This window comes from Electrona antarctica, assembly GCF_951216825.1.
Source record: "Electrona antarctica genome assembly, chromosome: 20".
In the NCBI taxonomy this organism is placed as follows: Eukaryota; Metazoa; Chordata; class Actinopteri; order Myctophiformes; family Myctophidae; genus Electrona; species Electrona antarctica.
In genome coordinates, this window is record NC_136801.1 from 39,179,865 (window position 1) to 39,251,953 (window position 72,089).

Sequence of the window (72,089 nt, forward strand, 5' to 3'; positions counted from 1 at the left end):
AGACTACTTATACTTTCCACCACTGCCCGGTAGGCAGACATCTCCGATTGTCTGGCAAAAACAAATCTCTCAAGAACAGATTCCGAGCTATGCTAAACAAACTGCAGAGGGCGCTGTTTTTCCCTTTTTTTGCCGATGGGTTCCCAGATTGGGCAAAAACAGACTATACCTCAGGTGGGTACAGCTAGATTAAACATGGGCAAGCAAAGGCAGGTGTGTGTTTACCACTAATGGCATCTGGCCCCGGGGGTGATGATGAAATAGTGGCTCAGGTGCAGCGGTGGGGGAAATCAGCCCTCAACTGCTTCTGACATACATACTAGTAGGGGCGAGACTCCCCTCACTTTGAGTGGCACCGAATGTGGAAGCAACAGATGTATTTCTGACAGAATTACCAGTCTGGTATAAAGGCTCATACATAGTCTGGATTTTCGGTGGTTAGGTGACCACCGAACTACAACATGACGTCACGAGCCGTGGTGAAGAGCAAACCACCGCCACCGCTCCAGCCCTTCTCTCTGTTTTTACTCACCACCGCTCAACGTTATTTCAGCTCCGGTGGTCAGCTCACCACCGGAGCGGTGGTCACCTCACCACCGAAAATCCAGACTATGAATATAGGCCTTAACTGTCTTTCTGACAGAATTAGCAGTCTGGTAACTGTCTTTCTGATAGAATTACCAGTCTGGTAACTGTCTGACAGAATTACCAGTCTGGTAACTGTCTTTCTGACAGAATTAGCAGTCTGGTATAACTGTCTTTCTGACAGAATTAGCATCGGATTCATGCATTTTCATGTAAAAAGAAAGAAAATCCTCACCCAGTAGGGGTGGGGTAGGGGCAAGGACTGTCTAAAGAGGACGAGACGCGAAGACCGTACGGGCGACGCCATGTTGCTCCATGGTGCTCCATGGAAGGAAAGAAACATGCGCAGTTGAGACCAAGGAAGCTGAACACGGAAGTGTTGGCTGCATATAGCCCATTGCGCATGTTTCTTTCCTTCCATGGAGCAACATGGCATCGCCCGTACGGTCTTCGCGTCTCGTCCTCTTTAGACAGTCCTTGGGTAGGGGAGGGAAGCCTCGCCCTCCCATCCCCTCCCCATATTTATGTCAGAAGCCATTGAGGGCTGATTTGATCCTTGTGCTCAGGTGCAATGTTGTTCTAGGCCTGTAGCTACGTAGGTCTATCTTACAGTGTCATACAAAGAAAGATATGCAACCATATATCAAATACAAAGTCCCCTGAATGTGTAGACTAGATATACAGTATCAAAAATAAACTACAGTGTTGTAATAATCGGTGGGTTTCAGATGGGAAGGATTAGTATGGATCACCATTCCAATTCATTCAGGGCTTTATTATTAGCGTGAGAAAACAATGTTTAAATTTACATTCATAAGGAGACACTTTTATTTTAGCTACAAGTTAACTAAATATTAATGTTACATTGGTGAAGGATAAAGTATACCCCAGCATGTATGCGTTTGAATAATGTTTGTCTTGAACCAGTGTTGTATCTATCCACCCCTAATGGTGAACAACCCGCGTTTTTAACGTAGAAGAAATCTCAGTGGCAAAAATCTTTCTCATCTCAATATCAGCTTTAACACTTTGAAACCATGAGGCCTTCAAACATAATGTTTTGCCAATTCTATACCTCATAATGTACTTCTTACAGATGTACTTTGATCCGCAAAGAGTTGCTATTTTCTTCTGTTCTATATAGTTATAATATCACCAGGGTTCTTTAAGGGAGGATAATCAACTTTATCATGATAGATAATAGATGATGATGTTTGCATCTCTGTTTAATCTTTAGTTTAATCTTATAGAAAACTGAATCAATTCCAAACAAGGTTTAATATTGCAATCAAATCCATATAAACCTATTGTAAAAAAAAAACAAAAAAAACAAACATGAATGATCTACAAAGAACATGAATTGCCATTGGATGATCTGCTACCAAGTCTAGTAGTGTAGGCTACACTTCGCATTTTTGTTTTAGAATCCCAAGTTCACGTTTAAAGCGCGACCTGTAACGTATGAAAATTCTACCCAAGAATCCACTAGGCAAACCAAAGTAAAAGAATGGTGCATTTTTAATGGTGCATTTATATAGTGCCTTTATCCAAGGCGCTTTACATAGACATTACATTCACACACACACATTCATACACCGATTGCAGCGGAAGCCATGCAAGGTACCAACCAGCACATCGGGAGCAATTTGGGGTTCAGTGTCAGAACAAAAGTACTGACTGACACCGTTTATTGAAATCACAGTAGGGGGTGAGGCCCAGACCATGGCGGCTCTCAACTCCAGATGTACTTTAACATTGTCCAGCATTTCTGATAGAGATCTTCTTCGAGGTCTTCCCAGACCTAGACCCATAAGCCTCTATTTCCTTGAGAACCTCCATTCCTTCGACGACTTTGCCAAACACAACATATTTGCCATCCAGCCTAAGAGAAACACACGCACACACACACACACACACACACACACACACACACACACACACACACACACACACACACACACACACACACACACACACACACACACACACACACACACACACACACACACACACACACTTGAGCTAAAACATTTGGGAACCACTGCTCTCCATTGAAGGGTTCCTCATCTCAGTACATACCACTGTGATTTTGCTAAGGTGATGAAGAACTGAGATCCATTAGAGTTTGGTCCGGCGTTGGCCATGCTCAAGATGCCTGAAACACAAAGATGAGCAACCGTCAGTGGTGAAAAGTAAATGTACTCATGTATTGTAGGCTACTAAGAAGAAATCAGTTTCTTAATAGGCCAACTTCACTACACTGCATTACTCTACCAAATCTCAGAAAAGCATACTTTATTTTTTGACAACTTGACAACAGAATACACAAACTAATAGACGCCTTATCAGACGACGTCACACTGATAAGAAACGGCATGCGCGCGCATAAAGGCAGCAGAAGAACACCACCTCTCATAAGATGCAATGGAAAAGTTCTAACTGCACTCACGTGTAAAAAATGCCACATCAAACTTTCAGATGCTGTTTTTCTCCCAGTGTGGAGGAAGAATGATTAGGATTTTTATTGTGATCTCTCGCCCTTGAAATATATAATCCTTGGTTTCTGTTGTGTTTGAACAATAATAGCAATTCAAAACAAAAACCACACCTCCAGTCGCTGTCATAAGAACGGGAGGTGCGCTCATGAACACGGAAGCAGAGCCTATTTGTGCACGGCTGCACGCGCACCTGCAGTCCATCAAGTATAGTTTATGCTTCGTCCCGCGATGGTGTCGCGCACGCAGACCTCTACGCTCACAACAGTCGCATCTGCGATGCGATGTGAGCTTGTATATCAGCTGTTCTCTGTGCGCAATACTGTTGGGCTTTGAAGTATAAATGTCTCCTAGGGTGCATCTCACTAGCCAACTCACAAGAGGAGGTTGAATGGACTGAAACCAGCGCTCCCCAAAACAACAGGTTTGGAGATCTGTTGGGAATTGATTACATGAAACAGTCACCCGTGCGCCCAGTCCCAATGTTTGTAAACAAATAATTGGTCTATGTACATTGTGAGCGTGTAGATCAGCTATTTTATAACTAAAGAAGGCCTACTTTTACTTACTATGTATATTTTCTATGCCAATGCTTTAATACTGCTTTAATACTTTTTTAGAGTAAGTCAAGTTTTGAGTATATGAATATACCAGAATGTACCAGAATATGTCTACATTGTGGTAATGCTACTTTTAGCAATAAACTAAAGAGAATAAAATCAGAGAATGTTGACCACTGGCAACAATGAGTTTTCCTGCCACTCATGTTTAAATTCATCTCATGAACCAGATATGGAGTCGGCATGCAGACTTAGCTTTTATCAGTGCTGTGGACATTTGGGTGTAATTTCGTTAGTGAAATGATACATAAAAAATGTAAAACATATAGGCCTATAGCAAGCCACAAATCCAAATAGGCTACCGGTATATCAAATCAACTTACAAGATTCATGGGAAAATTGGCCTTGCTGTTCACACTTAAACATAGAAAGGTAGACGCCTCATTCGCCACTGCAGTTCATTGGAGGAATACTGGAAAGCTCGCCTCAAAACACAGTCACCTCGGGCATAGGCCTATAGCCTGCGGAACTGCTCAGCCTGGTAACATAACCTCAGTAAACTATGCATGGTTAAACCCAACTTCATACCTAACCTTAACCTCAGTAAAACGGTGCCAAAACCTACAACCCTGTAAAACTATGCCTAACCCTAAACGTATTTCTAAGCTTATTCTCAGTAAAACAAATACAAGAACCGCCCTACTGAGCGGTCGGTGAAAAAAAACACTTTAGCTGCACCCAGAGTAATCTAGTAAGAGAGTGGTGACACGCTTTGATCTCGCCGCAAAGCGGGTACCTATGGGCGATAGTTCCAAACATTGCTCCTATGGCTGGAACTATTCCATTGAGATAGAATGAGCACTTCCGCATTCCATTGTTACAATGAGAGTCAACGGGAGTGTCATTACTCTCTTTTATACTACTCTGGCCGCACCCACAGCTGTAGTTGTATGATAAAGGGAGAGTGGTTAGGGGAGGGGCTGATAATGTGATGTCACTATATTACTGTTTTTTTCATTGGCATGTTTGACTGTCAAGGGTTCAGCCTCCAGGAAGAAACCCTAAATACAAAGAGAATACATCATTGCACATAAAAAACGACTCCAGGGTGTCTAATGAAGTACTGTCACCTCATAGACACATGAAAAACTGGAAAAATACAACAATTGTGGCACTCCATCTTTAAATATACACTGTACCTGGTCCAGTGTGCTTCAGAATGAAGTTCTCATCTTCAAACGTTTCTCCATAGATAGACTTGCCTCCACTTCCGTTGGTGATATCCCCGCCCTTTAATCATGAAAAAAAAAACACACTTTGACACCATGATCTCCACAATAGCATTCTGTGTGCTAGTTTAGTTACCACTTGTATAGAGCGTCGCAGTCCCGCCCCCTACCATGGACCAGGAGATGAATCCCAATGCATTTTTCAAAAAGTATTTATTTAAAGACGGTTACGCCGCGGACAAAGCCAACTCGAGTCGTGACAACTCATGACAACACAAACAATATTTTGGACCAAACAAATAATTACAAAGAAGAAAAACAACAAAAAATGTGTTGTAACCTGCCGTTTTTTTCTTCTTTCTAATTATTTGTTCGGCCCAAAAAATTGTGTTTGTTGTCATGATTTGTCACGACTCGAGTTGGCTTTGTCCGCGGCGTAAACGTCTTTAAATAAATACTAAATAAATGTCTATGAGGAAAATTAACGGAGAATCATTTCCTGGGCCCTGGTAGGGGGCGGGACTGCGACGCTCTATTGAGGATTCACAATCATGTTAACTTACCTGCAACATGAAACCAGGAATTACCCTGTGAAATGTTGATCCCCTGTAACCAAAACCTCTCTCTCCAGTACACAGGGCTCGGAAGTTCTCTGTGAGTAAAAAACAATAGTTAAAGGGGAATACCACTCATTTTCAACATTTTACTATGTCATTAATATACCTTAGAGGTGTTGTGTGGAAATAATATAAAAGTCCATCTGTTCTGTGTTTCCTAGAAAGATCATTAACAATAAAACCATTAACATGGTGAAACACATCTTGATGACATCATCAAGATGTGTTTCACCATGTTAATGATTTGTTTCAGACCTCCAGTTCTAGGAAACACAGAATGGGGGGACCTTTTTATTATTTCCACACAACAGCTCTAAGGTATATTAATGTCATAGTAAAATGTTGAAAATGAGTGGAATGCCCCTTTAAGACACTCACACGTGTTAAGATGTGTGAAGTCATACAAGGTTGCAGTCTGTATGTAGCCTGGCTAATAAGCCAGACCGAATCTCTGTATGGCATGTGATGCATTGTCGACTTTTTCACAGCAGCCAATTTGACATGAAATTTATAAGGCTGTGTTCCATTCAGGAAAAACAGAGTCAAAGTGTACGGTACCGGATACCATACTGTACATATCTTTTCCCTTTTTTAACTGCCTATATGATGATTTCCCTTTATTTATTAAGTGTATCTTTGTACGTCATTAAACGTCCGGATGAATTGAAAATGGGAGACCATTATGTAAACAAGTCTTTGTGCTTTTTCTGGTTCTATCCTCAAGTAACAGTTTTTGCATTAACCCGTACTTTCATTTTAAATGTACCAATTCGGCATACTGTGAAATAAAAGAATGTTCACTCAGTATAGGATTACCTGATGTTCTGGGCACAACATCCGGACGCAACTGCAAGAATAATAATTAAAAAGAGAAATTTAAGAATGTTGGAGAAAATACTTAAATTACTTTTTATTCCTAATGGCTACTTTGCATCGTAACTATTGTGTTATTGTTGTCTAGATTATTATGAAAGACCTATAAGAACTGGCACTCACCTCGAAGACTATTCGTCCTAATGGCCGGCCGCCTGCAGTAATGTCAAAGAAAACCCTCATACCATAACCACAACAACCACTGCTGCACATTAGTGCGGCGGTGAAAGCCAACAAAATCCGATTTGATAATGAAAGCATCTCTGAAAAAAAGTTATTAAACTGTAAAAGAAAATGAATGCTGAATGCAAGTAGCCCAGAGTTAGATGTAGTCCTGTTAGAATGGAGCATACGGTAGGCATACTGGGGGGAAAACACACCCCCTTTATGCATGGCCGCGGGAAGATGTTTACAGTAGGAGGTGCTGAACGCTTAGTAGGGGGTGCGCCGCAAAATGCGTGTGCACGCGCCTCCTGCACGCAGAAAAGTGGCTTTTACAGTGGCCTCTCCCCACGCATGAGCAAACTGACACAGGCAATTAACCAGGATAAGGCGACGATACTGTGATACAGCATATTTATTAGTCCATTAACAGAAATCTGTTTTGATTACAATTATTATTATTTTCCCCCTCCTGTCTGAGGGGGGGCTGTGCCTGGGCGGAGAGGGTGCTCCAGCCCCCCCAGCACCCCCCCCACCCTCAGCCATGCACACACACACACACACACACACACACGCACGCGCGCGCGCGCGCGCGCACGCACGCAATTTGTTTACCCGGTTGAACCAGCTAGCCTAGCTACAGTATACATATTGTTCAGGGCATGGACAATATGTACTTTAGCCTATATCCCTGAAGCCCTTTTTCCACCAGTTGGTTCCCAATGGGAACCGGTTCAGTTTTTTTTGGGTCTTCCATGAGCCTAGAGCTCCAAAATTGGAACGTTAATTATGAATTGAATGTGCAAAACCAAACCATACCTATATTAAATTGTTATCACCATGAAACTTCCCCACCCCAGTTGATTACTTACACAAAGACAATGATTTATTGTATTACAAATTTAATATATCCTATTTATATAGGAAAATATGCAAACAATTGAAAATATGAAAAAGCTACCGTGGAAGGGTTATCATATGTTAATTTACTTATATTGATCCTATAAACAAGTGTATAGTAAAAAAATAAACATCACATTCACAAGGTTCTGGAAAGTTTCGGTTCTGGGTTATAGCCTACCCGCTCCCGCTTCGAATGGGATCAGTGTATTGAAACGGGGAAAATCAGGTGCAATCAGGCCTTTCAATAGACTGAGTAGACGTCTACCCGTCTACTCAGGTGCTCAGTAGGTTGATTCCTTCCTATTGTGTAGGTTGATCTGTGCAGTTTAATGCATCGCATGCAGCTACTGGAGCTCAGTAGGTGATCATTCCTTTCAATGCAGCCGTGGTGTCTACCGCGTCGAACATCGAACATGCACTGCTCCCGTGCTTGCGGTTATGTTTAGGTTAGGATTAGAGATAGGGATAGTAATTTCGGAACAAGGAACCTTCTGACTAACGACACGGCACCGCTCCAGTAGCTGCATTAAACTGCACAGATCAACCTACACAATAGGAAGGAATCAACCTACTGAGCACCTGAGTAGACGGGTAGACGTCTACTCAGTCTATTGAAAGGCCTGATTGCACCTGATTTTCCCCGTTTCAATACACTGATCCCATTCGAAGCGGGTGCTACCCTTCATAGTCAAAAAGAGCCATGCAGCCAAATGTCAACCCATTCATTAAGTTCCATTCATTCTGTTGGAATGTATTAAGATGATCATTAATTGCCTGTGTATATATAAATATATATATATATCATTGTATGTCTATTTATATACCTTTATACTGAAAGCATATGACCGGATGCCGGATGTACCAATTGTGTCTGACGTGTATATAATGACGTGAAATAAACACTCGCTATCTCAGCCATTGTCTCAGAAGCAAAAGGAATATCTGCTCTCTGTGTCGCTTTATTTCATTCACCGTCATGTTTCAGGCTAGCTTTGAACTACCGATTGTTTGACGCTATACGCGCTAGCTACCTTCAACACATTCCATTTGTTTGAACTCTCTGAACTGCGAACGTGCATCTCCTTCTCACCAAGACACTAATGTGCAGTATGTACTCATGGCAAGGCACCTCTCACACAACACATGAAAGATATGTACTATAGCATTTCAGACCATAGTTCAGTAGTATGTAGGTGTTAATGCATGCATGATGCAAGTCCCAAGTCCGAGATGATTTCTGTGGAAAAAAAAAAAAAAAAAACATCAGGTTGAATGTGGTTTAAATTGTTATCACCATGAAACTTCCCCAGTTGATTATACTTACACAAAGACAATGATTTATTGTATTACAAATGTAATATATCCTATTTATATAGGAAAATATGCAAACAATGTTAATTTACTTATATTGATCCTATAAACAAGTGTATAGTTTAACCCACTCAATTCATAATTAACGTTCCAATTTTGGAGCTCTGGACTAAGAACCAAAAAGAACTGAACCGGTTCCCATTGGGTCTGGGCACACCTAAGATTCCATGCGCGGCCAAAGGAAGCTGTCTGCCGGGGTCTCTTCCAGGCCTGATTCCCGGAAAAGCTTGCCCCAGCGGCATTCTGCCGCGTGGGTGGAGCTTCATTTCCATCCACCAGCTGTCTAAAAACCAGGAAGAGACCCCGGCAGACAGCTTCCTTTGGCCGCGCATGGAAGTTCAGATGTGCCCAGGCTGATAGGAGAAGCAACCGGTGGAAAGGGGGTCACAGTGTCATACTCATAAGCTATCGTATGTACATAACTTTATTTGTTACCTGTTCAACTTCAATTTCTATCTGTCTTTTCTCTCACCTACAAAACGATGGAGTGTGAAAAATAGGACTCTGAAGGTATCTGATTCTGATTTACATGACATCCAAGTAAATAAATGTAGGCCTATTTAAATAAATCGCTGTATAAATGCATAATTTACAGTGGCAGCTATGGGTTCCTATTTTCGCTCTTCTGCATACTGTATGTATGTCAAGTGAAGATGTATGTCAAGTGAAGACCAACAGTTTAGTTGTAGTGACGTAGAAGATTTGCTTTTCATGTCTTATGGTCAAAATAAGAAAACAAACAAACAAACAAAAACAACCGCACATACAGTACAGTCCTAAAACTACCAGATACATTGCTATTATATATATATATTCTCATAGGCTGACTGAAAAGCTGCAGAGAAGCTAGTCTCTATTTCAGGCCTGTGAATACCAACCCATCTGCAGCAGAAGGTTAAATGCATGTGCATAAACTGAAGTATAATGAAGATTATCTGGCGGTATACAAGGAGACAGTATAAACACGTGTTGTTTTGTGATGCATTTGTCAGAAAATTATATTAATCCAATTCAGTCCAGACTTCATGTTGGAGGAAATGCTACACCTGTACACTGTGACATACACTGTGAAATGTGTATCATATTCTATAGTAATTAGTAATTACTGGTGGGTTTACGAGCTCAGCTCTTGACACATACATACTCAGCCATAAAATAAATATTTAAATGAATGACATAAAGCTGCACATCGGGAATCATAGGTCAGTTTCTGTCAGACCACAGCCTTGGTGAACGCTTCTCTGGTCAGTTTGTGTGTCTATATTGTAGAAATAGACCACCTGGGTTGGGTGCAGGCTGGCCCCAAAAACAAGGTTTTGGGGCCTAACATGTCCTAGCTAACATGTGCAATGTCAAGCCTCTAGAGTCTAGACCAGGGGTTCTCAACGTTTTTGTCCGGGGACCCCCGAATATGCTTTGGCAACGTCTCGGGACCCCCGCCCCGCCCCCTCCCGACCCCCAATATAAATTGACTGCTACAATAACCTTAAACCATTTTGGGCGGGAACCCCTTTTGGTGTTTTAAGCATTGTTATAATTTAGCTATTTAAAAATAGCAGATCTACAAGCTCATAGCGCGCCACCGAGTGGCACGCTACGAGCTTGTAGGTCTGCTATTTTTGAAAAATCGTGAATCTTTTTAAAAATCTTTTTTTTTTTTTTTTTGGAAAATAATTTGGGGACCCCCTAAAATAATTTGGCGACCCCCCGAGGGGTCGCGACCCACGGGTTGAGAACCCCTGGTCTAGACTACTGTTGTTGGGCACATTGTACCTGGGCCGTACTGGCAGAACATTTCATGAACCACTTCTGGCGCGGTAGCAGTTCTCTGGTCTGGAACTTCATCATGTTTCTGCATGGCCACTTGGTGAAATAGTCTATTGCTACTACGATGACATGTAGCGGTTCACCATGTTAGTGACAGGAAAGTGGCACAGGATGTTGACTCCCGCACACCTGCCACCCCGCCTTGTATATACCGTTGCCACGGGGAATAGTAGTAGGCCTAATATTCTGAAATTATAAATAGTTATTTATTTCGAGACAGTTTCTCATTATAATGACAGTAGAGCTGGGTTTCCAGCCAGGGGGACAACCAGATTGATTCTAATAGAATGGGTTCACAGTTCACACTATAGGGTGACCACCAGATTCAAACTGTTCATTTGAGGGACAGACGTTACATATCACTTGTGTGGGACAGGGGGGACGGGACAGGGTTAACAACTTATTAAGTTCCTTGATTGTCATATTCGACCATAGGCCTAATATTGCCTACAATTTTGTTATTAAACCCCTCTGGCGTCTCACATTTTGTTTTAAAATGTAAATTTCGGGTGGTATGGCCGAGTTGGTACTGATATTTCTCGCAGGAAAAGAGACAATGACAGAGCTTTACAACAGAAAGCCAACTATTAGGGGAATAACTATAGAGGGTATGCGCATGCATAAAGTGAGTGGCAAATCGAGTGGCAAAGTGAGTTTAACGTCGTTTAACATCGTTTAATGTAGTCAGATAGGACTTTTCTGTTTGGATGTATGGGCTGTCAAGGTGTTGTATCTGGTCTATACCATACTGTTAAAACTGGGAGAGCACCGAAGAAAGTTTGTGAGACACGGCAGATGAGATGTTGTTGTTTATTTCAGCGAAGTACAGCACGGCACAGGTTAAGGCTCACGCCAGCAGACATGCTCCACACACAGGGCTCACGCCCAACTGACAAAGTGGTCGTATTCTAGTTAACCGTTTAAGCATTTTACATGAGTGTGGGGTGTCGACAGATGTTTTGTTTGTTGAACAAACTGTTGACCTTCAGGTCAACAAACTCCTTTGTCATACAAATAGCCACAGGAGAGGCTCCAGGGGTGTAAACAAACCATCACCCTGAGAAGAGGGTCTCAGGCCAACACCCACGTAGGTGACAACGGCTGAACACACATGCAGGAACACACATTACTTAGAATTATGGAATTCCAGATTCCACACATGAAAGTCGTTTAACTTGAAGGTATGATGATGCATGGCCGCGGGAAGATGTTTACAGTAGGAGGTGCTGAACGCTTAGTAGGGGTTGCGCGCGCATAGCGCGCGCTGCAAAATGCGTGTGCACGCGCCTCCTGCACGCGCATTTTCACGCAGAAAAGTGGCTTTTAAAGTGGCCTCTCCCCACGCATGAGCAAACTGACAAACTGGCAATTAACCAGGATAAGGCGCCGATACTGTGATACAGCATATTTATTAGTCCATTAACAGAAATCTGTTTTGATTACAATTATTATTATCCCCCTCCTGTCTGAGGGGGGGCTGTGCCTGGGCGGAGAGGGTGCTCCAGCCCCCCCAGCACCCCTACTTCCCTCAGCCATGCCTTTATGTGGGTTTCACTTCCTCCACACAGCTGATTCAAATCACTTAACAATCACCATATTATCCCCATGCATACAGAGATTCAGGGTTGGCTTGTTTTTCCTGTAAAGTCGCTTAGTTGTAATAGTTGTGGGCTCGCTTTAAATTATAACTTTAAAACATGATAAAACTTAGGAACCTCCCTATTCCTTCATACTTTCACATACAAACTTGATTCACAATACATTTAAAAAAAAAAATCCACCTTACTGGTGGAGATTTTGCACACTTATATATTTTTTACATTGAAATTATTTGTAGTTTTTGAGATATTTAAAGATGTGAGTGTTTTATTTTATCTTTTATTTTATTTTATTTATTTATTTTTGCCATTATTACAGCTGCGGTGGTCTAGTCCAGTGGTTCCCAAAGTGTGGTCCGGGAGTTCCAGGGGGTCCCTGAGTGAGTTCCAGGGGGTCCCCAGCTAAATGATAGTTTGGAACCAAATGGACCCTTATCATGGGTCTTTAACTCTGAGAGTGTACAAATGGAACCAAACGGAGTGTACACCACATGTACAAATGGAACCAAATGGAACCAAACGGAGTGTACACCAAATGTACAAATGGAACCAAACGGAGTGTACACCACATGTACAAATGGAACCAAACGGAGTGTACACCAAATGTACAAATGGAACCAAACGGAGTGTACACCACATGTACAAATGGAACCAAATGGAACCAAACGGAGTGTACACCAAATGTACAAATGGAACCAAACGGAGTGTACACCAAATGTACAAATGGAACCAAATGGAACCAAACGGACCCGTTCCATTTGTACACTCTCAGAGGTCCCAGAGATAGAAATGTCATTAAATGGGGGTCTGTAGACTAATATGCATGTCAAACCGGGGTCCTTGATATTAAACGGGTTGAGAATCACTGCTAGAGACGTAAAAACCTTCTCTTATGGGGGTCCCTGGCATGTCTTTTCAAATGGGGGTCCGCGGGATAATTAGTGTCAATTTGGGGGTCCTTGACATTAGACCACTGGTCTAATCAGGTTAAATCATTGGCTGCCCCCCCCCCCCCCCCCCCCATACAAATACCACCTCTCAGCTTGTAGAGAGGTGGTTGCTATTTTCTGAAAATGTGAGTAGGCCTACTCTTACTTTGGTACTCAAAGTACAGTTTTTATGCTAAAACATTTTTACATTTCAAGCTCCAAATATGCATATTATTTGAAAAGGCATTATTGATGATTATTAGCGAGGTGCACAACATCTGAAGGACTCTATTATAAGTAAATGTAGACTACTTATACTTTCCACCACTGCCCGGTAGGCAGACATCTCCGATTGTCTGGCAAAAACAAATCTCTTGTCTGGCAAAGAACAGATTCCGAGCTATGCTAAACAAACAGCAGAGGGCGCTGCTTTTCCCTTTTTTGCCGATGGGTTCCCAGATTGGGCAAAAACAGACTATACCTCAGGTACCACAGGTGGGTACAGCTAGATTAAACAGGAGCTGAGCAAGCAAAGGCAGGTGTGTGTTTACCACTAATGGCATCTGGCCCCGGGGGTGATGATGAAATAGTGGCTCAGGTGCAGCGGTGGGGGAAATCAGCCCTCAACTGCTTCTGACATACATACTAGTAGGGGCGAGACTCCCCTCACTTTGAGTGGCACCGAATGTGGAAGCAACAGATGTATTTCTGACAGAATTACCAGTCTGGTATAAAGGCTCATACATAGTCTGGATTTTCGGTGGTTAGGTGACCACCGAACTACAACATGACGTCACGAGCCGTGGTGAAGAGCAAACCACCGCCACCGCTCCAGCCCTTCTCTCTGTTTTTACTCACCACCGCTCAACGTTATTTCAGCTCCGGTGGTCAGCTCACCACCGGAGCGGTGGTCACCTCACCACCGAAAATCCAGACTATGAATATAGGCCTTAACTGTCTTTCTGACAGAATTAGCAGTCTGGTAACTGTCTTTCTGATAGAATTACCAGTCTGGTAACTGTCTGACAGAATTACCAGTCTGGTAACTGTCTTTCTGACAGAATTAGAAGTCTGGTATAACTGTCTTTCTGACAGAATTAGCATCGGATTCATGCATTCTCATGTAAAAAGAAAGAAAATCCTCACCCAGTAGGGGTGGGGTAGGGGCAAGGACTGTCTAAAGAGGACGAGACGCGAAGACCTTACGGGCGACGCCATGCATGTTGCTCCATGGAAGGAAAGAAACATGCGCAGTTGAGACCAAGGAAGCTGAACATGGAAGTGTTGGCTGCATATAGCATTGCACATGTTTCTTTCCTTCCATGGAGCAACATGGCGTCGCCCGTACGGTCTTCGTGTCTCGTCCTCTTTAGACAGTCCTTGGGTAGGGGAAGGAAGCCTCGCCCTCCCATCCCCTCCCCATATTTATGTCAGAAGCCATTGAGGGCTGATTTGACCCTTGTGCTCAGGTGCAATGTTGTTCTAGGCCTGTAGCTACGTAGGTCTATCTTACAGTGTCATACAAAGAAAGATATGCAACCATATATCAAATACAAAGTGCCCTGAATGTGTAGACTAGATATACAGTATCAAAAATAAACTACAGTGTTGTAATAATCGGTGGGTTTCAGATGGGAAGGATTAGTATGGATCACCATTCCAATTCATTCAGGGCTTTATTATTAGCGTGAGAAAACAATGTTTAAATTTACATTCATAAGGAGACACTTTTATTTTAGCTACAAGTTAACTAAATATTAATGTTACATTGGTGAAGGATAAAGTATACCCCAGCATGTATGCGTTTGAATAATGTTTGTCTTGAACTTGGTTTCTGAGGTTTTTTTATCCAGTTTTGAACCAGTGTTGTATCTATCCACCCCTAATGGTGAACAACCTGCGTTTTTAACGTAGAAGAAATCTCAGTGGCAAAAATCTTTCTCATCTCAATATCAGCTTTAACACTTTGAAACCATGAGGCCTTCAAACATAATGTTTTGCCAATTCTATACCTCATAATGTACTTCTTACAGATGTACTTTGATCCGCAAAGAGTTGCTATTTTCTTCTGTTCTATATAGTTATAATATCACCAGGGTTCTTTAAGGGAGGATAATCAACTTTATCATGATAGATAATAGATGATGATGTTTGCATCTCTGTTTAATCTTTAGTTTAATCTTATAGAAAACTGAATCAATTCCAAACAAGGTTTAATATTGCAATCAAATCCATATAAACCTATTGTAAAAAACAAAAAAAACAAAAAAACATGAATGATCTACAAAGAACATGAATTGCCTTTGGATGATCTGCTACCAAGTCTAGTAGTGTAGGCTACACTTCGCATTTTTGTTTTAGAATCCCAAGTTCACGTTTAAAGCGCGACCTGTAACTTATGAAAATTCTACCCAAGAATCCACTAGGCAAACCAAAGTAAAAGAATGGTGCATTTTTAATGGTGCATTTATATAGTGCCTTTATCCAAGGCGCTTTACATAGACATTACATTCACACACACACATTCATACACCGATTGCGGCGGAAGCCATGCAAGGTACCAACCAGCACATCGGGAGCAATTTGAGGTTCAGTGTCAGAACAAAAGTACTGACTGACACCGTTTATTGAAATCACAGTAGGGGGTGAGGCCCAGACCATGGCGGCTCTCCACTCCAGATGTACTTTAACATTGTCCAGCATTTTTGATAGAGATCTTCGTCGACCGGCTAGACCCATAAGACTCTATTTTCTTGAGAACCTCCATTCCTTCGACGACTTTGCCAAACACAACATACTTGCCATCCAGCCTAAGAGAAACACACACACACACACACACACACACACACACACACACACACACACACACACACACACACACACACACACACACACACACACACACACACACACACACACACACACTTGAGCTAAAACATTTGGGAACCACTGCTCTCCATTGAAGGGTTCCTCATCTCAATACATACCACTCTGTTTTTGCTAAGGTGATGAAGAACTGAGATCCATTAGAGTTTGGTCCGGCGTTGGCCATGCTCAAGATGCCTGAAACACAAAGATGAGCAACCGTCAGTGGTGAAAAGTAAATGTACTCATGTATTGTACGCTACTAAGCAGAAATCAGTTTCTTAATAGGCCAACTTCACTACACAGCTTGCTTGCTCTCGTACAGTGAGGACGCTTCGCTCCGCTGCTCTCGCCTATGCTTGCATTCTTCAACTGATATCAATGTTTTATTTTTCTTTGAGAAACTACAAGTGGATCCTCATTACTTGTAAACCGATGGGACTGTATTTCTTCTATAGAACGAAGCTTTTGCCATACTGCAAAATACTCTTTTTTTACCTCCAGTGAATGGGTACGTGGCACATAGCTATAGCTAAGTAGCACTGGATACTTGGCAAATAGCCAGCACCGCGATGTTCCCTGTCATATCTTCAAAGGACTTTCAGAAACTGCTTCAAAGGATTGCAGTGCTCGAAGCGGAATTACACTATTTAAAAGTTAATTTGGAAGTAAAACAACAACATGGGAATCAGGAGAACCGCACGCAGGATAAGACATTCTCCTGGAGTTCTCTCGGCGCAAGGCCAAAGGACATGAAAGGACGAAAAACTCGGGGTGTCTCCCCCCCCGGTATATCCACTGTGATTACAAACAGAGAGAACGGCGTACAGGACTTGAAAGGACGACTAACTGGAAGAGCTCGGAGCCCCGATAAGACCAGCTGGCCTACGCTACCAGCCCGACTCAGAGCCTCGTCCACCCCCCTTCAAAATTGGAAAACTGTGAAAAGCAGATCAAAAATCATATCTCCCCATATGGAGAATGTGCAGGTGGCTAACAGATTCAGCCCACTGCTCCAGATGAACGACAGAGATATCGCCACACCGAGCAGGGTAAGACTCAACATCACAGAAAATGAAAGGCGAGCTAATGGAGACCAAATTAATGAATTCCTGATTGTTGGTGATCAGGCTGTGAAATATGTTAAAAGTAACAAAAAGAAAAAAGCAAAAGTTCTATGCTTTCCCAAAGACACAGTCTCTGATTTGAATGACAGAATCTCTGACGTTGTTGCTGCACACCCTATGGTGAAAACACTGATACTGCACATCGGTACACGTGATACAGAAAAACAACAGTCAGAAATCCTAAAAAATGATTTCAGAGCCCTATTCCACACCCTCAGCTCCCTAGATTTAGACGTGTGGATCAGCGGGCCACTACCTCCAATGACCGGATGTGAACGCTTCAGCAGACTGTATGCACTCAGCAAATGGCTCTCAACGGCATGCACAGAAGAATCATTCAATTTCATTGACAACTTCAATTTCTTCTTTGATCGTAGGCACCTCTTTGTTGATGGAATTCACCTAAACAAGCTGGGGGTTAAACTATTCTCCAGCAACTTGTTCCACAACATGGAATCAAGAGATAGCGCCCTAGCCAAAACAGATAATATTGTGGCGGCGGGTGCCAAGCTTCTCCCCCTCGCCAAGGATGTTCTCAAAACAAGGAATACCACAGATAGTGAACCCACAGCTCCTCCTGGTGGAGAAGTCAAATCAAGTGAACACACAACTCCTCCTGATGTGCTCTGGACTGATGCAGAAGAGTGGTCCTCCTCTGATGGAGAAGAGGAAGTGCATCCCCCCTGGTATATCTGCATCTGCTGTGACTACATAGAGCGTGATGCATGGTCCCCTGGTGATGCATGGCCCCCTGAAAAACTCACCCCCTATGAACTCACCCCCGTGTTCATAGGGGGTGACTATTGCAGAGAAAAACGCACAGAGCGTGAGGTCACAGCGCCCCCTGGTGGAGAAAAACGCACAGAGCGTAAAGTCACAGCGCCCCCTGGTGGAGAAAAACGCACAGAGCGTAAAGTCACTGCGCCCCCTGGTGGAGAAAAACTCACAGGGCGTGAAGTCACAGCGCCCCCTGGTGGAGAAAAACGCACGGGGTGTGAAGTCACAGCGCCCCCTGGTGGAGAAAAACTCACAGGGCGTGAAGTCACAGCGCCCCCTGGTGGAGAAAAACTCACAGGGCGTGAAGTCACAGCGCCCCCTGGTGGAGAAAAACGCACAGAGCGTGGAGTCACAGCGCCCCCTGGTGGAGAAAAACTCACAGAGCGTGAAGTCACAGCGCCCCCTGGTGGAGGAAAACTCACAGGGCGTGGAGTCACAGCGCCCCCTGGTGGAGATAAACTCACAGAGCGTGAAGTCACAGGGGCCACTGGTGGAGAGGATACTGAGGCCGCCGAGAGGTCCATCAATGACAGTCGAATGGAGGAATTTCAAACTCCTTCACCAATACATCACCTCAAATTCACTCCGGGCATGATGGACCTGATAAACGCTGGAGTAAGGCTGACCCCCCTTACCGTACGGCCAGCCCAACAGCCCAAAATGCGAGAGATACCATGGGCAGAGTTAATCCCACGCTATATGCCACGCCCATATAGCCTAGAAAATACATTTGATAACTGATATGAACAGGGTCCATTATGCGTAGCAACAAACATGTATGGACCCCTTGCTTCTAGAAAGCCTGGTGTTTCAATCACCGTACAGGTTGAGGTTCACAACATTTCCACTGTTATTTCAAATAGATTGTCCAAGACAAGGAGTAGCCTGAAGAGAGAATGCTGCTTGGTTAATGTACCTCACAGGCATCACAGCCCCCAAAAATCTGATAACAAGCTAAACCTTGCCTTGTTTAACATCAGGTCATTAACAAATAAGTCCTCTTCTGTAAATGATATAATATGTAAAGAGAAGCTAGATATTATCTTTCTAACAGAGACATGGCTTGGCTCGGATGGAGCTGTTCTCCTAGCGCCAGCCTGTCCCGCAAACTACAGTTTCATCCACTCTGTTCGCGAGGCTAAGAAAGGAGGTGGACTGGCAATCATTTTTTCAGACACTTTAAAATTCAAGGCTCTGACGCTCGGCAGCTTTTCATCCTTTGAATACCAGGCCACAATACTGCAGGGTCAGTCCTCTATCCCAATGATCAGCATTTATCGTCCTCCAAAGTGCAGCAAAGCTGTATTTCTAACAGAAATATCAGAACTTTTATCTATCTGTTCCACTAACTATGACAGAACTCTTATCTCGGGCGATCTTAATCTACACCTGGACGATGCTTCAAATGCGGTGGCTCTGGGTTTCTTAGAGTTATTGCACTCCTTTGAGTTCATCCAACATGTTGTTGGGCCTACACATAAACAGGGGCACACTCTGGACCTGGTGATTTCTAGAGGTCTGAACATCACTGTTGAAAGGACTATTGAAATGCCTGAGCTATCAGACCACTATTTGCTGTGTTTTAATATGACTGTCTCTGATCTAGAGAAAAACATCACTGAATATACTATAAAAAAGCGTTTTTTTAGCTCATCTGCAGCCAACGAGTTCTCTCGTCATCTGGGCCCCCCCCTATCCGATACTCCCCCAGTGAATGATTTGGTCCAAATGTTTAATCTTAAACTAGAGTCAGCTCTTGACATAGTGGCTCCTATGAAAACTAAAAAGAAACAGAACACCAGAGTAACACCCTGGATAAATGAGCATACACGTTCACTGAAGCAAGATTGTCGTAGAGCTGAGCGAGCTTGGAGAAAAAACAAACTCACCATCCACCTAGAGATTCTTAAAAAGTCAACAGTCACATATAACAAAGCCCTGCGTCTGGCAAGGCAGGCTTATTTCTCTGGCATTATTAATGAGAACAAGAAAAATGCCAGAGTCTTATTCTCTACCATTGAACGACTTTTAAACCCCCCCCAGTCCTACAAGCAGTCGTTCCCGGCCTCTAAAGCTAAGTGTAATGAGTTTGCATGCTTTTTTGATAACAAAATTTGTAACATTAGAGCTGATATTATGAATGGTGCTGCTGCTAGCTCAAGCCCTCTAACAGCAGCTAATGGTGCCAGGGTTGATCTCTCCAGGGGGAGCCTATTGTCTTTCTGTACAATTGATGAAGACGAACTCCGAAAAACCATATCTCAGATGACATCATCCTCCTGTTCATTGGACACAATTCCCACCACCTTTCTCAAAGAGGTTTTAGACAGTGTGATTGGAGATATCCTAAAAATTGTAAACAGCTCTCTACAATCAGGCGTCTTTCCAGACTCACTGAAGACGGCTGTAGTTAGGCCCTTACTCAAGAAACACAATCTTGATCCCTCTGTGATGGGTAACTACCGACCCATTTCTAATCTGCCCTTTCTGGGCAAGGTTTTAGAAAAATGCATCTTTCATCAATTGGATGTGTTTCTACAGAACAACAATGTGCATAACAAATTCCAATCTGGCTTTAGGAAAGGCCACAGCACAGAAACAGCACTTGTAAAAGTAATGAATGATCTTAGGGTGTCTGCTGACAAGAAACATGTTTCCGTTCTTTTACTTCTAGATCTAACGGCTGCATTTGACACGATTGACCATTCAATTTTAATACAGCGTCTGGAGCACTGGGTAGGCCTGTCTGGCACGGCCCTGTCCTGGTTTTCCTCCTACCTAACAAACAGAAGCTATTTTGTCAATCTAGCTGAGTTTGACTCAGACAAACACAACATCAGTTCTGGTATTCCACAGGGCTCAATTCTTGGTCCTCTGTTATTCTCCCTGTACATACTGCCATTGGGAGAACTCATTACCAATCACGGAGTCAATTTTCATTTCTATGCTGATGATACCCAACTTTATCTTTCTGTAGATCCAGATGATCTCTGTGCCTTAGACCCGCTGTTGACCTGTCTGTCTAGCATTAAATGCTGGATGAGTGAGAACTTTCTCAAGCTAAATGAGGATAAGACAGAAGTTCTCATAATCGGTTCTAGTGAGCAGAAAGAATCGATAAAAAGCAGACTTGGCAACCTGACTGTAGAAAGTAACAGTACAGTAAAGAACCTGGGGATCACTATTGATTCTGAACTGAATTTTAATTCACACATTAATCATGTTACCAAGATTGCCTTTTTTCATCTTAGAAATATTGCACGAATCAGAGCCTATTTGTCACTGGACGATGCAAAAACGCTAATCCACGCCTTTGTTTTTTCTCGGCTTGATTACTGCAATGCACTTTTTTCTGGATTGCCTAAGAAATCAACTGACAGATTACAACTTGTCCAAAATGCAGCAGCCAGAGTCTTAACTAGAACTAAGATGAGAGAACATATTACTCCAGTCTTGGCCTCATTGCACTGGCTTCCGGTTGTTTTTAGGATTGATTTTAAAATTCTTTTACTTGTTTATAAAGCTCTCAATGGTCTCGCACCTTCCTACCTACATGACTGCCTGCCGAAATATGTCCCAAACCGCCCCCTAAGGTCTTCCACTGCTGGCCTGCTCGCTTTGCCTAAAAAAATGGCAACTAAAAAATACGGGGAAGCAGCTTTTTGCTTCTACGGGCCGACGGCGTGGAACAAACTCCCACTGTACCTTCGACAGGCAGCCTCTGTAGACATTTTTAAAGCTCAGCTCAAGACCCACTTTTACACCCTTGCTTTTAATTGATTTATCTGTCTTTTAAAAAAAATGTTATTCATGTCCTCACTGTATTGTTTATGCCCTGCTTTTCTTTTCTTTTTTGTGTAAAGCACTTTGAGCTGCATTTCATGTCATGAAAGGTGCTATACAAATAAAGTTTTATTATTATTATTATTATTATTACACTCCATTACTCTACCAAATCTCAGAAAAGCATACTTTATTTTTTGACAACTTTATTTACAGAATACACAAACTAATAGACGCCTTATCAGACGACGTCACACTGATAAGAAACGGCATGCGCGCGCATAAAGGCAGCAGAAGAACATCACCTCTCATAAGATGCAATGGAAAAGTTCTAACTGCACTCACGTGTAAAAAATGCCCCATCAAACTTTCAGATGCTGTTTTTCTCCCAGTGTGGAGGAAGAATGATTAGGATTTTTATTGTCATCTCTCGCCCTTGAAATATATAATCCTTGGTTTCTGTTGTGTTTGAACAATAATAGCAATTCAAAACAGTTGTCCTCAAAACCACACCTCCAGTCGCTGTCATAAGAACGGGAGGTGCGCTCATGAACACGGCAGCAGAGCCTATTTGTGCACGGCTGCACGCGCACCTGCAGTCCATCAAGTATAATTTATGCTTCGTCCCGCGATGGTGTCGCGCACGCAGACCTCTACGCTCACAACAGTCGCATCTGCGATGCGATGTGAGCTTGTATATCAGCTGTTCTCTGTGCGCAATACTGTTGGGCTTTGAAGTATAAATATCTCCTAGGGTGCATCTCACTAGCCAACTCACAAGAGGAGGTTGAATGGACTGAAACCAGCGCTCCCCAAAACAACAGGTTTGGAGATCTGTTGGGAATTGATTACATGAAACAGTCACCCGTGCGCCCAGTCCCAATGTTTGTAAACAAATAATTGGTCTATGTACATTGTGAGCGTGTAGATCAGCTATTTTATAACTAGAAGGCCTACTTTTACTTACTATGTATATTTTGTATGCCAATGCTTTAATACTGCTTTAATACTTTGTTAGAGTAAGTAAAGTTTTGAGTATATGAATATACCAGAATGTACCAGAATATGTCTACATTGTGGTAATGCTACTTTTAGCAATACACTAAAGAGAATAAAATCAGAGAATTTTGACCACTGGCAACATTGAGTTTTCCTGCCACTCATGTTTAAATTCATCTCATGAACCAGATATGGAGTCGGCATGCAGACTTAGCTTTTATCAGTGCTGTGGACATTTGGGTGTAATTTCGTTAGTGAAATGATAAATAAAAAATGTAAAACATATAGGCCTATAGCAAGCCACAAATCCAAATAGGCTACCGGTATATCAAATCAACTTACAAGATTCATGGGAAAATTGGCCTTGCTGTTCACACTTAAACATAGAAAGGTAGACGCCTCATTCGCCACTGCAGTTCATTGGAGGAATACTGGAAAGCTCAAAACACAGTCACCTCGGGCATAGGCCTATAGCCTGCGGAACTGCTCAGCCTGGTAACATAACCTCAGTAAACTATGCATGGTTAAACCCAACTTCATACCTAACCTTAACCTCAGTAAAACGGTGCCAAAACCTACAACCCTGTAAAACTATGCCTAACCCTAAACGTATTTCTAAGCTTATTCTCAGTAAAACAAATACAAGAACCGCCCTACTGAGCGGTCAGTGAAAAAAAACACTTTAGCTGCACCCAGAGTAATCTAGTAAGAGAGTGGTGACACGCTTTGATCTCGCCCCAAAGCGGGTACCTATGGGCGATAGTTCCAAACATTGCTCCTATGGCTGGAACTATTCCATTGAGATAGAATGAGCACTTCCGCATTCCATTGTTACAATGAGAGTCAACGGGAGTGTCATTACTCTCTTTTATACTACTCTGGCCGCACCCACAGCTGTAGTTGTATGATAAAGGGAGAGTGGTTAGGGGAGGGGCTGATAATGTGATGTCACTATATTACTGTTTTTTTCATTGGCATGTTTGACTGTCAAGGGTTCAGCCTCCAGGAAGAAACCCTAAATACAAAGAGAATACATCATTGCACATAAAAAACGACTCCAGGGTGTCTAATGAAGTACTGTCACCTCATAGACACATGAAAAACTGGAAAAATACAACAATTGTGGCACTCCATCTTTAAATATACACTGTACCTGGTCCAGTGTGCTTCAGAATGAAGTTCTCATCTTCAAACGTTTCTCCATAGATAGACTTGCCTCCACTTCCGTCGTGGTTGGTGATATCCCCGCCCTTTAATCATGAAAAAAAAAACACACTTTGACACCATGATCTCCACAATAGCATTCTGTGTGCTAGTTTAGTTACCACTTGTATAGAGCGTCGCAGTCCCGCCTACCATGGACCAGGAGATGAATCCCAATGCATTTTTCCCATAGACATTTCAAAAAGTATTTATTTAAAGACGGTTACGCCGCGGACAAAGCCAACTCGAGTCGTGACAACTCATGACAACACAAACAATATTTTGGACCAAACAAATAATTACAAAGAAGAAAAACAACAAAAAATGTGTTGTAACCTGCCGTTTTTTTCTTCTTTCTAATTATTTGTTCGGCCCAAAAAATTGTGTTTGTTGTCATGATTTGTCACGACTCGAGTTGGCTTTGTCCGCGGCGTAAACGTCTTTAAATAAATACTAAATAAATGTCTATGAGGAAAATTAACGGAGAATCATTTCCTGGGCCCTGGTAGGGGGCGGGACTGCGACGCTCTATTGAGGATTCACAATCATGTTAACTTACCTGCAACATGAAACCAGGAATTACCCTGTGAAATGTTGATCCCCTGTAACCAAAACCTCTCTCTCCAGTACACAGGGCTCGGAAGTTCTCTGTGAGTAAAAAACAATAGTTAACACATTGAGAGCCCACGCAAAACTGCCCAAAATCACTTTCACCTAGAAAATCCATTCACATTTTTTATAATTCAGCTGACTGTGGAGACACATGCTGGAACTTTTTACTTTGAAATGTTTTATAGTTTCTGAGTTATTTAATTTAAACGCCAAATGCATTCTCAATGGCGAAAACACAAACTTTGGCACCACGTGTTAAAAAAAAGTGTTTTGATTTTTCTTGTTTTTTTTTAATAAAAAAAACAATAAAAAAAAAAAAGACGTCCACAGACGTCTTGGGCTATGCACGTGCGGTAATACCCAGGACGTCCACAGACGTTTTGGGCACAAAATGTGTTAAGACACTCACACGTGTTAAGATGTGTGAAGTCATACAAGGTTGCAGTCTGTATGTAGCCTGGCTAATAAGCCAGACCGAATCTCTGTATGGCATTGTCGACTTTTTCACAGCAGCCAATTTGACATGAAATGTATAAGGCTGTGTTCACTTCAGGAAAAACAGAGTCAAAGTGTACGGTACCGGATACCATACTGTACATATCTTTTCCCTTTTTTAACTGCCTATATGATGATTTCCTTTTATTTATTAAGTGTATCTTTGTACGCCATTAAACGTCCGGATGAATTGAAAATGGGAGACCATTATGTAAACAAGTCTTTGTGCTTTTTCTGGTTCTATCCTCAAGTAACAGTTTTTGCATTAACCCGTACTTTCATTTTAAATGTACCAATTCGGCATACTGTGAAATAAAAGAATGTTCAATCAGTATAGGATTACCTGATGTTCTGGGCACAACATCCGGACGCAACTGCAAGAATAATAATTAAAAAGAGAAATTTAAGAATGTTGGATAAAATACTTAAATTACTTTTTATTCCTAATGGCTACTTTGCATCGTAACTATTGTGTTATTGTTGTCTAGATTATTATGAAAGACCTATAAGAACTGGCACTCACCTCGAAGACTATTCGTCCTAATGGCCGGCCGCCTGCAGTAATGTCAAAGAAAACCCTCATACCATAACCACAACAACCACTGCTGCACATTATGGCGGCGGTGAACGCCAACAAAATCCGATTTGATAATGAAAGCATCTCTGAAAAAAAGTTATTAAACTGTAAAAAAAAAGAATGCTGAATGCAAGTAGCCCAGAGTTAGATGTAGTCCTGTTAGAATGGAGCATACGGTAGGCATACTGGGGGGAAAACACACCCCCTTTATGCATGGCCGCGGGAAGATGTTTACAGTAGGAGGTGCTGAACGCTTAGTAGGGGGTGCGCCGCAAAATGCGTGTGCACGCGCCTCCTGCACGCGCATTTTCACGCAGAAAAGTGGCTTTTACAGTGGCCTCTCCCCACGCATGAGCAAACTGACACAGGCAATTAACCAGGATAAGGCGCCGATACTGTGATACAGCATATTTATTAGTCCATTAACAGAAATCTGTTTTGATTACAATTATTATTATTTTCCCCCTCCTGTCTGAGGGGGGGCTGTGCCTGGGCGGAGAGGGTGCTCCAGCCCCCCCAGCACCCCCCCACCCTCAGCCATGCACACACACACACACACACACACACACACACACACACACACACACACACACACACACACACACACACACACACGCACGCACGCACGCAATTTGTTTACCCGGTTGAACCAGCTAGCCTTGCTACAGTATACATATTGTTCAGGGCATGGACAATATGTACTTTAGCCTATATCCCTGAAGCCCCTTTTCCACCAGTTGGTTCCCAATGGGAACCGGTTCAGTTTTTTTTGGTTCTTCCATGAGCCTAGAGCTCCAAAATTGGAACGTTATGAATTGAATGTGCAAAACCAAACCATACCTATATTAAATTGTTATCACCATGAAACTTCCCCACCCCAGTTGATTACTTACACAAAGACAATGATTTATTGTATTACAAATTTAATATATCCTATTTATATAGGAAAATATGCAAACAATTGAAAATATGAAAAAGCTACAGTGGAAGGGTTATCATATGTTAATGTACTTATATTGATCCTATAAACAAGTGTATAGTAAAAAAAAAAACATCACATTCACAAGGTTCTGGAAAGTTTCGGTTCTGGGTTATAGCCTACCCTTCATAGTCAAAAAGAGCCATGCAGCCAAATGTCAACCCATTCATTAAGTTCCATTCATTCTGTTGGAATGTATTAAGATGATCATTAATTGCCTGTGTATATATAAATATATATATATATCATTGTATGTCTATTTATATACCTTTATACTGAAAGCATATGACCGGATGCCGGATGTACCAATTGTGTCTGACGTGTATATAATGACGTGAAATAAACACTCGCTATCTCAGCCATTGTCTCAGAAGCAAAAGGAATATCTGCTCTCTGTGTCGATTTATTTCATTCACCGTCATGTTTCAGGCTAGCTTTGAACTACCGATTGTTTGACGCTATACGCGCTAGCTACCTTCAACACATTCCATTTGTTTGAACTCTCTGAACTGCGAACGTGCATCTCCTTCTCACCAAGACACTAATGTGCAGTATGTACTCATGCCAAGGCACCTCTCACACAACACATGAAAGATATGTACTATAGCATTTCAGACCAGAGTTCAGTAGTATGTAGGTGTTAATGCATGCATGATGCAAGTCCCAAGTCCGAGATGATTTCTGTTAAAAAAAAAAAAAAAAACATCAGGTTGAATGTGGTTTAAATTGTTATCACCATGAAACTTCCCCAGTTGATTACTTACACAAAGACAATGATTTATTGTATTACAAATTTAATATATCCTATTTATATAGGAAAATATGCAAACGCTACTGTGGAAGGGTTATCATATGTTAATTTACTTATATTGATCCTATAAACAAGTGTATAGTTTAACCCACTCAATTCATAATTAACGTTCCAATTTTGGAGCTCTGGACTAAGAACCAAAAAGAACTGAACCGGTTCCCATTGGGTCTGGGCACACCTAAGATTCCATGCGCGGCCAAAGGAAGCTGTCTGCCGGGGTCTCTTCCAGGCCTGATTCCCGGAAAAGCTTGCCCCAGCGGCATTCTGCCGCGTGGGTGGAGCTTCATTTCCATCCACCAGCTGTCTAAAAACCAGGAAGAGACCCCGGCAGACAGCTTCCTTTGGCCGCGCATGGAAGTTCAGATGTGCCCAGGCTGATAGGAGAAGCAACCGGTGGAAAGGGGGTCACAGTGTCATACTCATAAGCTATCGTATGTACATAACTTTATTTGTTACCTGTTCAACTTCAATTTCTATCTGTCTTTTCTCTCACTCTACCTACAAAACGATGGAGTGTGAAAAATAGGACTCTGAAGGTATCTGATTCTGATTTACATGACATCCAAGTAAATAAATGTAGGCCTATTTAAATAAATCGCTGTATAAATGCATCATTTACAGTGGCAGCTATGGGTTCCTATTTTCGCTCTTCTGCATACTGTATGTATGTCAAGTGAAGATGTATGTCAAGTGAAGACCAACAGTTTAGTTGTAGTGACGTAGAAGATTTGCTTTTCATGTCTTATGGTCAAAATAAGAAAACAAACAAACAAACAAAAACAACCGCACATACAGTACAGTCCTAAAACTACCAGATACATTGCTATTATATATATATATTCTCATAGGCTGACTGAAAAGCTGCAGAGAAGCTAGTCTCTATTTCAGGCCTGTGAATACCAACCCATCTGCAGCAGAAGGTTAAATGCATGTGCATAAACTGAAGTATAATGAAGATTATCTGGCGGTATACAAGGAGACAGTATAAACACGTGTTGTTTTGTGATGCATTTGTCAGAAAATTATATTAATCCAATTCAGTCCAGACTTCATGTTGGAGGAAATGCTACACCTGTACACTGTGACATACACTGTGAAATGTGTATCATATTCTATAGTAATTAGTAATTACTGGTGGGTTTACGAGCTCAGCTCTTGACACATACATACTCAGCCATAAAATAAATATTTAAATGAATGACATAAAGCTGCACATCGGGAATCATAGGTCAGTTTCTGTCAGACCACAGCCTTGGTGAACGCTTCTCTGGTCAGTTTGTGTGTCTATATTGTAGAAATAGACCACCTGGGTTGGGTGCAGGCAGGCCCCAAAAACAAGGTTTTGGGGCCTAACATGTCCTAGCTAACATGTGCAATGTCAAGACTCTAGAGTCTAGACCAGGGGTTCTCAACGTTTTTGTCCGGGGACCCCCGAAAATGCTTTGGCAACGTCTCGGGACCCCCGCCCCGCCCCCTCCCGACCCCCAATATAAATTGACTGCTACAATAACCTTAAACCATTTTGGGCGGGAACCCCTTTTGGTGTTTTAAGCATTGTTATAATTTAGCTATTGAAAAATAGCAGATCTACAAGCTCATAGCGCGCCACCGAGTGGCGCGCTACGAGCTTGTAGGTCTGCTATTTTTGAAAAATCGTGACATTTTTTTTTATAATTTGGGGACCCCCTAAAATAATTTGGCGACCCCCCGAGGGGTCGCGACCCACGGGTTGAGAACCCCTGGTCTAGACTACTGTTGTTGGGCACATTGTACCTGGGCCGTACTGGCAGAACATTTCATGAACCACTTCTGGCGCGGTAGCAGTTCTCTGGTCTGGAACTTCATCATGTTTCTGCATGGCCACTTGGTGAAATAGTCTATTGCTACTACGATGACATGTAGCGGTTCACCATGTTAGTGACAGGAAAGTGGCACAAGATGTTGACTCCCACACCTGCCACCCCGCCTTGTATATACCGTTGCCACGGGGAATAGTAGTAGGCCTAATATTCTGAAATTATAAATAGTTATTTATTTCGAGACAGTTTCTCATTATAATGACATTGGAGCTGCGTAGAGCTGGGTTTCCAGCCAGGGGGCCAACCAGATTGATTCTAATAGAATGGGTTCACAGTTCACACTATAGGGTGACCACCAGATTCAAACTGTTCATTTGAGGGACAGACGTTACATATCACTTGTGTGGGACAGGGGGGACGGGACAGGGTTAACAACTTATTAAGTGCCTTGATTGTCATATTCGACCATAGGCCTAATATTGCCTACAATTTTGTTATTAAACCCCTCTGGCGTCTCACATTTTGTTTTAAAATGTAAATTTCGGGTGGTATGGCCGAGTTGGTACTGATATTTCTCGCAGGAAAAGAGACAATGACAGAGCTTTACAACAGAAAGCCAACTATTAGGGGAATAACTATAGAGGGTATGCGCATGCATAAAGTGAGTGGCAAATCGAGTGGCAAAGTGAGTTTAACGTCGTTTAACATCGTTTAATGTAGTCAGATAGGACTTTTCTGTTTGGATGTATGGGCTGTCAAGGTGTTGTATCTGGTCTATACCATACTGTTAAAACTGGGAGAGCACCGAAGAAAGTTTGTGAGACACGGCAGATGAGATGTTGTTGTTTATTTCAGCGAAGTACAGCACGGCACAGGTTAAGGCTCACGCCAGCAGACATGCTCCACACACAGGGCTCACGCCCAACTGACAAGTGGTCGTATTCTAGTTAACCGTTTAAGCATTTTACATGAGTGTGGGGTGTCGACAGATGTTTTGTTTGTTGAACAAACTGTTGACCTTCAGGTCAACAAACTCTTTTGTCATACAAATAGCCACAGGAGAGGCTCCAGGGGTGTAAACAAACCATCACCCTGAGAAGAGGGTCTCAGGCCAACACCCACGTAGGTGACAACGGCTGAACACACATGCAGGAACACACATTACTTAGAATTATGGAATTCCAGATTCCACACATGAAAGTCGTTTAACTTGAAGGTATGATGATGCATGGCCGCGGGAAGATGTTTACAGTAGGAGGTGCTGAACGCTTAGTAGGGGTTGCGCGCACGTTGTGCACGCGCCTCCTGCACGCGCATTTTCACGCAGAAAAGTGGCTTTTAAAGTGGCCTCTCCCCACGCATGAGCAAACTGACACAGGCAATTAACCAGGATAAGGCGCCGATACTGTGATACAGCATATTTATTAGGCCATTAACAGAAATCTGTTTTGATTACAATTATTATTATCCCCCTCCTGTCTGAGGGGGGGCTGTGCCTGGGCGGAGAGGGTGCTCCAGCCCCCCCAGCACCCCTACTTCCCTCAGCCATGCCTTTATGTGGGTTTCACTTCCTCCACACAGCTGATTCAAATCACTTAACAATCACCATATTATCCCCATGCATACAGAGATTCAGGGTTGGCTTGTTTTTCCTGTAAAGTCGCTTAGTTGTAATAGTTGTGGGCTCGCTTTAAATTATAACTTTAAAACATGATAAAACTTAGGAACCTCCCTATTCCTTCATACTTTCACATACAAACTTGATTCACAATACATTTAAAAAAAAGAATCCACCTTACTGGTGGAGATTTTGCACACTTGATATTTTTTACATTGAAATGATTTGTAGTTTTTGAGATATTTAAAGATGTGAGTGTTTTATTTTATTTATTTATTTTTGCAATTATTACAGCTGCGGTGGTCTAGTCCAGTGGTTCCCAAAGTGTGGTCCGGGAGTTCCAGGGGGTCCCTGAGTGAGTTCCAGGGGGTCCCCAGCTAAATGATAGTTTGGAACCAAATGGACCCTTATCATGGGTCTGTAACTCTGAGAGTGTACAAATGGAACCAAACGGAGTGTACACCACATGTACAAATGGAACCAAATGGAACCAAATGGACCCTTATCATGGGTCTGTAACTCTGAGAGTGTACAAATGGAACCAAACGGAGTGTACACCAAATGTACAAATGGAACCAAATGGAACCAAACGGACCCGTTCCATTTGTACACTCTCAGAGGTCCCAGAGATAGAAATGTCATTAAATGGGGGTCTGTAGACTAATATGCATGTCAAACCGGGGTCCTTGATATTAAACGGGTTGAGAATCACTGCTAGAGACGTAAAAACCTTCTCTTATGGGGGTCCCTGGCATGTCTTTTCAAATGGGGGTCCGCGGGATAATTAGTGTCAATTTGGGGGTCCTTGACATTAGACCACTGGTCTAATCAGGTTAAATCATTGGCTGCTCAGTGGTGCAAAGTAACTAAGTGCATTTACTCAAGTACTATACAAGGGCTTACAATGCACAGTGCAATATTGTGGTACTTTTACTTTACCTCCCATTTTTGTTACTTTCTACTCCACAATAATTACAGACAGCTATAGTTTATTTTTTACTTTGCAGTCTGTTATTAATACAAAATGTCACTCAACCACTCAATACACTGACACCACGCTAGACAGGAACGCCCAAAAACGTCACATCCGGTTTTAGCCTGGGGTAAGAATTTTCTATGGCTGCCAATGCAACTTGGTCCAATCCTTAATCACATACGGACAAACATCTATACCAATGCTATCTAACTTGCGGAGGTAGCGTGCCTTGTCCACGGGCAACAGATCTTTCAACGTATGGCATTGCAAATACGTTTGATAATCACTACTCTGCTCAATATTGTTTTGAAAATGCCACAAATTGCATTGCAATGAATGCTGATTACGCGCCGTGGTGTCAGTGTATACTTTGGTTATTGGAAAAAAGCTGATCTACAATGTGAAGTGCTATGATCTTATAGATCTGTTTTTTTAACATTTAAAACATCTGAGTAGGCTACTTTTACTTTGGTACTATATTTGTAGTGTATTTTAATACCAATACTTTTGTACATTTTAAGCTCCAATTTTGCAAAATAAGCCGACAGAAGTCCCCCCCCCCCCCCCCATGCAAATACCACCTCTCAGCTTGTAGAGAGGTGGTTGCTATTTTCTGAAAATTTGAGTAGGCCTACTCTTACTTTGGTACTCAAAGTACAGTTTTTATGCTAAAACATTTTTACATTTCAAGCTCCAAATATGCATATTATTTGAAAAGGCATTATTGATGATTATTAGCGAGGTGCGCAACATCTGAAGGACTCTATTATAAGTAAATGTAGGCTACTTATACTTTCCACCACTGCCCGGTAGGCAGACATCTCTGATTGTCTGGCAAAAACAAATCTCTCAAGAACAGATTCCGAGCTATGCTAAACAAACAGCAGAGGGCGCTGTTTTTCCCTTTTTTTGCCGATGGGTTCCCAGATTGGGCAAAAACAGACTATACCTCAGGTACCACAGGTGGGTACAGCTAGATTAAACAGGAGCTGGGCAAGCAAAGGCAGGTGTGTGTTTACCACTAATGGCATCTGGCCCCGGGGGTGATGATGAAATAGTGGCTCAGGTGCAGCGGTGGGGGAAATCAGCCCTCAACTGCTTCTGACATACATACTAGTAGGGGCGAGACTCCCCTCACTTTGAGTGGCACCGAATGTGGAAGCAACAGATGTATTTCTGACAGAATTACCAGTCTGGTATAAAGGCTCATACATAGTCTGGATTTTCGGTGGTTAGGTGACCACCGAACTACAACATGACGTCACGAGCCGTGGTGAAGAGCAAACCACCGCCACCGCTCCAGCCCTTCTCTCTGTTTTTACTCACCACCGCTCAACGTTATTTCAGCTCCGGTGGTCATCTCACCACCGGAGCGGTGGTCACCTCACCACCGAAAATCCAGACTATGAATATAGGCCTTAACTGTCTTTCTGACAGAATTAGCAGTCTGGTAACTGTCTTTCTGATAGAATTACCAGTCTGGTAACTGTCTGACAGAATTACCAGTCTGGTAACTGTCTTTCTGACAGAATTAGCAGTCTGGTATAACTGTCTTTCTGACAGAATTAGCATCGGATTCATGCATTCTCATGTAAAAAGAAAGAAAATCCTCACCCAGTAGGGGTGGGGTAGGGGCAAGGACTGTCTAAAGAGGACGAGACGCGAAGACCGTACGGGCGACGCCATGTTGCTCCATGGTGCTCCATGGAAGGAAAGAAACATGCGCAGTTGAGACCAAGGAAGCTGAACACGGAAGTGTTGGCTGCATATAGCCCATTGCGCATGTTTCTTTCCTTCCATGGAGCAACATGGCATCGCCCGTACGGTCTTCGCGTCTCGTCCTCTTTAGACAGTCCTTGGGTAGGGGAGGGAAGCCTCGCCCTCCCATCCCCTCCCCATATTTATGTCAGAAGCCATTGAGGGCTGATTTGATCCTTGTGCTCAGGTGCAATGTTGTTCTAGGCCTGTAGCTACGTAGGTCTATCTTACAGTGTCATACAAAGAAAGATATGCAACCATATATCAAATACAAAGTCCCCTGAATGTGTAGACTAGATATACAGTATCAAAAATAAACTACAGTGTTGTAATAATCGGTGGGTTTCAGATGGGAAGGATTAGTATGGATCACCATTCCAATTCATTCAGGGCTTTATTATTAGCGTGAGAAAACAATGTTTAAATTTACATTCATAAGGAGACACTTTTATTTTAGCTACAAGTTAACTAAATATTAATGTTACATTGGTGAAGGATAAAGTATACCCCAGCATGTATGCGTTTGAATAATGTTTGTCTTGAACTTGGTTTCTGAGGTTTTTTTATCCAGTTTTGAACCAGTGTTGTATCTATCCACCCCTAATGGTGAACAACCCGCGTTTTTAACGTAGAAGAAATCTCAGTGGCAAAAATCTTTCTCATCTCAATATCAGCTTTAACACTTTGAAACCATGAGGCCTTCAAACATAATGTTTTGCCAATTCTATACCTCATAATGTACTTCTTACAGATGTACTTTGATCCGCAAAGAGTTGCTATTTTCTTCTGTTCTATATAGTTATAATATCACCAGGGTTCTTTAAGGGAGGATAATCAACTTTATCATGATAGATAATAGATGATGATGTTTGCATCTCTGTTTAATCTTTAGTTTAATCTTATAGAAAACTGAATCAATTCCAAACAAGGTTTAATATTGCAATCAAATCCATATAAACCTATTGTAAAAAAAAAACAAAAAAAAAACATGAATGATCTACAAAGAACATGAATTGCCATTGGATGATCTGCTACCAAGTCTAGTAGTGTAGGCTACACTTCGCATTTTTGTTTTAGAATCCCAAGTTCACGTTTAAAGCGCGACCTGTAACGTATGAAAATTCTACCCAAGAATCCACTAGGCAAACCAAAGTAAAAGAATGGTGCATTTTTAATGGTGCATTTATATAGTGCCTTTATCCAAGGCGCTTTACATAGACATTACATTCACACACACACATTCATACACCGATTGCGGCGGAAGCCATGCAAGGTACCAACCAGCACATCGGGAGCAATTTGGGGTTCAGTGTCAGAACAAAAGTACTGACTGACACCGTTTATTGAAATCACAGTAGGGGGTGAGGCCCAGACCATGGCGGCTCTCAACTCCAGATGTACTTTAAAATTGTCCAGCATTTCTGATAGAGATCTTCTTCGAGGTCTTCCCAGACCTAGACCCATAAGCCTCTATTTTCTTGAGAACCTCCATTCCTTCGACGACTTTGCCAAACACAACACACTTGCCATCCAGCCTAAGAGAAACACACACACACACACACACACACACACACACACACACACACACACACACACACACACACACACACACACACACACACACACACACACACACACACACACACACTTGAGCTAAAACATTTGGGAACCACTGCTCTCCATTGAAGGGTTCCTCATCTCAGTACATACCACTGTGATTTTGCTAAGGTGATGAAGAACTGAGATCCATTAGAGTTTGGTCCGGCGTTGGCCATGCTCAAGATGCCTGAAACACAAAGATGAGCAACCGTCAGTGGTGAAAAGTAAATGTACTCATGTATTGTAGGCTACTAAGCAGAAATCAGTTTCTTAATAGACAACTTCACTACATGCATTACTCTACCAAATCTCAGAAAAGCATACTTTATTTTTTGACAACTTTATTTACAGAATACACAAACTAATAGACGCCTTATCAGACGACGTCACACTGATAAGAAACGGCATGCGCGCGCATAAAGGCAGCAGAAGAACACCACCTCTCATAAGATGCAATGGAAAAGTTCTAACTGCACTCACGTGTAAAAAATGCCCCATCAAACTTTCAGATGCTGTTTTTCTCCCAGTGTGGAGGAAGAATGATTAGGATTTTTATTGTGATCTCTCGCCCTTGAAATATATAATCCTTGGTTTCTGTTGTGTTTGAACAATAATAGCAATTCAAAACAGTTGTCCTCAAAACCACACCTCCAGTCGCTGTCATAAGAACGGGAGGTGCGCTCATGAACACGGCAGCAGAGCCTATTTGTGCACGGCTGCACGCGCACCTGCAGCCCATCAAGTATAATTTATGCTTCGCCCCGCGATGGTGTCGCGCACGCAGACCTCTACGCTCACAACAGTCGCATCTGCGATGCGATGTGAGCTTGTATATCAGCTGTTCTCTGTGCGCAATACTGTTGGGCTTTGAAGTATAAATGTCTCCTAGGGTGCATCTCACTAGCCAACTCACAAGAGGAGGTTGAATGGACTGAAACCAGCGCTCCCCAAAACAACAGGTTTGGAGATCTGTTGGGAATTGATTACATGAAACAGTCACCCGTGCGCCCATTCCCAATGTTTGTAAACAAATAATTGGTCTATGTACATTGTGAGCGTGTAGATCAGCTATTTTATAACTAGAAGGCCTACTTTTACTTACTATGTATATTTTGTATGCCAATGCTTTAATACTGCTTTAATACTTTGTTAGAGTAAGTAAAGTTTTGAGTATATGAATATACCAGAATGTACCAGAATATGTCTACATTGTGGTAATGCTACTTTTAGCAATAAACTAAAGAGAATAAAATCAGAGAATTTTGACCACTGGCAACAATGAGTTTTCCTGCCACTCATGTTTAAATTCATCTCATGAACCAGATATGGAGTCGGCATGCAGACTTAACTTTTATCAGTGCTGTGGACATTTGGGTGTAATTTCGTTAGTGAAATGATAAATAAAAAATGTAAAACATATAGGCCTATAGCAAGCCACAAATCCAAATAGGCTACCGGTATATCAAATCAACTTACAAGATTCATGGGAAAAGTGGCCTTGCTGTTCACACTTAAACATAGAAAGGTAGACGCCTCATTCGCCACTGCAGTTCATTGGAGGAATACTGGAAAGCTCGCCTCAAAACACAGTCACCTCGGGCATAGGCCTATGTTGTGATATTAGCCCATGCACAGTACATCTTAGTCTATGTACTTGAACTTGAGATACAGTGTACTTGATATGTATTGTGTACTGCCGGTACTGTAGCATTCTTTATAGATAGGCTACGAGAGACATCTAGGCGACAGCAAGGTCAGCCTTGCTGCAGTAGGCACGTTCTTCTGTCTCATATCTTATTGTTACGTCATTATGATCCAGCACTATATATGTTTCATGTTTGTGTAATAAACTTTGTGAACCTTAGCGTGATACTGTCTCGTGTCTCGTTAATTTGTTCTCCCGGGTACCCGCCGGCCGCCGCCGCAGTCGCCGTACCAAAGTAATACTTCAACAGGATTGTCACACACCACCCAGCCTGCACACACTACCTGTCTGTCAACCCAGACGAGGGTCCCGTACTTAGATTACAACAGCCTATAGCCTGCGGAACTGCTCAGCCTGGTAACATAACCTCAGTAAACTATGCATGGTTAAACCCAACTTCATACCTAACCTTAACCTCAGTAAAACGGTGCCAAAACCTACAACCCTGTAAAACTATGCCTAACCCTAAACGTATTTCTAAGCTTATTCTCAGTAAAACAAATGCAAGAACCGCCCTACTGAGCGGTCGGTGAACAAAAACACTTTAGCCGCACCCAGAGTAATCTAGTAAGAGAGTGGTGACACGCTTTGATCTCGCCGCAAAGCGGGTACCTATGGGCGATAGTTCCAAACATTGCTCCTATGGCTGGAACTATTCCATTGAGATAGAATGAGCACTTCCGCATTCCATTGTTACAATGAGAGTCAACGGGAGTGTCATTACTCTCTTTTATACTACTCTGGCCGCACCCACAGCTGTAGTTGTATGATAAAGGGAGAGTGGTTAGGGGAGGGGCTGATAATGTGATGTCACTATATTACTGTTTTTTTCATTGGCATGTTTGACTGTCAAGGGTTCAGCCTCCAGGAAGAAACCCTAAATACAAAGAGAATACATCATTGCACATAAAAAACGACTCCAGGGTGTCTAATGAAGTACTGTCACCTCATAGACACATGAAAAACTGGAAAAATACAACAATTGTGGCACTCCATCTTTAAATATACACTGTACCTGGTCCAGTGTGCTTCAGAACGAAGTTCTCATCTTCAAACGTTTCTCCATAGATAGACTTGCCTCCACTTCCGTTGTGTTTGGTGATATCCCCGCCCTTTAATCATGAAAGAAAAACACACTTTGACACCATGATCTCCACAATAGCATTCTGTGTGCTAGTTTAGTTACCACTTGTATAGAGCGTCGCAGTCCCGCCCCCTACCATGGACCAGGAGATGAATCCCAATGCATTTTTCCCATAGACATTTCAAAAAGTATTTATTTAAAGACGGTTACGCCGCGGACAAAACCAACTCGAGTCGTGACAACTCATGACAACACAAACAATATTTTGGACCAAACAAATAATTACAAAGAAGAAAAACAACAAAAAAGGTGTTGTAACCTGCCGTTTTTTTCTTCTTTCTAATTATTTGTTCGGCCCAAAAAATTGTGTTTGTTGTCATGATTTGTCACGACTCGAGTTGGCTTTGTCCGCGGCGTAAACGTCTTTAAATAAATACTAAATAAATGTCTATGAGGAAAATTAACGGAGAATCATTTCCTGGGCCCTGGTAGGGGGCGGGACTGCGACGCTCTATCGAGGATTCACAATCATGTTAACTTACCTGCAACATGAAACCAGGAATTACCCTGTGAAATGGTGATCCCCTGTAACCAAAACCTCTCTCTCCAGTACACAGGGCTCGGAAGTTCTCTGTGAGTAAAAAACAATAGTTAAAGGGGAATACCACTCATTTTCAACATTTTACTATGTCATTAATATACCTTAGAGGTGTTGTGTGGAAATAATATAAAAGTCCATCTGTTCTGTGTTTCCTAGAAAGATCATTAACAATAAAACCATTAACATGGTGAAACACATCTTGATGACATCATCAAGATGTGTTTCACCATGTTAATGATTTTTTTCAGACCTCCAGTTCTAGGAAACACAGAATGGGGGGACCTTTTTATTATTTCCACACAACAGCTCTAAGGTATATTAATGTCATAGTAAAATGTTGAAAATGAGTGGAATGCCCCTTTAAGACACTCACACGTGTTAAGATGTGTGAAGTCATACAAGGTTGCAGTCTGTATGTAGCCTGGCTAATAAGCCAGACCGAATCTCTGTATGGCATGTGATGCATTGTCGACTTTTTCACAGCAGCCAATTTGACATGAAATTTATAAGGCTGTGTTCACTTCAGGAAAAACAGAGTCAAAGTGTACGGTACCGGATACCATACTGTACATATCTTTTCCCTTTTTTAACTGCCTATATGATGATTTCCCTTTATTTATTAAGTGTATCTTTGTACGTCATTAAACGTCCGGATGAATTGAAAATGGGAGACCATTATGTAAACAAGTCTTTGTGCTTTTTCTGGTTCTATCCTCAAGTAACAGTTTTTGCATTAACCCGTACTTTCATTTTAAATGTACCAATTCGGCATACTGTGAAATAAAAGAATGTTCAATCAGTATAGGATTACCTGATGTTCTGGGCACAACATCCGGACGCAACTGCAAGAATAATAATTAAAAAGAGAAATTTAAGAATGTTGGATAAAATACTTAAATTACTTTTTATTCCTAATGGCTACTTTGCATCGTAACTATTGTGTTATTGTTGTCTAGATTATTATGAAAGACCTATAAGAACTGGCACTCACCTCGAAGACTATTCGTCCTAATGGCCGGCCGTCTGCAATAATGTCAAAGAAAACCCTCATACCATAACCACAACAACCACTGCTGCACATTAGTGCGGCGGTGAACGCCAACAAAATCCGATTTGATAATGAAAGCATCTCTGAAAAAAAGTTATTAAACTGTAAAAAAAAAGAATGCTGAATGCAAGTAGCCCAGAGTTAGATGTAGTCCTGTTAGAATGGAGCATACGGTAGGCATACTGGGGGGAAAACACACCCCCTTTATGCATGGCCGCGGGAAGATGTTTACAGTAGGAGGTGCTGAACGCTTAGTAGGGGGTGCGCCGCAAAATGCGTGTGCACGCGCCTCGTGCACGCGCATTTTCACGCAGAAAAGTGGCTTTTAAAGTGGCCTCTCCCCACGCATGAGCAAACTGACACAGGCAATTAACCAGGATAAGGCGCCGATACTGTGATACAGCATATTTATTAGTCCATTAACAGAAATCTGTTTTGATTACAATTATTATTATTTTCCCCCTCCTGTCTGAGGGGGGGCTGTGCCTGGGCGGAGAGGGTGCTCCAGCCCCCCCAGCCCCCCCCCACCCTCAGCCATGCACACACACACACACACACACACACACACACACACACACACACACACACACACACACACACACACACACACACACACACACCACACACACACACACACACACACACACACACACACACACACGCACGCGCGCACGCACGCAATTTGTTTACCCGGTTGAACCAGCTAGCCTAGCTACAGTATACATATTGTTCAGGGCATGGACAATATGTACTTTAGCCTATATCCCTGAAGCCCTTTTTCCACCAGTTGGTTCAGAACCGGTTCAGTTTTTTTTGGTTCTTCCATGAGCCTAGAGCTCCAAAATTGGAACGTTAATTATGAATTGAATGTGCAAAACCAAACCATACCTATATTAAATTGTTATCACCATGAAACTTCCCCACCCCAGTTGATTACTTACACAAAGACAATGATTTATTGTATTACAAATTTAATATATCCTATTTATATAGGAAAATATGCAAACAATTGAAAATATGAAAAAGCTACCGTGGAAGGGTTATCATATGTTAATTTACTTATATTGATCCTATAAACAAGTGTATAGTAAAAAAAAAAAACATCACATTCACAAGGTTCTGGAAAGTTTCGGTTCTGGGTTATAGCCTACCCTTCATAGTCAAAAAGAGCCATGCAGCCAAATGTCAACCCATTCATTAAGTTCCATTCATTCTGTTGGAATGTATTAAGATGATCATTAATTGCCTGTGTATATATATATATATATATCATTGTATGTCTATTTATATATATACCTTTATACTGAAAGCATATGACCGGATGCCGGATGTACCAATTGTGTCTGACGTGTATATAATGACGTGAAATAAACACTCGCTATCTCAGCCATTGTCTCAGAAGCAAAAGGAATATCTGCTCTCTGTGTCGCTTTATTTCATTCACCGTCATGTTTCAGGCTAGCTTTGAACTACCGATTGTTTGACGCTATACGCGCTAGCTACCTTCAACACATTCCATTTGTTTGAACTCTCTGAACTGCGAAGTGAAGTGCATCTCCTTCTCACCAAGACACTAATGTGCAGTATGTACTCATGCCAAGGCACCTCTCACACAACACATGAAAGATATGTACTATAGCATTTCAGACCAGAGTTCAGTAGTATGTAGGTGTTAATGCATGCATGATGCAAGTCCCAAGTCCGAGATGATTTCTGTGAAAAAAAAAAAAAAAAAAACATCAGGTTGAATGTGGTTTAAATTGTTATCACCATGAAACTTCCCCAGTTGATTACTTACACAAAGACAATGATTTATTGTATTACAAATTTAATATATCCTATTTATATAGGAAAATATGCAAACAATTGAAAATATGAAAAAGCTACTGTGGAAGGGTTATCATATGTTAATTTACTTATATTGATCCTATAAACAAGTGTATAGTTTAACCCACTCAATTCATAATTAACGTTCCAATTTTGGAGCTCTGGACTAAGAACCAAAAAGAACTGAACCGGTTCCCATTGGGTCTGGGCACACCTAAGATTCCATGCGCGGCCAAAGGAAGCTGTCTGCCGGGGTCTCTTCCAGGCCTGATTCCCGGAAAAGCTTGCCCCAGCGGCATTCTGCCGCGTGGGTGGAGCTTCACTTCCATCCACCAGCTGTCTAAAAACCAGGAAGAGACCCCGGCAGACAGCTTCCTTTGGCCGCGCATGGAAGTTCAGATGTGCCCAGGCTGATAGGAGAAGCAACCGGTGGAAAGGGGGTCACAGTGTCATACTCATAAGCTATCGTATGTACATAACTTTATTTGTTACCTGTTCAACTTCAATTTCTATCTGTCTTTTCTCTCACTCTACCTACAAAACGATGGAGTGTGAAAAATAGGACTCTGAAGGTATCTGATTCTGATTTACATGACATCCAAGTAAATAAATGTAGGCCTATTTAAATAAATCGCTGTATAAATGCATCATTTACAGTGGCAGCTATGGGTTCCTATTTTCGCTCTTCTGCATACTGTATGTATGTCAAGTGAAGATGTATGTCAAGTGAAGACCAACAGTTTAGTTGTAGTGACGTAGAAGATTTGCTTTTCATGTCTTATGGTCAAAATAAGAAAACAAACAAACAAACAAAAATAACCGCACATACAGTACAGTCCTAAAACTACCAGATACATTGCTATTATATATATATATTCTCATAGGCTGACTGAAAAGCTGCAGAGAAGCTAGTCTCTATTGCAGGCCTGTGAATACCAACCCATCTGCAGCAGAAGGTTAAATGCATGTGCATAAACTGAAGTATAATGAAGATTATCTGGCGGTATACAAGGAGACAGTATAAACACGTGTTGTTTTGTGATGCATTTGTCAGAAAATTATATTAATCCAATTCAGTCCAGACTTCATGTTGGAGGAAATGCTACACCTGTACACTGTGACATACACTGTGAAATGTGTATCATATTCTATAGTAATTAGTAATTACTGGTGGGTTTACGAGCTCAGCTCTTGACACATACATACTCAGCCATAAAATAAATATTTAAATGAATGACATAAAGCTGCACATCGGGAATCATAGGTCAGTTTCTGTCAGACCACAGCCTTGGTGAACGCTTCTCTGGTCAGTTTGTGTGTCTATATTGTAGAAATAGACCACCTGGGTTGGGTGCAGGCAGGCCCCAAAAACAAGGTTTTGGGGCCTAACATGTCCTAGCTAACATGTGCAATGTCAAGACTCTAGAGTCTAGACCAGGGGTTCTCAACGTTTTTGGTCGGGGACCCCCGAAAATGCTTTGGCAACGTCTCGGGACCCCCGTCCCGCCCCCTCCCGACCCCCAATATAAATTGACTGCTACAATAACCTTAAACCATTTTGGGCGGGAACCCCTTTTGGTGTTTTAAGCATTGTTATAATTTAGCTATTTAAAAATAGCAGATCTACAAGCTCATAGCACGCCACCGAGTGGCACGCTACGAGCTTGTAGGTCTGCTATTTTTAAAAAATTGTGATTTTTTTTTAAAAATCTTTTTTTTTTTTTTTTTTGAAAATAATTTGGGGACCCCCTAAAATAATTTGGAGACCCCCCGAGGGGTCGCGACCCACGGGTTGAGAACCCCTGGTCTAGACTACTGTTGTTGGGCACATTGTACCTGGGCCGTACTGGCAGAACATTTCATGAACCACTTCTGGCGCGGTAGCAGTTCTCTGGTCTGGAACTTCATCATGTTTCTGCATGGCCACTTGGTGAAATAGTCTATTGCTACTACGATGACATGTAGCGGTTCACCATGTTAGTGACAGGAAAGTGGCACAGGATGTTGACTCCCACACCTGCCACCCCGCCTTGTATATACCGTTGCCACGGGGAATAGTAGTAGGCCTAATATTCTGAAATTATAAATAGTTATTTATTTCGAGACAGTTTCTCATTATAATGACATTGGAGCTGCGTAGAGCTGGGTTTCCAGCCAGGGGGACAACCAGATTGATTCTAATAGAATGGGTTCACAGTTCACACTATAGGGTGACCACCAGATTCAAACTGTTCATTTGAGGGACAGACGTTACATATCACTTGTGTGGGACAGGGGGGACGGGACAGGGTTAACAACTTATTAAGTGCCTTGATTGTCATATTCGACCATAGGCCTAATATTGCCTACAATTTTGTTATTAAACCCCTCTGGCGTCTCACATTTTGTTTTAAAATGTAAATTTCGGGTGGTATGGCCGAGTTGGTACTGATATTTCTCGCAGGAAAAGAGACAATGACAGAGATTTACAACAGAAAGCCAACTATTAGGGGAATAACTATAGAGGGTATGCGCATGCATAAAGTGAGTGGCAAATCGAGTGGCAAAGTGAGTTTAACGTCGTTTAACATCGTTTAATGTAGTCAGATAGGACTTTTCTGTTTGGATGTATGGGCTGTCAAGGTGTTATCTGGTCTATACCATACTGTTAAAACTGGGAGAGCACCGAAGAAAGTTTGTGAGACACGGCAGATGAGATGTTGTTGTTTATTTCAGCGAAGTACAGCACGGCACAGGTTAAGGCTCACGCCAGCAGACATGCTCCACACACAGGGCTCACGCCCAACTGACAAAGTGGTCGTATTCTAGTTAACCGTTTAAGCATTTTACATGAGTGTGGGGTGTCGACAGATGTTTTGTTTGTTGAACAAACTGTTGACCTTCAGGTCAACAAACTCTTTTGTCATACAAATAGCCACAGGAGAGGCTCCAGGGGTGTAAACAAACCATCACCCTGAGAAGAGGGTCTCAGGCCAACACCCACGTAGGTGACAACGGCTGAACACACATGCAGGAACACACATTACTTAGAATTATGGAATTCCAGATTCCACACATGAAAGTCGTTTAACTTAAAGGTATGATGATGCATGGCCGCGGCAAGATGTTTACAGTAGGAGGTGCTGAACGCTTAGTAGGGGTTGCGCGCGCGTTAGCGCGCGCCGCAAAATGCGTGTGCACGCGCCTCGTGCACGCGCATTTTCACGCAGAAAAGTGGCTTTTAAAGTGGCCTCTCTCCACGCATGAGCAAACTGACACATGGGCAATTAACCAGGATAAGGCACCGATACTGTGATACAGCATATTTATTAGTCCATTAACAGAAATCTGTTTTGATTACAATTATTATTTTCCCCCTCCTGTCCGAGGGGGGGCTGTGCGTGGGCGGAGAGGGTGCTCCAGCCCCCCCAGCACCCCTACTTCCCTCAGCCATGCCTTTATGTGGGTTTCACTTCCTCCTCACAGCTGATTCAAATCACTTAACAATCACCATATTATCCCCATGCATACAGAGATTCAGGGTTGGCTTGTTTTTCCTGTGAAGTCGCTTAGTTGTAATAGTTGTGGGCTCGCTTTAAATTATAACTTTAAAACATGATAAAACTTAGGAACCTCCCTATTCCTTCATACTTTCACATACAAACTTGATTCACAATACATTTAAAAAAAAGAATCCACCTTACTGGTGGAGATTTTGCACACTTGATATTTTTTACATTGAAATGATTTGTAGTTTTTGAGATATTTAAAGATGTGAGTGTTTTATTTGATCTTTTATTTTATTTTATTTATTTATTTTTGCAATTATTACAGCTGCGGTGGTCTAGTCCAGTGGTTCCCAAAGTGTGGTCCGGGAGTTCCAGGGGGTCCCTGAGTGAGTTCCAGGGGGTCCCCAGCTAAATGATAGTTTGGAACCAAATGGACCCTTATCATGGGTCTGTAACTCTGAGAGTGTACAAATGGAACCAAACGGAGTGTACACCACATGTACAAATTGAACCAAATGGAACCAAACAGACCCGTTCCATTTGTACACTCTCAGAGGTCCCAGAGATAGAAATGTCATTAAATGGGGGTCTGTAGACTAATATGCATGTCAAACCGGGGTCCTTGATATTAAACGGGTTGAGAATCACTGCTAGAGACGTAAAAACCTTCTCTTATGGGGGTCCCTGGCATGTCTTTTCAAATGGGGGTCCGCGGGATAATTAGTGTCAATTTGGGGGTCCTTGACATTAGACCACTGGTCTAATCAGGTTGAATCATTGGCTGCTCAGTGGTGCAAAGTAACTAAGTGCATTTACTCAAGTACTATACAAGGGCTTACAATGCACAGTGCAATATTGTGGTACTTTTACTTTACCTCCCATTTTTGTTACTTTCTACTCCACAATAATTACAGACAGCTATAGTTTATTTTTTACTTTGCAGTCTGTTATTAATACAAAATGTCACTCAACCACTCAATACACTGACACCACGCTAGACAGGAACGCCCAAAAACGTCACATCCGGTTTTAGCCTGGGGTAAGAATTTTCTATGGCTGCCAATGCAACTTGGTCCAATCCTTAATCACATACGGACAAACATCTATACCGATGCTATCTAACTTGCGGAGGTAGCGTGCCTTGTCCACGGGCAACAGATCTTTCAACGTATGGCATTGCAAATACGTTTGATAATCACTACTCTGCTCAATATTGTTTTGAAAATGCCGCAAATTGCATTGCAATGAATGAGCGCAAATCACAACTTCCCCCGGGGGTGGGCGGAGTCACAGTTTGAGGCGCTGATTACGCGCCGTGGTGTCAGTGTATACTTTGGTTATTGGAAAAAAGCTGATCTACAATGTGAAGTGCTATGATCTTATAGATCTGTTTTTTTAACATTTAAAACATCTGAGTAGGCTACTTTTACTTTGGTACTATATTTGTAGTGTATTTTAATACCAATACTTTTGTACATTTTAAGCTCCAATTTTGCAAAATAAGCCGACAGAAGTCCCCCCCCCCCCATGCAAATACCACCTCTCAGCTTGTAGAGAGGTGGTTGCTATTTTCTGAAAATGTGAGTAGGCCTACTCTTACTTTGGTACTCAAAGTACAGTTTTTATACTAAAACATTTTTACATTTCAAGCTCCAAATATGCATATTATTTGAAAAGGCATTATTGATGATTATTAGCGAGGTGCGCAACATCTGAAGGACTCTATTATAAGTAAATGTAGGCTACTTATACTTTCCACCACTGCCCGGTAGGCAGACATCTCCGATTGTCTGGCAAAAACAAATCTCTCAAGAACAGATTCCGAGCTATGCTAAACAAACAGCAGAGGGCGCTGTTTTTCCCTTTTTTTGCCGATGGGTTCCCAGATTGGGCAAAAACAGACTGTTCGGTTATTTGGCGATGTTGTGCCCGGCTCCGACCAGCCCATGCAGTAGGCAGAGTTAAAGGACTAACACGCACAGTTGAACTAAATGCTCCCAATGATAGCTTATATTTGATGAACTCAAACGTGCATTTTATAGGGTTTTTATTAATTCATATTAATTATAAACACTTACAATCATACATTCACACGTTCTGTTCACACTTCCCCCCAACTCAAGATGAATACAGTAACCCCGGAATCTGGATTACAGGTCCTATTGGTCTGTAGTTCTATCCTAACTCTGTCGGTAGGGTTTACTATCATTTGAACACTCTAATCTCCCAGATCATGGTACAGTTTAGCTTGTCATTGTTGTTTCTCAGACTTAGTTATTAATTATGTGTAATCATGTGATTAAGTGGTTTTAAATCTACCTTATCGTTAATCAGATGGTAATTGATCAACGATGGGGAGACAAGAACACAGATGACATTTGGTTACAATCTAAACATCATATTACATCAATTATTAATAATGTACAATTATATATCGCATAATACATTATAGCATATAATTACCGCTGGTCTCTGCCTAGACATGTCACGTTCGATGGTATTGGTGAATCTAATTTACACTTTGTGCCATACAGAATAGTCAATGCAGCCTTCTGACTGATCCCACCTCCATACTGACACTTTCAGCCAATCAGATCCCACAGACCATCCAGCTTGCACCTCTGGCTACAGCAGCTCCTATTACAGTCCCTGTAATGCCCAACTACTGTTTAGATTATTACAGGTATTTATCATTTAGCCTTTTTACCAACCCAATATTATTTAGAACACATTTACACAATTGAAAGGGATTAAAGATTGGTTACTTCATCCCCCATTTTCCATGTTCTATTTGTGTGAGTTGACACTGCCCTGTGAAAGGAGTCAATAATGGCCTGTCTTCCAACAGGAGAAAGCCGTAAAACCCCCGATAACCACCGGTCTGTTTTGTAGAATGGAATGTGGGGACCTGAGCTCTCTCACCCTAGAGGAGCTGCTTAATCTCCAATCAATCTGACCCAATATATAATTTCTCATTATGAGTACAAATCTCGCACACCCATAATTAACCAAACACTCCTCACGCAGTGATGAAAATTGATCTGGTTATTCATTTTTCATAAACTGAAAGATTATTTTTGATATTAATTTTTTTTCGGAAACATTATTTTTTGATATTTGGGCGCATGCCATTTTTAGTAATTTCGGAACCTGTTAAATAATACTGGATCCACATACTGAAGTTATAACATTATACAACTTTGAAAAACACATTAAAATAAAACACAACCCATTAACTGCATAAATCAATAAAACAATGAAAATAATAAAAGGTTTACATGCGTCGATATCGTGGACATTTTTTGTAATTATCCCAACGCACCCTTAAGTATTAAAATCAGTTACAGCTAATCAAACTTATGTATACTTCTATTAATGTGGTGCAGTGCATCTCCACTTTGTAGGAGAGAAGCTGTTTCTGTCATGTCAGTTAGGGGTTACCTAACTGACATGAACTTTTGGTCACCTCTGTCCGTTTAATCTTATGGCTGTTTGCCCGGACAAAGCTTCAGACTTATCTAAACAACCCCCTTGGTTTGAGGAAGAAGGACAGTTTATTTTCCACACAAGACTGGTTCCTTATCTTTAAGAAAACATGACCTCCTGTGCCCCCCACCTGAAACGACTCTTTTGGTTGCAGAATGGGGCCCAGTTGGTAAACACATGTTTAAACAATGCAGTTTATTACCCCTGGTTATTTCCTAACCAAACATGATTACAAACTTGTCTTAGTATTTTGTCACCTTGCTAGGAACTTCAAATTGTGATTTTAACAAAATAACCGATTTTGCATCTCAACAACTTGGTATCATTTGACTTTTTGGATTTTTTACTTTGACTTTTACCAAAAGCAACCCAATTGAAAATTGCAAACCCTTGCAACATCTTAACCACATTATGTGTCTTTCACACATGCAGTCTTTGTGCTTGTGTGTGTGTTAATTTGTGCGTGCGTGCGCGCACACGCGCTCACGCACAAAACCCACTTGCACTTTGAGAGACAGTGTTCCCCCCTCCCAATCGAAGGAAACTTAATCATTTTACCAGCATTCTTTCACATTTGTCCATTGTCCATAAGGACTTAATTGGCACAAATTAAATCCACTTATCTGCTACTCGTTGTCTAGTACAGATATAATGAACCCACATACATCATCACATTTATTATGCACAGATCAGACACACATCTCGTGTGTGAGTGTGTGTGTGCGTGCGCGTGCGTGTGTGTGTGTGTGTGCTGTTTGTGACATCTTGTTGTCTTTCTGAAGCCCCAATTGTTCCCTGCTGTAGGAAAAACGAATGGGTAGAGAAGCATTTCACATGCTACTCTTTCTGACCCAGTTCTGATCTCGCTGGCATGAAAGCGTTCACCCACCCCCATCTTTTTCCTTTTCTAGGATCTAAAAGGACAGGAGCCATTGTGGCCTTCTTCTCAGCCGCTTTACAAACTCGACACAACAAATGTGTCGACACTGCGGTTTTCTGTACCAGACTGGACTTTGCCATTCCCGGTTTGCCACCCTTCACGGGGGCAATCTTCGGGTGACCCCTCACGAAAGTCACCCCAGGGTGCTTCTCTGGCTCGCCTGGACCCCTCACGGGACCCCTCACGAAAGTCACCCCAGGGTGCTTGGCGTGTGTGTCATGCACCTCCCCCACCGCCTCTTGAACGCGTGGACTGGCACCAGTAATGCCACAAATCACGCTCGGCGTTTCTGTGGTGAGAAGGATCGACGACCCGTCGGCCTTGCCCACAACGTCTGCGGGCATGGCTCTGATGATGAACGGTGAGGCGTAGGCAGCCTCCAGCTCCTCCGGAAGGCCGCTCACCTGTTCCGCTCTTGTTGACAGCTCTGCTGCTGCTGTCGGTCCCACTTCGATGTTCGGCCATTCCTCCTCTGTCGAAGGCTGCGGAAACGTCGTGTGGTTCTCGTCGGTTCCCTCAGCTCTGCCCATAGCCGCTCTTGGCCTGCTACGGTGCTGACTGAGGGCTTGTCCTGTCGTGGGTTCGTTGCCCACGGTAGAGGGCTCTGGCTTCCCTGCATGGATACTGCAGGAAGCACCAGGCTGTGCCTCCGTTGTGACAGGCTCTATCTGCTCCCAGCCCGGATGACTGGTAGCCCTGTCTCTTCGCCCCTCTGGGGCTGTCCCGGTCCCCGCTGGCACCGTCTCCGCTCCGCCCGTCTCTGCGCTGGCGAAAGGGTCCGTGATGTCACATCTCGTGACGTCTGGTGCTGCGTCTGCGGGCTGGATGCCCCTCTCCTCTGGGGCTCCTATGTTCCTGCTCTCTGCAGGACACTCACAGAGGCCTATCTGGTGGCACCCTGCTGTGACGACACCTCTGGCTATCCTGTCATTCTCCTGACAGATAGCAGCCCTGATTACACGGTATCTTTCACTGTTGTACTGTTTAACATATAAATTCAGTAATTCATTTTCTATGTGTGCGAGTCTATCTTCGTTTTGTTCCTGAAGGAATATCTCGTAATCTGACGACGCGTCTATCACATCGTCCATCGCCCTGTCCAGCTCAGCAAAACTTTCAGTTATCTCACTGGATGAACCCCTGTCCATACAAAGATCCACCCTATAGGTTGTGCTATCAAACATAGCTTGAGCCTGTGAGCTCTGTATCTGTAGCTCATTTAAAGAAGCCATTTTTCCACCCCCTCTGTCCCTCCCTTTAACAAACAGTACAGGAACTAATTGGACTGGGTTAGTGGTTTAGTCGACTTCACAAATCATTCATTCACTCAAGTAAATGGTTAGTTTTTTGCCCAGCTTTAATTAGCGGACTCTGACATTACTTGTTCTCAGAGAAGCCCATACTTCCCTGTTAAATACCTTCACCAAATAAACCTTTTTATACTATAACCTTTTTATATTATATAGATTATATATAATATAAGTATATAGATTTATATTGGCCGTGGGCGGTCAAACTCTAAAGCCTTCCGTAAACCTGGATTACAGGTTTTGCTAGATGCGTCACGCAACAGTTATTATAGACACGCCCTTCCTTTATGCGCACTTCAAAGCGCGCTTTCAGCGTTAAACATTATTGACTGGTAAGATTATTGCATCGCCTTTAATGCTGAGTTTAAAACCCTATTTTGTTCTAAACATTTATCACCGCTATTAATTACTACTTTGGTAGATTATACCGCATGACAGTAATTACCAGTCCCCCTGTCACTCCAGTGACACATTGGGACATTTGCATGACAGTGGAAAGAGGAATTTCCCCCCCCCTCACATGCACTAACTGCTGTTCTTCTTGGTGCGGTCTCAGCACCCAGAAGGAAACACTTTTATTGTGGTTACTATAAAAAGCACCTCTCTTGGTTTAAACGACCGGTATCTTATCCGGTCTCAATTAAACTTTATGTTTGGTTACAAATAGTCTTTAATAATCAGTTTCCTAAACTGACCGTCGATTAGAACTTTGCCCTATCGAACAATGACTCCCAAACCATTAGTTAAACCCGCAGTCACTTTTGCGGCTCACGGTTTTAACTGTCCGTTTCAGATGGCCCCATAACCACACAAACGGTTTAACGGTGTCGCATTTATTAGTAGCACAAATCAAACGGCATGCCGTCACGGCAGCATTTATAGTTGATTTAATCCTGTGGATACTAACGACTGCGGCATCGCACTCACATGCGCTGCTATCAACGCACGGTTTGAATTTCAGTTGAATACACGTCACACCAGACAACCACAATCAAACGGGGTGCCGTCTTTCGGCCACAATTCTGTCTGATTTAATCTTGTGGTTATTAGTGTGGCACGATTCAACTCTGTGTGCTGGTCCCAACACAAACCGTCTCAGTTGAACTATATTCTGAATTAAACAACTTTAAATTGCAGATCCCTTTAGTGACTGCTATTTAAAGCCCTTTACAACGCGGTAGCAATTTAAACTGTAATATGTCAAACGGTTTCGGTTCAGACTATATTATATCTTAAATATGCCCGGGCGCGTGTTGAGCTGCACGCTGATCCCAGCGGCACTTTCTTTCTGTTCAAACTAGGCACTTTAGTGGCTCTATGGTTTAAACAGTTCGCACGGCGGCGAATTAACTTTCGCTCGGCGGCGAATTACTATGCACTGATCCCAATGCACAGTACGACTGCCTTTAAATTGTGGTCACTTTAGTGACCACTAATTTAAAGTTCTTTAAACGCGGTAGCGATTGAAACCATAATATGTCCAAACGATCTCAGTTTAGGCTATATTATGCTTCCAAACCGCCCGGCCGTGATCTAAGCTGTGCGCTGATGCGCACGGTACAGATCTTGTCGCTGCACGCAGCGATTTACACTAGCAATATGTCTAGATTATAGGCTATTACTAGTCAAACCGCCCGGCCGCGATTTCAAACTGTGCGCTGATCCCAGCGCACGGTACTTTCTTTTAAATCAAGTCACGTCAGTGACCTACCCCGATTTAAAACTGTGCGCTGATCCCAGCGCACGGTACAAAACTCTTAAATCTATGATTTAAACCTGTGCACTTTAGTGCACAACGATTTAAAACTGTAATATGTCTAGATTATAGACTATATTACGGCACCACGATTTAAAACTGTTCGGTTATTTGGCGATGTTGTGCCCGGCTCCGACCAGCCCATGCAGTAGGCAGAGTTAAAGGACTAACACGCACAGTTGAACTAAATGCTCCCAATGATAGCTTATATTTGATGAACTCAAACGTGCATTTTATAGGGTTTTTATTAATTCATATTAATTATAAACACTTACAATCATACATTCACACGTTCTGTTCACACTTCCCCCCAACTCAAGATGAATACAGTAACCCCGGAATCTGGATTACAGGTCCTATTGGTCTGTAGTTCTATCCTAACTCTGTCGGTAGGGTTTACTATCATTTGAACACTCTAATCTCCCAGATCATGGTACAGTTTAGCTTGTCATTGTTGTTTCTCAGACTTAGTTATTAATTATGTGTAATCATGTGATTAAGTGGTTTTAAATCTACCTTATCGTTAATCAGATGGTAATTGATCAACGATGGGGAGACAAGAACACAGATGACATTTGGTTACAATCTAAACATCATATTACATCAATTATTAATAATGTACAATTATATATCGCATAATACATTATAGCATATAATTACCGCTGGTCTCTGCCTAGACATGTCACGTTCGATGGTATTGGTGAATCTAATTTACACTTTGTGCCATACAGAATAGTCAATGCAGCCTTCTGACTGATCCCACCTCCATACTGACACTTTCAGCCAATCAGATCCCACAGACCATCCAGCTTGCACCTCTGGCTACAGCAGCTCCTATTACAGTCCCTGTAATGCCCAACTACTGTTTAGATTATTACAGGTATTTATCATTTAGCCTTTTTACCAACCCAATATTATTTAGAACACATTTACACAATTGAAAGGGATTAAAGATTGGTTACTTCATCCCCCATTTTCCATGTTCTATTTGTGTGAGTTGACACTGCCCTGTGAAAGGAGTCAATAATGGCCTGTCTTCCAACAGGAGAAAGCCGTAAAACCCCCGATAACCACCGGTCTGTTTTGTAGAATGGAATGTGGGGACCTGAGCTCTCTCACCCTAGAGGAGCTGCTTAATCTCCAATCAATCTGACCCAATATATAATTTCTCATTATGAGTACAAATCTCGCACACCCATAATTAACCAAACACAGACTATACCTCAGGTACCACAGGTGGGTACAGCTAGATTAAACAGGAGCTGGGCAAGCAAAGGCAGGTGTGTGTTTACCACTAATGGCATCTGGCCCCGGGGGTGATGATGAAATAGTGGCTCAGGTGCAGCGGTGGGGGAAATCAGCCCTCAACTGCTTCTGACATACATACTAGTAGGGGCGAGACTCCCCTCACTTTGAGTGGCACCGAATGTGGAAGCAACAGATGTATTTCTGACAGAATTACCAGTCTGGTATAAAGGCTCATACATAGTCTGGATTTTCGGTGGTTAGGTGACCACCGAACTACAACATGACGTCACGAGCCGTGGTGAAGAGCAAACCACCGCCACCGCTCCAGCCCTTCTCTCTGTTTTTACTCACCACCGCTCAACGTTATTTCAGCTCCGGTGGTCATCTCACCACCGAAAATCCAGACTATGAATATAGGCCTTAACTGTCTTTCTGACAGAATTAGCAGTCTGGTAACTGTCTTTCTGATAGAATTACCAGTCTGGTAACTGTCTGACAGAATTACCAGTCTGGTAACTGTCTTTCTGACAGAATTAGCAGTCTGGTATAACTGTCTTTCTGACAGAATTAGCATCGGATTCATGCATTCTCATGTAAAAAGAAAGAAAATCCTCACCCAGTAGGGGTGGGGTAGGGGCAAGGACTGTCTAAAGAGGACGAGACGCGAAGACCGTACGGGCGACGCCATGTTGCTCCATGGTGCTCCATGGAAGGAAAGAAACATGCGCAGTTGAGACCAAGGAAGATGAACGCGGAAGTGTTGGCTGCATATAGCCCATTGCGCATGTTTCTTTCCTTCCATGGAGCAACATGGCGTCGCCCGTACGGTCTTCGCGTCTCGTCCTCTTTAGACAGTCCTTGGGTAGGGGAGGGAAGCTTCGCCCTCCCATCCCCTCCCCATATTTATGTCAGAAGCCATTGAGGGCTGATTTGACCCTTGTGCTCAGGTGCAATGTTGTTCTGTAGCTACGTAGGTCTATCTTACAGTGTCATACAAAGAAAGATATGCAACCATATATCAAATACAAAGTCCCCTGAATGTGTAGACTAGTATCAAAAATAAACTAGTGTTGTAATAATCGGTGGGTTTCAGATGGGAAGGATTAGTATGAATCACCATTCCAATTCATTCAGGGCTTTATTATTAGCGTGAGAAAACAATGTTTAAATTTACATTCATAAGGAGACACTTTTATTTTTGCTACAAGTTAACTAAATATTAATGTTACATTGGTGAAGGATACAGTATACCCCAGCATGTATGCGTTTGAATAATGTTTGTCTTGAACTTGGTTTCTGAGGTTTTTTTATCCAGTGTTGAACCAGTGTTGTTTCTATCCACCCCTAATGGTGAACAACCCGCGTTTTTAAACGTAGAAGAAATCTCGGAGTCCAAAGTGGCAAAAATCTTTCTCATACAGAGAACGTAGTTTTCAAGCCTTTTGACCATCTCAATATCAGCTTTAACACTTTGAAACCATGAGGCCTTCAAACATAATGTTTTGCCAATTCTATACCTCATAATGTACTTCTTACAGATGTACGTAAGAGTTGCTATTTTCTTCTTTTCTATATAGTTCTAATATCACCCAGGGTTCTTTAAGGGAGGATAATCAACTTTTCACCAACTTTATCATGATAGATAATAGATGTGATGTTTGCATCTCTGTTTAATCTTTAGTTTATAGAAAACTGAATCAATTCCAAACAAGGTTTAATATTGCAATCAAATCCATATACACCTATTGTAAAAAAAAAAACAAAAAAAAAACATGAATGATCTACAAAGAACATAAATTGCCTTTGGATGATCTGCTACCAAGTCTAGGTGGCACCTCGACCCATGATGGACTTCTTAGTGTTTTTATCAGGTTTTAAAAGGATTATATAACACTTTGGTCCAAACAGCGCCAGCAAAAGGCCAAAACTAGATGCTAAAATAGCAAAGACCTCCACTATATCTGCATATTTGCCCGGGGAGCTGATATATGCTGGGATGAAGGCTATCCACACGGCACAGAAGATCAGCATGCTGAACGTGATTAACTTGGCTTCATTGAAGTTGTCCGGCAGATTCCTTGCCATGAATGCCAGGACGAAGCTGAGGAGTGCCAGCAAACCGATATAACCCAGTAACACTGCAAAACCAACCGTTGATCCCACAGCACATTCATAGACTATCTTATCACTGTGGTATTGTGTGTTTTTATTAGGAGTTGGTGAAGCAGACACAAGCCAGGCTGTGCAAATGATCGCCTGGATGAAAGTAAGAACCAGGACCGTTCCTCTCTGCTGCATGGCACCGAAAAACTTCATAATGTCTGCACCCCCAGGCTTGGAGGCCTTGAACACAGCCAACACCACCATAGTCTTCACCAGGATGCACGAGACACACAGCACGAAGCTGATCCCGAACGCTGCGTGCCTCAGCTGACAGGTCCAGAGTCTCGGTCGTCCGATGAACAGAAGCGAGCACAAGAAACACAGTTTGAGTGACATCAACAGTTGGAAGCTGAGTTCGGAGTTGTTGGCGCGCACCACGGGCGTGTCTCGATGGTAGATGAAGATTCCCGTGATGATGGCACACATGAGCGTGCCTAACAGTGAGATGGTTGTCAAGGAGATACCCAGGGGCTCGTGGTAGGACAGGAACTCCATGCTCTTGGAAACGCAGTGGTCACGCTGGGGACTGGACCAGAAGTCCTCTGGACAACTGGTGCACTCTGTAGAGTCTATAACAAGGACAGTCAGCAAGTTTAAGGAGAGAGATAAGTAAAGTATTGTCCTAAAGATAATCCACATTGCTACATCCTATGATCCCGAGTGCAGCAGAATTTGTTTTGCTCCACCGTTGCTGCCGATGCGGTTCATTACTTCTGTCATGATCTGGCTCTCTGCCTGGCTATTTATCTCTTTCTGTATCTCTCCCTCTGTGCAATTCTCTCTGTCTTTCCATTTTGGCCACTCCCACCTCCCATTGCACCTGGTTCCACTCTCATCAGCCCAGCCCATTACAAACCTGTGAACACTGCTACAATCAACCCACCACCTATAAGTACTGGACTCATTACACAAACAAACTGTCAGAACATAACTCAATGTCCGGTGTGCTACCTGGTTGTCCCTGAGCTCTCTACGTTTCTGGTTCCTTGCTGTGCCCTAGTGTTTGGCGTTTTTGGACTTTACTTTATGGGTGCCTTTGAAAGGTTTGCATTTTTGGACTTTGTTTTTGCCTTTGTGTTTTTGAAGAGATTCATGTTTTGGCTTTCCTGATTTTTCTCTGCATGCAACTACTGCTAACTTTTGTAAGCCTGACCGTGTTTGATTTAATAAATCTTTATTTGAACGTTCCTCTGCATTTGGGTTCAGTCATTCTGCAAACCGTGACAACTTCTTCACTTCTTCAGCATTTCTAAGCTAAATAATTCAATCCTCAAAGGAGACTATGGGCCCTATTTTGCATGTCTTAAGTAACCAGGTCTTATGACTTAACTTAAGACCTGGAGGCATGGTCAATGCTGTTTGGCCACTCAGAATAGCCAAATGGCATTGACCACGCCTCCAGGTCTTAAGTTAAGTAATAAGACCTGGTACTTAAGACACGCAAAATAGGGCCCATTAATGTGAGTATGCCGGTCATCAAACCATTGGCTCAGGAATTAATCACCATTAATTCAAGGCTTCATGGGGTGTGTAATTGATGACAAAAAAAAGTCATATTTGGGTGAACATATTTATGTTTTTGGCCACAAGCTGTATATAAATTGACAGTTGCATTCCCAAGTCTCTAATATAAACTAACCCGTTTTATTGCTGATCTCTCCCTCGGAACAAGCGATGCAGTCGAAGCAGCAGACAGGTTCTCCTTTCCTTCTGGCCACACGGGTTCCAGGAGAACAGCTCTCACTGCACACTGACCGAGGGGGCTGCAGAGGAAAGTATAGCAATGATCATTTTCAAGTCTAAATTAAATTGCATTCCCATCGTGAGCTCAATATGCATAGAAAGCCAAAATTACTTTTTCGGAGTTCCAGGAGATTCTGTCTTCGTCAAGGGTGAGTTCTTCATCTCCGGAGGCTGACTTCTTGACCACGCCTACATTGTGAATCTTTGTGCTTCCATCAGGGAGCCACGCCCAGTTCAATATATCGAAGATTGGTAAAGCATCACCATTCTCATCAAATGATACATGATCTCCAACAGATGTGGTGAAGTTGACCTTTTCCAGGTAATAGAGAAGCTATAGAAATGGTGATGCGCAGAAACATGAAGAGCAAGGTATACGCCAAGTCACGCCACCCACTATTTGGGGATTTAGCATTGCACAAGGGGCGTTCCTGTGGGGAGCCATGCTATGGTCCGACGGAGCATTGGTTCGACATGCGTCCGCACCTCGGACTAGCGCCTGCTCCCGTGCTTGCGGTTATGGTTAGGTTAGGGTTTGAGGTGGGTTGTCGTGTTTCAGACCAATGACTCGTCGGACCAAACACATGCACTCGTTCCTGTGGCCCGAGTTGCTAAGGCCACCAGCCTTATCACTAAAAACACCTGCGATACCCCTTGTGGCTTTAGGAGCCTTATGCTCAGTGCTATCTTACACTCTCTCCCTCTCTGCCCATGGAAGATTTAAAGTATGTGATATATCACTCACACATGATGGTTGTAGAAAACTTTAGGTTACAGAAATTGCTTGTGTTCTAGAGATTACTTAAACTGAATAGGCTGGTGTGGTTATAGCAATTAAACGCAGATCAAATTACATTTTATTTGCACCCCAAAACACGCTCACCCCGGGACAAATCTGGTGACCTCGATCGGGACCATTGTCAGCAGGTACTCCTCCTAAACGTAACCTCAGTAAAACTATGCCTAACCCTATCCTTATTCTAAACATAACCTCAATAAAACTATGCCCTAAACCTAACTTTATTCTAAAGGTAACCTCAGTAAAACTATGCCTAACCCTAACCTTATTCTAAACATAACCTCAGTAAAACTATGCCCTAAACCTAACCTTATTCTAAACATAACCTCAGTAAAACTATGCCTAACCCTAACCTTATTCTAAACATAACCTCAGTAAAACTATGCCCTAAACCTAACCTTATTCTAAACATAACGTAAAACTATGCCCTAAACCTAACCTTATTCTAAACATAACCTCAGTAAAACTATGCCCGCCTAAACCTAACCTTATTCTAAATGTAACCTCGGTAAAACTATGCCTAACTTTACAAATATTCATTACCTTAACCTTAGTAAAACAAAACAAGAATAAAAGGACCGCTGGAGACGAGCGGTCTGCAAAGAAAATGGTTTGGAGTAGTCTCTCAAGACAGACTGCCTGGGTGACAGCAGATTGCTGGGCGAGCTGTGCTTTGGAATGGGGGGTCAGATCAACATATCCGCCTGGGTGACAGCAGACTGCTGGGCGAGCACTGGCGCTTTGGCATGTGGCGTGAGATCAACATATGGAATGAATTTTGTACTGGCCATATATGGAGCGTGTCTTGAGTGTACAGGGTTTGATGAGGTCAGATCAACATATGGAATGTCTAAGATCTAAGAGTGGCAGCGGGGGCAGTGTCTTGAGTGTACAGGGTTTGGATGTGGTCAGATCAACATATAGAAAGGTCAGCGGAGATGTGTACAGGGTTTGATGAGGGCCCAGGTAGGGCCGGACCTTAATTTTCAGGCCTGTTGAGAACTCTAGTTTTCACCGGCTGCCAGGCGCGGCTGCACTAATAACTTTGGGGCAGGCCCGTCTAGAGTTTGAATGGACAGGTATCAGTCGAAAGGGAGACATCGAAGAGGAAGGACGGATGGGGAAGGATCAACATATGGAATGCCAGAACAGGTCAGCTCCATATATGTAAATCTAAGGGTTTGAGGTCAGATGAGTTGCTGTTCATTTAGTTTTAGTCACAGTTTGGTCACCTGGAATGTTTTAGTGGTAGTCTAGTTTTAGTCGACTAAATATCACACGATTTTAGTAGACTAAATCTACAGTTGATTTAGTCGAACAAAATGTATTTTGACGGGCCTTGACGTCGTCGTAATGGCTGATTTTACACCTGCTGAAAATACGCGTTGTGAGCTTGTAGATCAGCTATTTTCAGCATGCAACTGATTATAAAAAAAGACTTATACTGGATCTCTTGTCCACTAGTCCCTTCCTAACATTATAGTCTAGTTTTTATTTGTTGACAAAATTGTCAGTATATTTAGTCATAGTTTTAGTCATCATAGCTTAGTTTTCATTTGGGTTTCCATTTAGTTTTCCTCGGTGAAAAAAGGCAGTCGACGAAATTCTTCGTCTTAGTTTTAGTCGACGAAATCAACACTGTCTTCAACGCATGAGTCAGGACTAGAGACTGAGCTGGCGTCCGGCGTTGTCAATGTTTCTATTTTTTTTTATATTTACATTTTCCTTAATCCAACTAGATAACATTTACAGGTTAACTGAATTAACATCCACACCTGCCATGGCTGTATCGTCTGCAAACTGGCACAGCCGTGCCCAGGGAAAGGCCCTCTTCCTGGCACACACTGCAACATGTCATGGAGGGCGTGGGCCAGAGCGTACACGGCCTTGTATATGTTGTATACGGCCCTGAGGTCGGACACGTCCAACAGGGCGGTGTCTGCTGTCCCCAGGTCCTCTTGTCCAGTGCAGACCCTTCCACCAGCGTCCACCCACTCTGCTGGAAGGGGCGCGAATCGACACGAAAATGTGTGTTCCCAAAACTGCCTCACCTGAAAGAACACAATGAAGACATGAGCACAAATACAATTGATTGATTGATTGATTGATTGATTAAACACTATTCTTTTTTTTTAATACTGTTTTTATTAGGCATTTTGTATTATGACATAACTTCAGAATATATATGACAGATAATGAGTAATTAAGTGACATAAAATGAAAAAATAATAGCGACAGGTAGTGTAAATGTACCTGTCGCTGTAAATGTTTACATAATAAAAAAGGTACATAAATGTGATTGATTAAACACTATTAACAGATTTCAAATAGTACAGTGGTACAATTGGTGCAAACAGTTGAACACAAAAAGCCCTAAGTGCTTGTGTCCATTGTGGTCCTGTCACTGTGTATTCAATTCAGTGAGACATTGCATTGGAACTATGCACAAAAACAAATTCCACACACTTTTTACTTCTGTGTGCTGTGATGTGACAATAAAGATGATTCTGATTCTGATTTAAAGGACCACTTCACCACTTTTCAACCTAACTTCATATAATAGGTCCTCAATAATAATCCTGATAAAATAGCACAATTCGACTCAGTCTGTGTCTCATAGGAGGGCTGTGGGCAGTTCAGAAACCCGTCCACCAGTGACATCATTGTTAGGCAGATTTCTTTTTTAAAACAATATTTTTTTACAAAAATGTTTAGATTTTTATTATCGTGAAAACGATGGCTTCCATTTTCGCATTGCAACTTTTCAGGACTAGAAAGCATGCAGTTTCTATTAGCTTGGATTCCTCATCGATGATGTCACTGGTGGACGGGTTTCTGAACTGCCCACAGCCCTCCTAGTGTTTGTTCTATGTTACGTGGCTGTGTTAGTCCTACTGTCTGTGCGTTGCTGTTACAACCGGACCGATAACCAAGAAACCACTCTCAACACATGGAGCCAACATGCAACCTACTCCACGCTGCTGAACAACGGCCACACTACCCCACCAACAACGGGCTGTTCGACAGGGAGAAAGGAGAGATCAAATCGACCATTCCGTGTGATCCTCTACCTAACGACATCTATCCTGCTGGCTGGTGATATCCAGCCAAACCCAGGACCTCACCTGAGCGACAACGGCGGGCCGCTTTCCCCCCTCGACACGACGGAAATCCAACACATTTCCACTGGGTTGGTGTTGGGAGTGATGAGTGGCGCTGACGGCTGGATGGCGGGCCGAGGGAGACGCCACCAAACGCGGGGAGGCGGCGGCACTGGAGGAGGAGGTGTCTTGGCGGATATGTCCGTGATCATCACGCCAGGAGACCGACTGATCACTCTTGGCGTGGGGCAATCTTTGCTGCGGGAGGCGCCGAGTAAGCATGTAATTAGTGTGGTTGCCCTAAAGGGCAACCAGACTATTGTAATTGTAACACTTTCTTTTTCTTTTTACTGGAGTAACCTTCGTCCGGAGTTAGTGGGAGGGGCCTATTTTACAAAAAATGCCTAAAGTCACGAACGGAATGTCCAATCCATCCCAAATTTGAATCAGATGTCGCGGGTAGTTTAATCAACCAAAAGCCAAAAGCGATTCCATTTTCATCCATAGGGGGCGCCGCAAATGCGAAAAATTTAACCGCTTGTTGCAGAAAATCACACCCGTATGAAGTTAGTGGCGCAACTCCGTGTGGGGGTCCCCAGGGGGAGCCAGCCCGCGTCCGAAACGGTCGAGAAATGACAGAGTTACAGTGTGGGGGTCCCCCAGGGGGTCCCTCTACTGTACTGTACCTGCACTGTACTGTAACACCTCAAATCATCATATATAGGCTACAGTTAATTGTGAAAACCAACCAAACGCTATTTTTCGTGCTCGGACAGACCCAGCCAGCCAGCCAGCCAGGGACAGACCCAGGGACACACAAAGCTAGATAGGAGTGGTTGCACCACTCAAAAGTTATTTTCACAGGGGTGAGATGACGTGTTTTTTGTTTTTTGGGGGGATAAATCCCCTCCGAATTACTTACGTATGATCGCAGGGTGACACGACATTGTAATTGGCTGGCAATATCAGTGGGAGGGGCATATGTAAGCCACTGCGGCAACCACACTTTGCAATTTTTTAAAATTGCGACCTTTCTAGTTTATTTTACTGGAGTAACCCTTTTTTTGAAACGCTACTCCTCCCACAGTTTTAACTGTACACACTTGACCCATATGTCAAATTGAACGGAAAAATCGGGAATGGTGTGCTTGGTCATTGCTAAGAGAAATATTGTATAGTTTAATTGATATTAATTTATTACTGAATTAAATTTCCCCATTGACATGAATGGGAAAATGCGAAAAATCACGTTCAAGTATTTTTTCCTCGGAGACCGTAAGGGCTATAGTTACAAAACTTGGAGGGATAATTCGTAATACTTACTAAAATTAATTAACTTATAATTACATCGGTCGGCCTCATGGTGGCGCTATAACAGCCCACGTTACGTTTTGGCTTATAACTCTTGAACCGTAGGTCGTAAATTCAAAATTCCTTTCTCCCTGTATTCCTTGGGCCATGACGCATCTCCCCATATAGGCCACGCCCATTTGCGTCAGGATAGATTTTCCGCCATTTTGAATTTTCTTCAAAACACACCTTTATTTTCTGTTTCTACAGATTTTGTCTGAATCTCACAGAAATCGGTACACATGATCTCTGGACCTATCGGACCGCGTTTAATTTTTTTTCTGATTTTTTGAATTTTTTTTGTCCGTATCGTTCGGCCTTAATCGTCGTCCGAAGTTAGCGGGAGGGGCCTATTTTACAAAAAATGCCTAAAATCACGAACGGAATGTCCAATCCATCCCAAATTTGAATCAGATGTCGTGGGTGGTTTAATCAACCAAAAGCCAAAAGCGATTATATTTTCATCCATAGGGGGCGCCGCAAAAGCGAAAATGTAACCGTTTCTTGCAGAAAAATTATTTTTGGGGGGATAAATCCCCTCCGAATTACTTACGCATGACCGCAGGGGTGAGCCATTGTAATTGGCTGGCAATATCAGTGGGAGGGGCATATGTAAGCCACTGCGGCAACCACACTTTGCAATTTTTTAAAATTGCGACATTTCTAGTTCCACCTGCTGTGACAGTGTGCGACGGGGGACGCTCGCCGTGTCTACAGACAGCCATGGCTGCCCCTGGTGTGGCACAGTCTTCGCCGCGGGACGAGTTGGGGGTGCGGGCGGCGGTTCCGCCTGTATCTGCGGCGGTAGGTGCAGGCGGCGCGGCCCTGTACTCCTTGACAGCCAGCGGCGGTGAGTACCAAACAACCACCGGGACAGCCTCACTGCGCCCCACCAAACAAAAACTAAAAGGACTAAACCCAGCCATCAAGAAATACCGCAAGACGAAAATCTTTAAAACTCTTAATCATGCAAAAATTATCTGGGACCCAAAGTCCAAACCAACGGGTTTATTGGGCGGACATTTAAATATCTGTAGCGTCGTTGCAAAGCAAACTCAACTGGAACACTTGCTGTCTGACTCTAACCTGGATTTTCTAGGCCTTTCAGAAACATGGCTAAATCAGAATTCATCTGCGGCAGCTATTAACGTTCCTGGGTATAGTTTGTGCAATTTTAAGGGGCGGCAGTGGCTCAGGGCCACTCAGTGGCCCGTAGAGCGGCCAGACAGGAACCGCAAGGTTGCCAGTTCGATCCCTGTGGGCTCCCCCAGAGTTGGTGTCGAGGTGTCCTTGAGCAAGACACTGAACCCCTAATTGTAGAATGGTCACATCATGAAACAGATTTTGAATGTATTGGGCTGAATATTACACTGTCTCCAGAAATGTCTTTTATTGTTATCTGTTTATATAGACCACCCTCAGCCAACAGTATATTTTATGAGCACCTAGAGACCATGCTTAAAGAATGTGACAACAAAAAGGAACTCCTACTTTTTGGTGATCTAAATTCCAACTGGAGTATTAAATCAAATAGGAAAAAACTTAAAGAGATTTAATCTAATTTAATTTAAGACAAATTTAATCTCACCCAGTTGGTGGAAGGTCCAACTAGAATAACCAATTCCTCTCAGACACAAATTGACTTAATGTTCACAAATAGGCCGGAGAGAATAACAAAATCATATAACTTGATAACTGGTATGTCTGACCATAACATTACTTTACTGGTGAGGAAACTCACCAGTAAACGGTTTGACAATGAGAAAACCATGAGAAAACCAAAATCCTTTCACCAGATAATCCCCAAAAATGTAACTGATAATCTTGACAGGGCTCTAAAACAAACTGATTGGTCTGACCTTCTATGTAGTCAGGATATAGAGAGTAGCAGTCATACTTTTGTGACGACCATAAATATTGAACACTCTGCCATGGTTCAATAGCGCCCTCTGGCAGCAGATGAAGGAGCGGGATTTTGCCTTAAAGGGTAAGACCACTTTTTTAGAGGTTTGGGTTGTTTTCTTACCTTATTATGGTCAAACTAGTCCAGTCCAGGAGTTATTTCGCTCCATAGTGCAGTTTTACAGAAAATAGCGTTATAAAAATACCAGCCCATTGACTTACATTGTACACTGAAACAGCTCTCAAAATCACTCTTTTAGTTCGTAAACAAACACAAACAAAGTTGTTTCAGACAATATAGAGCAACACCAAAACTCATGTGGTTTTATTTTTTCATAAAAATGGTAACTTCCTGTTGATTTTACTATATGAAGATCTGGATCCGGATCCATGGATCCAGTCCGGGTTTTCTTCTGAATAAAAATGGACAAATCAACAGGAAGTTAACATTTTTATGAAAAAAGAGTTTTGGTGTTGCTCTATATTGTCTGAAACAACTTTGTTTGTGTTTGTTTACGAACTAAAAGAGTGATTTTGAGAGCTGTTTCAGTGTACAATGTAAGTCAATGGGCTGGTATTTTTATAACGCTATTTTCTGTAAAACTGCACTATGGAGCGAAATAACTCCTGGACTGGACTAGTTTGACCATAATAAGGTAAGAAAACAACCCAAACCTCTAAAAAAGTGGTCTTACCCTTTAAAGAGATCACTTAAATCAGGTCACAGCAGTGACAGGCATATTTTCACAAGCCTCCGAAACAAGGTAGTAAGGAACTTAAGGAAAGCAAAAGCGGATTTTTTTCATTAAAGTAATAGAAGATGCAAGGGGAAATGGGAAATTGATCTGGGAAAACCTTAATAAACTAACTGGGAGAAATAAGGATCACAAAACAAAGGAACTCGAACTTAAAGTGAATGGGATCTTAACCCTAGATCATGATGTGATTGCAAATCATTTTAATAGTTTCTTTATAAATTCTGTTGAGGAGCTGGCTCAAAGCTTCACTACTAGAACTTGGACTTGTGATCCTATTAAGGATGCCCATTTTCAGGTTGGATGAGATTACCGAATCTGAAGTGGTAAAGATTATAAACTCATTAAGAGACTCAAAAGCAAAGGATGTTTGTAATATGGACACAACCTTTCTAAAAACACATAAGGACGCCCTAATCTGTCCTATAGCTCACTTGATAAATCTATCAATCAAACAATGCATTTTTCCAAGTACATGGAAAACGGCTATTGTAACACCCATTTTTAAGGCTGGGGACCAAACAAATGTGGCAAATTATAGACCGATCAGTATTCTACCTATTGTGTCCAAAGTGGCTGAGAAATGGGTGGCCCAACAACTGACTGCCCACCTGAACTCGGACCACAATCCTTTGCACCCACTGCAATTCGGTTTTCGCTCCAACCATTCAACAGAAACAGCTAACTGTTACTTTCTGGAAGGTGTAAAGTCAAAGTTAGACTCGGGTGGCATAGTAGGCGCAGTATTTCTGGATCTCAAAAAGGCATTTGACACTGTACACCATCAGGTACTTCTGTCAAAGCTCTCCTCATTTAATTTTTCTACAGAGGCAGTCAAATGGATGCATTCATATTTAACAAACAGGAACCAAAGTGTTCGTGTTGGTGGTGCTCAGTCAGTATATCTTAACTGTGGCATTGGAGTTCCTCAGGGATCAATACTGGGCCCTATTTTGTTTAGTTTATATATAAATGATCTGCCTTCCGTCTGTCCAACTGTCTCCATACAAATGTATGCCGATGACACAGTTCTTTATGCTAAAAACAAACAACTAGCAGCAGACAAATTAACTGCAGCCATGGTCCATGTATCTGACTGGCTGAGGAACTCATGTTTGCATCTGAATACAAAAAAAACTGTTGGTATGTTTTTTTTCACGAAACTCCACAGACCCTGACACTGACATTCTTATTGAAGGTAGTAGTATTCAGGTAGTATCAGAATTTAAATATCTTGGAATTACACTAGACTCAAACTTGACATTCAAAAAGCATGTTAAAAATGTAGCCAATAAAATCAAATTCAATTTATCCAATTTCAGACACATAAGACCATATCTAACAACAGATGCAGCTAAACTCTTCATGCATGCTATGATTTTTTCACACATAACCTATTGTTTCACAACCTGGTCACAGACAAATCAGACAACTTTACAACCCATAGAATCACTTTACAAACAGACATTAAAAACACTGGATCAAAAGCCCAACCGTTACCACCATTGCCATATAGTTCTAAAGTACAACTTATTTAATTTTGACAGCTTTAAACATTTTGCAGATGACTGCCTCATTTTTAAGATCTTAAATGGACTTGCACCTCCACCACTGAAACAGTTCATAGATCGAAGGGACAGTGGTGACAGAGCAACAAGGGCAACTACCAGAGGGGACTGTGAAGTGCCAATCAGACGTAGTGTCTTTGGTAAAACAGTCTTCTCTGTTAGAGCCTCCCATCACTGGAACAGTCTCCCCACAGAAGTAAGAGAGACTTCCAACTATCTGACCTTCAAATTCAACCTGAAAAGGTGGCTAAAAACGATTCAAATCTGTAATCATGAGTAACTATCAGCACTATTTAGTATTTACAACCGGTGTCATTTCTTTGTGGAGTTGCTGTTGTTCTGTCCCCTGTACCATGTTGATCTGTTCCTGTATTTTACTGTATTGTACTGTGTTTTCGTATGGACATGGTGTTGGGTGCTGGCACATATGCACACATGGCACCAACGCATGGTGCTGTGTGCCGGCACACACACTCTGTCTTTCTTTTATCTGTTGTATTGTGTTTTCGTATGGACATGGTGTTGGGTGCTGGCACATATGCACACATGGCATCAACGCATGGTGTTGTGTGCTGGCACACTACACTATGTCTTTCTTTTATCTGTTTTGTATTGTGCTTTTGTATGGACATAGTGTTGGGTGCTGGCACATATGCACACATGGCATCAACGCATGGTGTTGTGTGCTGGCACACTACACTATGTCTTTCTTTTTATCATTCATTTCTTAAGAGCCTGCCCAGGGACTACATATGAAATTTAGCTTTGGCTAACTCTGGCCCATTTACATTGATGTGAAAACTGACATGTTGATTAATGAGCTTTGTCCCTGTCAAGTAAATAAATAAATAAATGAGACACAGACTGAGTAGAAAAAAATGGTGCCAGTTTATCATGATTATTACTGAGGAACTATTATATGAAGATAGGTTGAAAAGTGGTGAAGTGGTCCTTTAAAGACATACAATAATACAATACAGTACATCATCAACACTAGTGGCAATAACATAAACACATATGTATGGTAAACAGTTTTGGGTGGAGGGTAACAGATACCATATTTAGAAATAAAAGCTTAAAGGGATAGTTCAGATTTTTTTTACTTAAGCTGTATGAAATACTTTCCATTAATATAGTGGTTGCAACTGTATGAATTGATTGCCCGAGTTCTGCTCTGGTTTTGGTGAAATATTAAGTAGTTCCGGTCATTTTGTGGGGGGCACAGGGGGCCACGCATTAAAAGTAAATGAATCCACAAAACTAACATTTGTATTGTTGACCTATTTCTAAAATATTAGTGCAACTTTAGTTAATTTTTGACTCCTCTATCACACAGAACTATGTTTTTTGTGTCCATATCACTACGCCCCAAAAATTGTTCCATGTGATAGAGGGGTCAAAGTTGAACGAAAGTTGCACTAATATTTTAGAAATAGGTCAGAAGACTTTTTTATTTATTTCGACGTCAGGCCTAAATGGGTTAAGTTCAAAAAATCTGAACTATCCATTTAAATACAAAACTAAACAGAAATACTTACTACGTTATCTTCGTGGTCATTGTCGGGATGTATTTTTAATAAGAAGTCCTTGAGGCCTGGTATCTCTCCACGACGGATGGCGAAGCCCAGCGTGCCTCTCAGGTAGGGCAGGTAGTGAGGAGCCTGGAGATAAGGGTCTCTCCACCAACCGGACGTGGCAGGTAAGATCCATAGCAGACCTGTCACATTCTGCTTAATCACCTGTTCATTGTTTTGAAACAAAAACAAAAAAGAATCACACCCGTGTGAACTGAGCGGTGCAGGCTGTGTGTGTGTGTGTGTGTGTGTGTGTGTGTGTGTGTGTGTGTGTGTGTGTGTGTGTGTGTGTGTGTGTGTGTGTGTGTGTGTGTGTGTGTGTCTGTGTGTGTGTGTGTGTGTGTGTGTGTGTGTGTGTGTATACTGTACTGTGCATATAGTTATAGTGGTCAGTGTGAAGCTCAACAGCTGTACTGTAGCCCTTTTAGGCTGCTCAACAGTGCCACTTTAGGTCACCCAGCGGTATTGAAGTACTCAAACAGACAGACGAGAGAGAGAGAGAGAGAGAGAGAGAGAGAGACAGACATTAGAGAGAGAGAGACAGACAGACATTAGAGAGAGAGAGATAGAGAGAGAGAGAGAGATAGGCTATAGAGAGAGAGAGACAGACATTATAGAGAGAGAGAGAGACATAGAGAGAGAGAGAGATATAGGCTATAGAGAGCGAGAGACAGACATTATAGAGAGAGAGAGACAGAGAGAGAGAGAGATATAGGCTATAGAGAGAGAGAGACAGACATTAGAGAGAGAGAGAGACAGACATTATAGAGAGAGAGAGACATAGAGAGAGAGAGAGATGTAGGCTATAGAGAGAGAGAGACAGACATTAGAGAGAGAGACAGACATTATAGAGAGAGAGAGACATAGAGAGAGAGATATAGGCTATAGAGAGAGAGAGACAGACATTAGAGAGAGAGACATACAGACATTATAGAGAGAGAGAGACATAGAGAGAGAGAGAGATAGAGAGAGACATATATAGAGAGAGAGACAGACATTAGAGAGAGAGAGACAGACATTATAGAGAGAGAGAGAGAGAGAGAGAGAGACATAGAGAGAGAGAGAGAGAGACAGACATTATAGAGAGAGAGAGACATAGAGAGAGAGAGAGAGAGAGCGAGAGACAGACAGACAGACAGACAGACAGACAGACAGACAGACAGACAGACAGACAGACAGACAGACAGACAGACAGACAGACAGATGTACAGACAGACAGACATATACAAACAGACAGACAGACAGACAGACAGACAGACAGACAGACAGACAGACAGACAGACAGACGGAGTCACTTTAACGGAGGCGGGTTGGCACCGCTCAAAATTCATTCTTCAATACATTCTCATTTTTAGATTCCTTCTAATTACGAACCCCCTGAATTAAACATCCTAAACATGTCTCATAACAAACAAACAAACAAACCTCCTCCATGACGTTATGCATGTAGCTCCCGTATCCAAACAAGATGACCACGAGAGCCGTGGACGTCTTCATCACCGTGACAATCCTCTGGAGTCTGTCCAGGTCATTGTTGAAGGGCAGAGCCTCCGCGTACGCCACGCAGCCCAGACCGGACCGCTCCAGGTCAGACTGGAGTAACCGGGCGGCATCGCGGCCGCCGTCGTCGTCGCTGAACAACAGTCCCACCCACGTCCACTCAAACCACCTCATAGTCTGGAGAATAGCTCGCACCTGAGTGGATCGGGAACGGAGGGATACGTATGATGAGATTAGTCACATTGTGGTAAGTCAGTGTGTGGTGGAACAAACGGAAAGGTAGGAGCGCACACCAGTAGTGGCGATCTGCTGACCACAGGAGATAAAACTTTGACTTAACCCATTTTGGGCGGGAACCCCTTTTGGTGTTTTAACTAAGCATTATGTTATACTTTAGCTATTGAAAAATAGCAGATCTATGGCGCTTGTAGGTCAGCTATTTTTGAAAAATCGTAAAAATGCAGCACACATCTTTGAATATATTCTTTCAGAGCAAACTTTTTTCAGGCCTAAATGGGTAGAAAACACAGCTCGTAGTCACGATGCTAGAAACTTTAATAAACGTTTCGGCAAGCAGGTTGCCTTCTTCAGGGTATGACATACAAGGGGTAAAACTGGTATTTATAAAGATTGGGACAAAAGTGCACTCATCTGGGAGTGTCCTCAATCCTCAAGTCAGTGTGTGGAACATGAACTACTAGATACCAACAGTAACCCATTTTTTCACCCAAGTGTCAATTGTCAAATCCTAATTCTGGGGCGCTATACTCCCTCTGCCAACCTGGGGAGAGCAACGGACTGACCTCATGCTTCCTTCAATGCATGAGGAGTCCAATCCGCTTCTTTTCACCTGACAGGGGGGAGTTTCCCCGGTTGGACGTATAGCGTGTGGAAGAACACGTTATTTCAATCAGTTGCTTTCCCCCTCCATCAGGCAGTGTAGAGACCAGGATTACTGCATGTTTTTTGTGAGGGTATACCTACCCTAGGGGACACTGGTATAGAACATGCAAAATCCACACAGAAAAACACGTCTATTGTTATAGAAGTTCACCTGGAAGACAAAACTTGGTATTGTTCTGAAGAAGGATGGGAACTGAGTCAGGTCGCTCAGACAGGAGCAAGAAGCATAGTAACTTATCTGGAAAAAAAACAAAGCACAAAACATCTGTTCTGTAATGTTGTAATGTACGAACTAGATCATGGGTGGGCAACAGTGGGTCTATAGTACCCCTATAGGGGATCCTCAGGTTTACTTTAACTTAATTTTGACCTGAGATCAGATTCTAAAAATGTCTTCTACATCCTGACAGTTTTCTGAAAAAGCTATGTTTCTGTGTCAGTCGTTCTTCCATTTTTCAAAAATAGCAGACCTACAAGCTCGTGATCTGCTATTTTTCAATAGCTAAAGCATAACATAATCCATCCCAAAATGGGTTAAGGGGGGGGGGGGGGGGTAGAAAAAATATATATACAAAAAAATGAATGAATGAATAAATAAAAATATCGTCTCTGTTGGGTGGAAACCTGATGTGTCCAAAACACTTTCACTGGAAGAAGAAAAATAAAAAAAATAAAAAAAATCACAATGTGATGCGTTGTGACCTTGTTGATCTGCTATTTTTTACTTTTGTCTAATCTAACCGGGGAAAAAATAGTTGATATGGAGACACAAGGCTTCTTCCCGACAGCAATTATTATATGTTCCATGCAAACTACATTATTTATTTATCACATTTTAGATTTGCAAATATCCAAGTAAGCTAAATTAAGCATAATTATATAAAACAGGCTATGGGGATTCAAGTATAGATGGTATGCGCGTGACATCATCATCAAACCAGGAAGTTATGCAGGAACGCCTACTGAGTGGCAAAAAACTACTTTCTGGCCTTGACAACCCATGCATCCACACAGAATAGTCCTATCTGATTGCATTAAACAACGTTAAACAATGTTAAACTCACTTTGCATGTTGCTTTGCCACTCGATTTGCCACTCGATGTGCCATTTA

General features: G+C 42.3%; 4 protein-coding genes across 4 annotated transcripts in view; all 4 read right to left on the bottom strand.

The window, feature by feature from the left end:
- Positions 1 to 2,141: 2,141 nt before the first annotated feature.
- LOC306913313 (peptidyl-prolyl cis-trans isomerase A-like) lies at positions 2,142 to 6,542 on the bottom strand (the record flags this gene model as incomplete). The annotated part of the gene is made up of 6 exons (XM_079489902.1): positions 2,142 to 2,467; positions 2,665 to 2,740; positions 4,840 to 4,930; positions 5,433 to 5,521; positions 6,303 to 6,333; positions 6,483 to 6,542. 6 exons carry the CDS (start codon positions 6,540 to 6,542, stop codon positions 2,335 to 2,337), a joined length of 480 nt encoding a protein of 159 aa, XP_079346028.1. The 3' UTR covers positions 2,142 to 2,334.
- Positions 6,543 to 15,835: 9,293 nt separating this feature from the next.
- Positions 15,836 to 25,593, bottom strand: LOC306913314 (peptidyl-prolyl cis-trans isomerase-like; the record flags this gene model as incomplete). The annotated part of the gene is made up of 6 exons (XM_079489903.1): positions 15,836 to 15,959; positions 16,137 to 16,212; positions 23,854 to 23,950; positions 24,463 to 24,551; positions 25,354 to 25,384; positions 25,534 to 25,593. The coding sequence occupies 6 exons, from the start codon at positions 25,591 to 25,593 to the stop codon at positions 15,836 to 15,838; spliced, it is 477 nt and encodes a 158-aa protein (XP_079346029.1).
- Positions 25,594 to 34,681: 9,088 nt separating this feature from the next.
- LOC306913316 (peptidyl-prolyl cis-trans isomerase A-like) lies at positions 34,682 to 39,568 on the bottom strand (the record flags this gene model as incomplete). Its single annotated transcript, XM_079489904.1, has 6 exons — positions 34,682 to 35,063; positions 35,239 to 35,314; positions 37,848 to 37,944; positions 38,459 to 38,547; positions 39,329 to 39,359; positions 39,509 to 39,568. The coding sequence occupies 6 exons, from the start codon at positions 39,566 to 39,568 to the stop codon at positions 34,931 to 34,933; spliced, it is 486 nt and encodes a 161-aa protein (XP_079346030.1). The 3' UTR covers positions 34,682 to 34,930.
- Positions 39,569 to 55,444: 15,876 nt separating this feature from the next.
- LOC306913317 (extracellular calcium-sensing receptor-like) overlaps positions 55,445 to 72,089 on the bottom strand; it is a gene marked incomplete at both ends in the record, with an annotated part of 18,941 nt that continues 2,296 nt past the window's right edge. Inside the window, 10 exons of the mRNA XM_079489905.1 lie at positions 55,445 to 56,352; positions 57,528 to 57,546; positions 57,639 to 57,860; positions 60,101 to 60,376; positions 61,451 to 61,684; positions 63,460 to 63,658; positions 65,747 to 65,751; positions 68,540 to 68,740; positions 70,001 to 70,270; positions 71,130 to 71,216. Coding sequence (XP_079346031.1) covers positions 55,445 to 56,352; positions 57,528 to 57,546; positions 57,639 to 57,860; positions 60,101 to 60,376; positions 61,451 to 61,684; positions 63,460 to 63,658; positions 65,747 to 65,751; positions 68,540 to 68,740; positions 70,001 to 70,270; positions 71,130 to 71,216 — 2,421 coding nt within the window. The remainder of the gene's footprint in view (positions 56,353 to 57,527; positions 57,547 to 57,638; positions 57,861 to 60,100; positions 60,377 to 61,450; positions 61,685 to 63,459; positions 63,659 to 65,746; positions 65,752 to 68,539; positions 68,741 to 70,000; positions 70,271 to 71,129; positions 71,217 to 72,089) is intronic.